The sequence below is a fragment of the Hibiscus syriacus genome, unplaced genomic scaffold (assembly GCF_006381635.1).
Source record: "Hibiscus syriacus cultivar Baekdansim isolate YM2019G1 unplaced genomic scaffold, ASM638163v2 tig00111303_pilon, whole genome shotgun sequence".
Lineage (NCBI taxonomy): Eukaryota > Viridiplantae > Streptophyta > Magnoliopsida > Malvales > Malvaceae > Hibiscus > Hibiscus syriacus.
In genome coordinates, this window is record NW_024063049.1 from 518,721 (window position 1) to 590,809 (window position 72,089).

Consider the following 72,089-nt stretch of genomic DNA (forward strand, 5'->3'; position numbering starts at 1 on the left):
ATTTGGTAGCTTGTGAATTACGGTATTGCTGTCGAATTTCAAGATGTAAGCTTGATCGCATCCCTCATAGAGCCTCTCTCCCAATGTATCGATTATGTAGTAAGCTTCCTCTTCGACCTTAAGGATAAAAAAATGGTCATTCCAACTAACAACGTAAACCTGTGGCTCACCATTGTTAAGACATTCTTCACTGGCACGACTAATCTCATCCCAGATGTTATCAAACGACATTGCACCATGCAGAAAATCGAACCTTTCCTCATCCATCCCCTCCGGATGGAAAAACCCGATAAAGGATTTTCCTGGAACTACAGTAAGAGGACGTAGTTTTGCTTGGAGAACCGTCTCAAGGTCAAAGTGCTTGTCAGGGAACCGCTCCCTATAGGTTTCATTCTCACAGAGATTCCTCCATTCCGATGAGCCGTCTCTGATCAAACTATCTAATTGAGACTTAATATGCATCAAATCACGGTTATTCTGAAACCAATCGGCAATGACAGCAACAAGGGCAGTACATGCACTTTCACCGGCTGCTCGCTCACTCCGTTGATCGATAGAAGCAAAGAACACTTGTGCTTGAAGCTTCATGTGTCAATCGGGGCTTATCACTTCTTTTTGTTCCCAACTGCCAATAGCAAAATTATCGTCCCCAAATTCAGAAACCAATGAACGATTTGCAGATGAATCTTCATCCGCCTTGTACCACTGCCAAAAGAAATTGTAGTTAGAATGTTGGATACAAAACAACTCGGAATTAATCCAAGGTTGTACTTTCTTTCATTTTTCTTACCCCAATTGCAAGAGATTCATCAGAGCTAAGTTGACGGCAGTCAAAATCAATGTCATCCCCACCTTCATCTCCATAGGATTTCTTCAACAACGGCTCCCCTTTAACTTTTGGAGATCTGAAGCTCAGCTTCCTTTTTCTCCAAGGCAAAATGCTGCGCTTTGAACTCGGCAGCAAGGATGGCTCCTTCACTTCCCTCATCCTCACGACAGGCTTTTTTAGCTGTCCTGGTAGAAACATACTCTGTAAAAATTCTCACTTTTCTGAGACCAGCTTTAAACGCAGAAAGCTCATCCTTTTCCATTGAGACCGTTTCTCCAGACCGGACAGGTGATACAACGGGCACCAGTGCTCTTTGTACCGGCTCAACGGTTTCTTGAGCAGTTCGTAGTTCCAACAGCCTAAGTGATATCTACACGATTAACGACAATCTAAAATTAGAAAACAAAAATAAAAACCTAAACAAAAACAATGAATCGAACGTAATTCAAGTCAAGGCACGTACGTAAAGCTGCGGACCGGACTCAGCAGCACCAGCAGAGACCATGAGCGGGACATTCAACTCAAACTCTTTCTTCTCAGAAGAAGAAGCATATTCAGCGAGGTTCAACGATGCAGTCCCGATTATGACAGGAAATTTGTTCATATGCCCCTGGTTCAAGCCCTGCACCAAGAAAAATCACACCGACTTAATTCAAAGAGTTAAAAGAGCTACTACGATAACGATACAAGGATAAGCAAGCTCTTGAGGTAAGAATCCTTAATCCCTCAGCCCCCGATGATCAGTTAATCAATCCCAGTTTCTACATATTATCATGTTTAAGTAAAGCTAAACCACTCAAAATGTTCAGACAGAACACAATTTGTCCAACAAATATGTATTAGAATCATCAAAATTCCAACAGTAAACAACAAATGTAATTCAACAGTAGAAATGATTCCAACAAAAAACTAAAAGAAAAAAGGATTAATTTTCAAAAAACTTACATTGAGGACAGAGAAAGTGATCTCCCATGGATGAAATATATTATCTTTATAAGCCGATAAGCTACAAAGGGTTTGAAACTCCTCGTCCCACAAAACGACACCGTTCTCGTCAACGCCGTCAACTTCTTTCGTGAAATTTCTCTTCACCGTTCGCCTCAAAGAACCGAGGGAAGCCTTTGGACCATTCCATCGAACCTCCACCGTTAATTTATCCGGATTCTCTGAATCTTCCCTCACCGGACCCCACCCTTCTAGCCTCCTCACGATTAACTTCACCTCGTACTTCTTCGAAACCAGTGGCGGCCATGGTCGCCACTTCATCATCTTCACCACCATTTAAAAAAGACAATTTCCTTGAATTGTTTACAGAAAAACAAAGAAACCCGGAAATATAATATGGTTTTCTCTCTGGATTTCTGTAATATAAACAGAAAAATGAAAGGAAAGAAAGCAAGAGACAATCTGGGGTTCTTGAATAAAAAATAGGGTAGTTAAACAAAGGATCAAAATGGAGATTTTTAACTGTTAGAAGGGGAATTGATTTGATTGATTCCGAATAACAGACAGAGAAACCAGTTGTTGGGAAAGGATGGTTTTATAATTGGGGGGGGGGGAAGAGAACAACAGAGAGTGAACGTTGGGAGAGAAAATGATAAGAGAGAGAGAGAGGTTAAAAAGGTTAACAACTACAAGGGTTGAAAGAGGAGAAATAAAGCAAAGCAAGAGCTTTACAAATGTTGGAACTCTATAATCGATATTATAGGAATGGATAATTATAAATCCTGAATGTAAATTATAAGGGTAAACTACAGCATTTCTCACTAAATTTTACCCTTACCTATTTCATTCATTATACTTTTATTTTTTTCAATTTACTCACTAAAGTTTCATATTACTCTTGTTTTAGTGACTATGAATTATTTTATTATTATTTTCATATGACGTAGTGTTTTTTTATTATTTAATATAAAAATAATTTAAAATATAAAATAAAAAATATAGTGGCCATCCATTTTTCATCGTGTTGGATGCCAAAGTCGACAGTCGTATATGGTAGTCGTTCGATCTCAAATTTCATTAATCGCTTCATCTCGACCCCTTGAGTTCGAATCCAACCTCTATTTTATCCGATCATGCTTTGAATCCCGGTCAAAAGTGAAAAAATCAAAACGTCGACGACCATTGATCGCCTTATATGGTGGCCATTTGATCCCAGATTCATGGCTTGTTTTACTTGACCCCTTGAGTCCAAATTCAACCTCCATTTTGTTAGAACATGCTCCGGAGTCCACAAATAGGAGATCAAAAGTGAGGAAACTGAAACATTTCAGTCGAGATTCATGAGTTTTGGGATATTTTTCGATGAAACAACCACTAGATTTTAGACTCAACATGTCAAACAAGTCACTCGGTACAATTTGGGATCAAACAGTTACCGATTCCGAAGGCTGACTGTGACGAGAAGGGACAATGATGATTTTGTAGAAGGTGGAAAACTTAAAATACTATTTTATTATTTATTTTAAATTCTTTTTATATTTTAATAATTAAAAAATACCACGTCATAGAATAATAATAATAATAATAATAATAATAATAATTTGTAGTGATCAAAACATGAACAATTCAAAAGTTTAGTAAGTAAATTAATAAAATAAAATATATAATTAGTGAAATAGAAAAAAATAAAATTGAGAGAAAAATAATATAATTTACCCACGTTATAAAATAAATATAAACTCGAGTTGAGTTCAGATCTACGAGAATTTAATTCAATCAAAGTATCGTCATCCTCAGACGTGAGAGTAAGGATATATATATATGATTTGAATCCGATTTTAATTCTTCTTCTAAAAATCAGGTTTAGGACATGTCAACATAAGTGTAAAAAATCTTACACATAAACTTTAAAAGATAAATTTACTTTTAGTGCAACATTTTGTCCTTTTTATCTCTTTTTTCTCTGTCAAATTCTCCCATCTTAATCTATTCTAAATTTTTAAGATTTTAAAGTCATCACTCACTAGTCGTCGTACCAACTATCATCGTTAATTGTCGTTGAACTCTAAAATTTCACAACAACCTTTTTCCAGCCTTATAATTTTGAAGTTGGATTCGTTTCATAAAAAATAGCACGATGTCCACAAATATAAGTTATATTGCTCATCACGTTTATTTATGATATTATTCCTTAGTCGTCACTCGTCAAATCATATTGAAATAAAACTATATTATTTTTTCGTCAATAAGATTCTATCGTCATTGAGATCATCAAAATCAATCTTCAATCATCGAAAATTATTATACCAAAATGATAAGTTTTTTTCCTTTTCTTTTTATTTCCTTCATTCTATTTTCTAGGTTTTATTTCCTTCTAACTTTTTTTTCTTTGCAATTCTTATAGTTTTATTTTTTAATAGTAAAATTAAGGTTTGAAATATTTATGTCGGATCATGTAGAATTTTACTTTTAAGTTTTTTTTGTCAGATTTGGGACGAATGAAGCTACTTTAAAATCAGGTTAGATCAAATATCAAGTGAAAGTATAGAATTCTTGAGTTGATGTTAAGACAATCAAAATTCAACCATACTCGATTTATGCACATTTCTACTTGAGTGTTGATCCCTTAATTTTTTGGTTTGTGATAATTTAAATTAAGTATTGATTTCTAGATTTTTTAATTTAAATATTCAATATTTTTTTATATTTTTAATATTAAAAAAATTAACTCTTTTATCTCGATTATATAACACTATTAAAGGTATTCATGAGATAGGTTAACTCAAATATTTGTTTAGATGAGATTAACTCAAATCTATAATAATTATTTTTAGAGTTACACTATTGACGGAGCTCGAAAATTTATTTTGAGCTGTCAAGTTTAGAAATCATACGAAGATTCTCGAAAATTGAGCTTTAAAATTTTTATTGTTATATATATATATATTTTAAAATGTAAAGTAAATTTTTTTAATAGGTGTCAAGATATTTCTTGAAGGGGTTTCATTTTTTTCTTTTATATTAAATATATATAATTTATAGGAGCAAAAAAGAATTTTAAAAACAACTGGCACCCCTAATTATATACTAGCTCTGCCGGTTACTATTGATATGATGTTCTAAAATAAAATAAGTATATATTTTAAAATTTATTATTTTTTTAATAGTATGAAGTGATTATAAAATATCATTTATTTATAATTTTTTATAATTATTAATAATTTATATACATTTTATAAACGTAATTGTTCAAACCTATAACTTTAAGAAAAAATATATCTTTTAACCATTAAAATCACTTAATGAATTTAATATTATTTAATATACATAAAGTTGAATATAGATTTATTGAGGACGAGACTTTCATCCTAAATGGCTAAATGTGAACATGGATGGTATTGCATCATAGTCTAATAAATAAATCTATGGATAATTATGGACAGACATATATTTATTAATATATTGTTAATTTAATGTTCATGCAATTTGCATAATATTTAATATTATGATCTAATGTACACACTACATTTGAAAATAATTCAACATTTTGTTGTATTAAATACAACTTGACAAAACATTGTTATTATATAATATTTATTATGAATATTAATATTATTAAATTATAAGGTAAGATTTTATATTAGAATGAATAAATTTATAAAATTTCAAAGATGATAAACTTACAAAATTTTAAAAATAAAAATATATATTATTAATAAAAATATAAAGAAAAAACTTAAATTATATGAATATTTAAAATATTTAGAAAACAATGGTTTCACCAGTTCTCTTTTTTGTCCATCCTAAACTCAAAGTTGTTTTGCTTCATAAGGTTGGCATAAAGTCCTCCTCCATTTTTTCAAATATATATATTAAAGGAAATATAATTATATTAATATTAGAAATATTACATCATTTATGATTTTATATTTATGTTTATCCTCTAATTATTAAATTATTTTATGCCAATTAAATTTTGGAATAAAATCATAATTTCGATTTTGAATTTAGATGTATCTATCATAAATGAAAATGAAAACTGATTATATTTTCTATTTGATTTATTTAATTACAAAATTATTAGTATTATCAATATTGTCATTCTATGAAAATGATAGTAAATAATTATTAAATTTATGCTTCTTTGAATAGGTAAAACTGTTTCGTTTGTTAATAAAAATGGGTATTATAGAAAATCTTTGTTAGAAAATTCATATATTAAAGTCGGATGTAAAATACGGATCAATCCAAATTAATTAAGATAAAATTATAAAAAAATAGGAGAAAAAATAAATGAGTACTATAAATAGCATCTTATTCATATTATTTAGTTTGAAAGCATTTATTTTTACTGAGTTTTTTTTTACATAATTTTTATACAAATAAATAAATATTTATTTTTAAATTTGCCTATTTTGTCATGCTTCTCTGTCTTATGCTCAGCTTGTATGCATCAAACGATGCCATCACCCAAGGATATTTTCTCTCTTTATGTCAGAAAAGTGTGACTAAGACTTTAGAAAAACATTTATAATTATATAAAAATAAAAAATGTTTATTACGTAACAAATATTCAATCAGTCTAGTAAAATAAGATGTTAAAATTTTTAAATAAAATGAAAAGTTTAAATTTTGATGTTGTAAAAAAAATAAGTTAGGAGGATTGTTGTCATAATAAGCAACTTATATACAGTACTTAGTCCAAATTAATAAGTTAGTAAATCAAATGTCAATAGTTTATAACAATAAGAATCGTTTATTAATAGTGGTTGGTTTAAGTGATGATAAATTTAATATCACTTAAGTAAGGTCTTAAGTTTAAGTTTTTTGTATGTAAAAATCTCTATTGAAAGACTCACTCGTCACAACTAGGTGTATGACGCTAGTCGACTCCGATTAGTCAAAGCAAAACTTTAGAAAAAAAAGAAAAAAAATCATTTGCCTGAATTCTTCGTTAGGAGTATATGCTTTTGGTTGTCCTCTCAATTTTTTAAAATTTTATCTTAATTAATCTAAATTAATTCATATCACATATATAATTTTAATAGATAAATCTTACCGTAAAACATTTTGATATATACAGAATATCAAATTCGAAAGCTATTTAGATAATATCAAATTATTTATCATTAAAACTAAACCTGTTGGTGTTGGAAGCAGATATTGCTTTAACGCCGGGCGACAAGTGCTTTCCATTGGTGGAGTGGGTCATCGCCACGTGTCACACCCACGCTTGCGTTGATTACCTAATCAAAAACTTTTTTGACTAAAACTTAAAATAAAACTTTTTGACTATTAAAATATTATTTTTTTTAAAAAAATTGATATTGCTTTGGAAAGAAACTTAAAATATTTTTTGTTAAATAAATTTGAAATTAATTCCTAACTTAATTCATAAATAATTATAATTAAATTGAAAAAGAAAATCAAATAATTCAGTTCAAAATAACTTTAAATAAAATTTGAATTATAAAATATGATTTATAAATTTAATTAATTTATTTTTTTAATTAGATTCTTTTGGACTCGATCAAATGATTATCTCTACTATTATTTGTAGTTGTTTATTTCATCATAATCACTCATATTAAAAAAATTGAAATTATTTTTATATTTAAAGTGAAAACAAAATAATATTGTATTCATAAAATGAAAAAGCAAAGCTAAGAAAAAGAAAAGTGGTGGGATATTTTATTGCCGCCCATTTACGAAAAGCCACAAATGAATACAGAAACAAGGCAATTGGTTGATAATTATCATCCTCATTGTTAGTACTTGATTCGAGTATCTCGTGAGCCTATTCAAACTATATAATATATATAATTAATATTAGAAATATCAATTTCGATCATGTTTATGTTCGTGTTATAATCCTGTATAAAAATAAATAATTCACTATCTTTAAAAAATAATACAAACTGCAAATTCAAAATCAACATGAACCCATCCAAAATATATATATACAAACTGCAATGTATAATAAGAGAGAATATTTTGCTCAAAGGGCTTTACATTGAAGAATCCCTTTATACAAAACCTGCCTATTGAGAGGTATTTTAAGAAGCTGTCGTCTGTCAGCATCACCACCAAGTTTAGCCTGCTTTGCAATGGCCATGGCACTCAGATTCCTCTTCCTGTATTCTTTGTTATTCGATGATGGTTCCCTCACATCATCAGCAAATCGAACCCTTTTCTTCACTTGACATTTCCCATTCCCTACATCAAAAAGAAACCCAGAATTTCATTCATGCAGTAATGTACAAATAACCTACAGAAAAACATCAAGAAATAATATGTATGTATGTATGCATGCATGTGTGCGTGTATGTATTACCAGCCAATTCGAATTCAATCTTCTTCATGAAATCTGAGAGGAGACGTTTATGGACTTCATTTGCAATGAAAACTACACTTCCAGAAACTGCAAAGACTGCCACGAGGCCTAGCCTTAAAGACCCAGTTTCCATTTTTTTTAGTTCTGTGTTACTAAACAAATGGACCAATCAAGAAATGATGGGGAAGCAGAGGGAACATTTGGTTGAACATATGAAGAGAGAGAGGGAGCGAACGATGAAGAGAATGAGTTGGTGGATGGATGTTTTTTATACGTGAAGATTATGAAGCAAAAAGGATGAAATGATAATTACTATCTAATAATACACACATCATCTTGCCTTGTATGCTTAATTTGGACTTATCCTTGAAATAAATTCTCTAAAAAATCAACTCAAATTTGGTCATTTTTAGATAATAACTAAACAACAACATTAATGCTGAAATCTAGTGTAACTAATTTCCACTTTGTAAATCTGGGTGCCTAAAAGAAGACCAATGACATATATTCACTAGAATTTATCACACAAAAATCTAAAATGAAATCTGTCTATCCATCTATATATAGAGAGAGAGATTTCCAAGTGTAATTATTTTTAGTAACTAATTATTTATGTCCTATCAGAATGCAACTATGTAAAGATGTATGCCGATTTTAGTAAATGTCGCAATTCCATACCTTTGCCTTGAAATTTTGACAAAAAAAAAATCAAACCCGCCCTCCCCTTGGATTCGAACCATACACGAGTTATCTTGTCATCCGTAATTGTAAGGTCTCATTTCTCACCAATAATCCATACAAGAACATGAACCTTCTCTAAAATGATGGAACCGGTTCCGGTCTCTCACGATCAACTGACGTCCGAAAACCTTTGAAATCAGCTTGGTAGCATGGTGACAATCCTCGCACACTCTCAAGTTCTTCACTATTCGGATCACCGTTGGAGCCTTGGTTCTCATAATCCCATAAGCAATAGCAAGCTTCTCACTATGTCTATGAATAGCACTTTCTTTTTCTTCCTCATCAATGTCAAAGAATGCGTCAGATGTATTCCCTGTATAACCTGCCAATCTTATCCTCTGAAGAATCTCGTCCCAAGTTCGTTCAATCATTTCGGTTTCTGCATGCGACTTTTCTCCCATAGTAAATTTATGAACTTTCCCATCGACCTCGATCAAACTATAACCTGGCTGCTTTTTAACACCCTTTTCCTTCATCATCTGTCTTGTGGCTTCAACATTTTCCCACCTGTTTGTACGTGCATAAATGTTCGAAAGCAACACATAATACCCACTGTGTTCTGGCAACAAAGGGATCAATACGTTCCCTACTCTTTCTGCAATTTCTGCATTCTTATGAATCCTGCAAGCTCCAAGAAGCGCACCCCAAATCGGGGCATTCGGTTTTACTGGCATTCGAAGAACAAACTTCTCAGCTTCAGCTAACTTCCCTGCTCGCCCTAGCAAATCCACAATGCAACCATAATGTTCCAACCTCGGCTCGATTCCGTACTCTCTTTTCATGCTCTCAAACAACTCAAGACCTTTCTCTACTAATCCACCATGGCTGCAAGCTGATAACAAATATGTAAACGTAATATCTCTGGGTTTTAACCCAGATTTCACCATTTCCCAGAAGAACCAAAGTGCCCTCTCTGCATATCCATGCATTGCCAAACCAGCAATAACAGCCGTCCAACTAAGAACATCTTTTTCAGGCATTTCATTGAAAACTTTAATAGCTTTCTCAATACACCCACATCTTGCATACATATCCACCAAAGCAGTCCCGAGAATCACATTCAAACTCAAATTGTTCTTAACGATATAATCATGAGCTTTTTCACCTAATCCAATAGCACCCAAATGAGCATAAGAAGAAATCACACTAACCATAACCGTCTCATTAGCTTTAACCCCTTTTTCCTTCAGAACATGGAACAATTCAACAGCTTCATCAAAGCAATTGTTCTTAGCACACCCACTAATCATCGTACTCCAAGTAACCAAGTTCCTCTCAGGCATTTTGTCGAACAATTCACGGGCCATTACGACATCACCAATTTTAAATAACCCAGCAATCATGGAAGTCCATGAAACCACATTCGGACAAACCATCCGTTGAAACACTTCATTTGCAGCCTTAACATCCCCACAAGTTGAATACATATGAACTAAATTGTTCTGCACATAAACATCGTTTTCAAATCCATGTTTTATAACTTGCCCATGAGCTTGAATCCCCATATCAATGGCTTCCAACTGGGAACACGCCCTTACCAAAAACGGGAAGCTGAGATTATCGGGTACGATGTCGGCGCGTAACAATTCGGAATAGAAACGGAAAGACTTAATCGGGTCTTCACTCGAAAACCCTTTGATCAGAGCGTTGTAAATGAAGAGATTCGGGGTTTCGATCTGGGAAAAAACATCGTGAGCGTAATCTAATGAAAATGTTCCAGAGGAAGGGTCTGTACAAAGGCAAATCAAACGACTGACGGCGAAGATGTCGAATATGATGTGGGTTCTTATCATGTAGCCATGGATGATCTTCAACTGGGATAAATTGTTGCAAGATTCAAGAAATAGAAGCTTTGGGTTCTTTAGTCTTAGTGTGTTCAACACTTTGCTGCAGACATTGATGCTCTTGTTCATTCTCTGGTTATCCCAAGTTGTTTAATTCAGACAAAACACAAGAACTAACAACAAAGGCAGAGCTGTTTATACGCGGGAAACACCCATAAGTTCACACCACAAAATTAAAAGGCATAATGACCTTTTTAGTCCCTTCACTTAACACTTTAGTTATTTTAACTCTTAAACTTTTATTTTATTTTTCCACTTTTAATAATATAATCTTAAAACTTAAGAATAAAACTTAATTTTTTTTAATATTTGACTAAATAATCAATTTAATTTTTTTCTAAAATATTTTGGTCCCAACGTTTGTCTTAGGGTAAAAATTATTAATGTTTGATTAAATAATTACTTTAATTCTTACTTATTTAGATCATTTTAGCCTCCAATATTTTAATTTAGGATAAAAAGACTGATATTTTAAAATATTGTCCGTTTGTTGACAAATAATTTTCTTCCACTATGAATTTTTTTTTGTCAAAAAATAAAATATTAGAGACTAACATACTAAAAAATTAGTAATAATCAAAATAATTATTTAGTTAAATATTAAAAATATTTTTTATCATTATGTTTTATTAAAAATATGATATATATTATATGCCAAGTATTCGATATTTTAAATGTATAATATCATTATCTCGAAATTAAATCTAACACATCTAATCAAAGTTATGTACATGATTGTATGTTAATAATATAAATCTTTAATATATATATATATATATATATATATTAAAAACTTAAAAGAGTAAGATTTTAAATTTTTTTAAAATTATATTTATATATAGTACCATCGTCCCTCAAACCCTCTCCGTCAATCCTTGCATGATGGACAAAACTAGTGGCACACTTGCCGACAACAAACATCTTTATATATATCCAAAGCAGGAAAGTGAACGGGTCATGGGGACCAAGTGTCTTCCACTGCCAATCGTTGTTAATACCGAAGAGACGAGGCAAAGGCAACCGTCCGTTGTTCGAAATAACCAAATTCAACTTTCTTCACCACTTACCTTTTTCATATATTCATATCCTTTTCCACTCCTCAACAACCCTCCATTAAACCAAAATGGCAATTGAAATTTCCATTCTTTGATTCTGTCTTATCATAAAAAACCCTCCTTTTTCAATACCCTTTTTTGTTTGTTGTCCAACAACAACTCTTAGTTCTCAAATTGTGTTCTTTTTCAGATCAAAAAATTAAAAAAATAAAACAGATATATCATATATGGGTTTTCCTTTGCGATTTGATTTTGAGTGATATCATTGAAAAAAAAATGAAGTTTGGGGAGATTTTTAAGGAATATTTGCATGGTGACCAGGAATGGTTTCTGGATAAGTTTTCCCATGTTGAATATAAAAGGCTTAAGAAAGTGTTGAAAAGTTGCAGGCGCTGTAGAGCATTGCATCAAACAGATGATGGACAGAAGCCAGCATTGTCTCAGTTCTGTCAATTTCAATCTTGTCCAGGTGATTTCATTTTTTTTAATAAATCTTATCTGTATGATTTTTCAGAAACTTGATGGATTCATGGGAGGAAGATGATGTTTGTGTATTCATGTACGGATTCCAAAATTCCCAGGGCATGAGATCTAGTTTTTATATATATAATATTTGTGCTTCATTAAAGCTTTAATCATGCAAGTAATTAGCTACCCCATTTGTTTTGATCATGCCTTTTTAGCTGTGTCAATGGTGATTAAACAATGGAGGAAGAGAATATTGGTTTCCTATGCTTATTCCCTCACTTTCATGGCTTTTGAAAGCATATAATGGAGTTGAATTGAAGCAACACTCTGTTGTTTTTTCCTGGTTGAGATAGGGAAAGGTTCTAAACTTGAATATGCCTACATGAACCGAGTTAAGTTCGAACTAACCGAGTTAAAGTCGAGTTCTAGAATCGGGAACTTTGGTTCTTCATTTGTTTGGAAATATAGCTCACAGGCTTTGAGCCTATGTCCGCTAACTGTTACATCATATGGATAACCAATTAACCATACTAACGAATTGAGCTAAGCGAGGTTCTAATTTTGAGAAATTTTGTTATTCCTTTGTCTGATGATATACCTTGCAAGCTTTTGAAGGCCTATTTATGAACTTTCTATTGTTTTGATGCAAAATAATGGCAAATAGAGGTTTTTGTTGCTGATATGAAGCTCGTGATTAGTTGTTTTTGGATGATCTTTTAATTAGTTTCAGCATCTTTTAGTGTGTGATAAGATGTTCTTCACCGAGTTGATGAGGGAAGCAACGGATATAGCTGGATGCTTTAGTTCCAGAGTCCAGCATCTCCTCCATCTTCACGTCCCCACCAGGATGCAGCGGTACATGTTGCGGTTGCGCCAATGTTTCAAGAACGACCAGCAAGTGTTGGTGGAAGAAGGGCAGATGTTAATCGAGTATATCACGATGAACGCTATTGCTATCCGTAAAATCCTCAAGAAGTATGATAAAGTATGCAGCGGTTGTTCATTTCTTCAATCATTTCGCTTTAGACTAAAGAAATGAAGATTCAGTTGATTTCATCTGTTTTAGGTACATAGATCTGCTAATGGGAAGAACTTCAAGTCCAAAATGAGGGCTGAACATCTAGAGCTTCTGCAATCGCCGTGGCTGATAGAATTGGGAGCTTTGTCATTGAATTTTAATGGGTCAGATTGTGAAGCAGAATTCATTCAGTTTTCCGGTTCGTTTTTGTGCGACCTCGATGTGGAGGAACCGGTGATGACATTGATGCTTCCTCATTCAATAAAGCTGGAATACAACTTGAAGTGTGCTATTTGCTTGGTAAGCTCATAACTTCAAAGTACATTTCCATTTTTCTTTTTCTTATGTACTGCGATATTTTCATTTCGGTTTTGGTCCTTTATCCATCAGGATTTTGTTTTCAATCCATATGCTTTGAGTTGTGGCCACCTTTTCTGCAAATCTTGTGCTTGCTCAGCTGCTTCTGTGATGATCTTTCAAGGACTTAAAGCTTCAAGTCCAGATTCAAAGTGTCCCATCTGCCGAGAGGTTCAGTTTTTTTTTCTTCTTAAAGTATTCACGCTCTACATCCATATCCGACACATTTTTGGTTATAGATACGACATTCATATCTTGACTGGATGAAAGAACCAGAGTGATGTTCTTATTGCTGCAAGTTCCATTCTAATTGCATTAGGCATTGAATTTTCTTTTTCTTAATAAGTTTGTTTAATTATCCTCTTACATCGTGCTCTAAAACCAAACTCAAGTACTTTAATATGTATAGGACCCAAATGCTTTAACGAAACTGAAGAATCCGAATAACGTACATGCATTGGTCTCGATTATCTCCTAATATTTTGTTTCTCTCCTCATATGCAGGCTGGAGTTTATGCTAATGCAGTACACATGCTAGAGCTAGATCTGTTGATTAAAAGAAGGTAAAATAATTTCTTTGCTCTATAGGAGGATACTCATATTTGATCCATACATATATCTCTATGTCGGAAACTGAAACTTGCTCGAGCCGGAACTCATTTACAGGAACAAAGATTATTGGAAAGAGAGGCTTGCTGCAGAACGTGCAGAGATGGTGAAACAGTCCAAGGAGTTCTGGGAATCCCAGACCAAATATGTGGTCGGCTATTAAGCTTCAGTTCTTCATTTTCTTTAATTATTGAAAGATGAAGCCATTGATTAGTGTGTCTAGCTTTGCATTATCAAGCAAGGGGAGTTAGGCTTAGATTAGACCTTGTATGAGTTTAAGGTTTCTGAATAAATAATAAACCGAGCTCGTAGCTAGTTTGGATCTAGGTCGGGTTCAGACTCGTGTTATAACGAGGAGCGATCTTGGAGATGCTACGATGATAAAGCATATGAAGCATAAGCATAACCTAATGTTACGTGACAAGATCATGGAATAAGGCAGAAGTAGTGATAGGTGCATGTTACGTCTCTCGCATTCATTCTTCCATTGTCCAAAGTGTGATTTTGTTTCTTTCATGAAACTCGTGTCGGGTTATCTAAATCGAAATATATGTTAGAGATCGTAATTTAAATTTAAACTTTGTTTAATTCAGTTTGAAAAATTATGTTATAATCTACTAAGAAGGAACCAAAATTAAAGGAAAATCTATTTCTTACTAGGATTTAATGTCAAAAGATAAAAATGGTAAGAATTCTTTATTTTGTCGACATATGAAGACAAAATTGATAATCGATAACAATATATATTCTTCCTCATTGATTGGCCAATTTGGTTTAGGTTTTATATATTTTTCCTTGATTCAAAAAAACATAATTTTTAGTCACTTTTATTTTTATTTAATTATGATATGGTCACTAAAGATTAACCGTCGTTAGACTTTTAATTAAGAATCATAATTGAAAGGAATCCAATAACATAGTATTTGAATTTGTACCTTTGGATCTCTATGTTTCCTTGGTTAACATATGCTGAAATGATCTACAAGACTAAAATGATGTGCTACTGTAAAACACAAACTTACCATGGGAGTACAACGAGTCAGGCAGACCTTTGAATTTACAGGTACTCTGAAGTTTTTTAATATCGTGAAGATGAATGGTAACTAAAGCAAAGATCGTCCTTTCGTTTTTATGACCAATTTGTTATTTTTGAAATTTTAGTGGAGGAAATAAAAAGTTACTCAAACATTAATAATTATTTATGATGTTTATCTTTTTAAGTTTATATATTTAATGTATCACATTAGCAATCCGTTAAAGTTTGAACGACAATTAACCTTCAGTGATCACATTTTAATTAAATAAAAATAAAAATGGTAAAATATTATATTTTTTGAATTCAACGAGAAAAAATATACAAAATTTAAACAAAAGTGATTAATCATGTAGTTTACCATTAAATTTATTATTATTCTCAATTTTTTCTTAAAATGCATTTGATTTCGAAATAAAAACTTTAACCAAAGAATTGAAAATTACTAAATCGGCCCTATAAGATTTAAATTTGTCAGACCAGTCCAACAACTTATTTTCCCTATTAATATGGTATTTTTTTTTAGCTCGGCTCTTATTAATTTAGCAACTGGTAGTTGAAGATCCAAGCCTTAGCCTGTACTCCCTTGCAATTTCCGATTTAAAGCTCAGATCATTTACCTCGCCGGCGAAACGCTATCGCACCTCCGACACCCAGGTAACTCTTATTTCTCCTGTTTGAATTTGTGCTTCAGCCGTCGATGGCTGCGTTTTTTTCTTTGCCATTTGTGTGTGTTCAGTTTTCCGATTTGCCTAGGGGAAAAACTTATTGACATATTTCTTTGTTTATTTTTTACAATTTAGCGGGAAATGAAGAAAGAAATCTCTTATTCATGTGAATTTTTAGAAATTTATGAGAAGGAGCTCCACAAATATTCCTATACTAGTTAGGTTGATAATTGGGAAGGGCATTTAGTAAGGCAATGAAATTGTTAAGATTTCGTGACCTTAAATTCCTGTGGGGAACGTCTGTGTATCCAGTAAAGGGGAAATGTGGTTAAGTTGATAGTTGAACTCTTTAGTTTGTAGAATTACTTGGCATAAATTCTGGGCTTATTGGCTTTTTCATCAGTTTCAGGCTGTCTAATCGCCGCTTTTGGGAAATTTGTTATATTTATTGTATGTTGTTGCTTTTCATCTTCAACTTTTCTAGTGTTCTCTTGGTTGCCGAGCTGGAGTTTTGTTTGGAATTTGTATTAAATCTTAAAAATATTAGTCTTTTTATGTATCAGGCTGACTAGAGATGGCGGCTGCTATGTATCCACCACCACCACCGTATTGCAGGCTCTACAAAGATTACTTGCAAAACGCTAAATCAGAACCGGAGCCTCCTATGTTAGCTTTGGTGGCAACTACACCGTGAGCTTTCTCATTTTATTTGCAAATTACTTGCTACAATTTGTATAAACTATTTATGTTGTTTCTTTTGGATGTACACTGATGATGTGCTTCCGAGTTTGGAAGATCAAGGGGTTCGCCAACTCTACCCTAAAGGACCTAATATTGGTAATTTTTATATCTTGCTTTTTGATTTTGTGAAATCAATAAATGGAGTTCGTTTAAGCATGCTTTTTTCACAGTTGCTAGTTGGTTGTAGGTGATTTTTTATGCTTGATTCGCCTAAGCTAATCTGCTAATGTTTTTCACTTTTAGTTTTTGAAAGGAGTCTTATGGGTATCCAAACATTCTGTAAATTAGTGATGAGTGATAAGAATATGTTTTTGTGTAATCTAATTTCATGAGGTGGAAATTAGTAGACATATTTTGAGTGACTTTTTAGTTCAATTTGTACTTAATACGTTTTTTTCTGTGGGTTTGTGTGCCTTTAGGACCCTTGGATAATCCTGAGTCTCTGATCATTTTTTTCACTTTGTTGATGTACTTATTGATGCGAATTCTGACCACTTCTAGATTTCAAGAAGGAACTGAGGTCACTTAACAGAGAATTGCAGCTGCACATTTTGGAGCTTGCGGATGTTCTCGTTGAGAGACCATCACAATACGCTAGACAAGTGGAGGAGATGTCTCTTATATTCAAGAACTTGCATCACTTGCTAAACTCATTGCATCCTCATCAGGTTTAAAAGGCCATTGTCACATTATCTGGACATTTATTTTTTCTGCCCGGTAAATGCTTTTGAATCCACTTGGTTCTATGGTTGTATTTTGTTTCTACAGGCTAGAGCAACACTTATTCACATTCTAGAACTTCAGATACAGCGCCGTAAAGATGCTCTGGAGGATATTAAAAGTTATGTTATTGGAGAAACTGCTCCAACCTAATTTTTCTGCCGGAAGAGATTAATATGTTCTTTGAGCTGCTTAGAAGTATCATATGAAATATGATCATTGATGCGTATCTGAAACTGTCTACAATCATGAAGATTGCAATAATGCCTCGTTACGTATACTTTAGTTGATGGTTAATAGCCTAGGATGAAATTGAATCTTCCCTTGCGTCTCGTTTTACTCCGAGAATGTAGAATTATCCTCATGTTGTTTATCGACTTAATTGTGTTACCTTTCACCAGAGACGAGGATATTCCTCTAATCCTCTCAGAACTCTAGGGTCATAAGATGTTATCAATGTCAATGTCTTAGTAAATACCCTCATCAAATTTCAACCTTACCAGCTTAGTTAATCGGTTGAAATTTCTTTTCATGTTCTCTTACGAGACAAGAACCGGTGGTTGTGTTAAAAGCCGTCCCATGATATACCGGTATGGTTAGAAAATGACAATTTACTTGCTTAGTGTGCAGCTTTGTTTCATTGCTTGTCCAGGAGGCGAGAAGAAGCACAGAGACTGCTCAAGGAGTCGCTCTCGACCTCTGATTGACAGTAGTACACCGAGTTTGAGCTCGAATTGCGAGCTGCTTCTTTCATGGCGTCGATTCCGTAGATTTTCCATTAGTTCTAGGAGTCTGAAATATATCAGAGTTGTAGTTAAAAGCTTAACATGCTCCCAACTTGTGGTAATTTTCTCTTGTATCGACGAGGAATCTCTGTTTATAATTAAAGTCATTTATAAACTGTAAAATTATCTGGGATTCTCATAGCATTTTCGTTTCCTTGAGCAGTTAATTTTGATTTCAAATAACTCTAGAGCTGTGAAATCACTCTTAGGTGTTCAAATATTCCAAAAAAAATGTATTTTAAAAAACAAAAATACATAAAATAAACATATTTTCCAGCATAATTCATTGAAAATTTTTAACAACAATAAATAATTGTTTAAGCAAGGTCAAGTGTTCGAATCCTGACGTTTGCGAATGGAGCAAATTGGGTTGGGAGGATCGCTCTTGCCTATGCAATATCTGATCTGAATTAGTTGGTATATAGATCGAACAACAGTGATTAATTCAAAATGATCTAACACCAATGATTAGTTTTAAAAAATGGACAGACATCTCTGAAATATGTCTAGATTCTAAAATGGTAAACAAAAAATAAAAGCATCTTAATTGAGTTCCCAAACTATCAAATAATGTTTTAGTTAATTCTTTTAGTTAAGTCTTAAATGACAATTCAAATTTATTTGAACATATATATTTGGGTAAACTACATAAATAGTCACTAATGTTTGAGTATGTTTTCATTTTTATCACTGATATTTCAAAAGTCACAAATTAGTCATTAACATTATCGTTTGTTACAAATTGGTTGCTCGACGTTAACAGTCGTTACTACAGGTGACGAAAAGCTGACATTACGTGTTAATTGCTAATTTGACACCATTTGACCATTATTTTAACTTATCATTCCCTTTCATCTCCACTCTCTCACCTATATACTTCTTTTTAACTCAAAATCCACCATTTTCATTAGTCTTTCTTCTTTAATCTTCATCTTCACGCTCATCTCATAGCTCTCTATCTCATGCAAAGTTTGCCTAAGAAGAGAAAATACCATGGCATGGCATGGCATGGCAATAATAAGGATCGTTAGTTTTCAATTTTCATCCATGTTAAAAAGGTTTTTGCAGTGAAAATAAGGTTTTTGCAGTGAAAATGGCCCCTCAATATAAATATACCTACTCTACTACAATTGCAGGCTCTCAAGTAGTACAATAAAGTATTCTTCTTCATGTTAATGTTCTTTCTTTTACTGAACTTTGAGGCTTCTCGTTAGCTTTGCTTGAATGAGGATAAGTGGAAGAAACATATACCCTTTTGTTGCTACTCAATTGAAAGAGCTTGAGCATCAAGCTTTAATCTTCAAGTATATAGTCTTCGCATTCCTATATCACCTGATCTCATCTTCTCCATCAAAAGAAGCTTCTTGGAGGATTACTCCTCATTTTCTTCCAGTTTTTTCTCTTACTAACCTCAACATGGTAAAACTTAAAGCCCCCTTTTTTGTAATGAATTGTTGTTGTTTGGTTCCGGCTTTAACAATGGTGTTTCGTTGTTGTGTTTGGTAGTTGTATGGAACTGTTTCAAGGGGAGAAAATGGACCCGGAGCCTGGGAGGTATTGAAAAACTGATGGGGAAAAATGGAGATGCTCGAAACAAGCTTACATTGATTCTAAGTACTGTGAAAGGCACATGCATAGAGGCAAAAACCGTTCGAGAAAGCCTATGGAACCTAGTGCTACAATAATGGCAAACACTCCGGCAGCAACCCAAATCTTGTCCTTAAGCTTGTCTTCCTCCGACAATGAAAACAACCGCCATGGAACCGATTACACCGGTTTTCAGTCTCAGCTCAATGACTGCTTTATGTATCGCCATGCCTCAAGAGCTCTTGGCATTGGGCTGTGATTTTAAACACATGCCACTAAGCCTTGTAGGAGCTTTTCAAGTTCATCAATGGAGGATTCATGGCAATTTACGCCATTACCAACGAGTTCATCTTCTTCAAACCATAGGACAACAATCCATCGTTTCTTTGATGGATGGCCACCAAAACATCAAGACTCGTCACGGTTTCTTTGCACGAGACAAAGAGATCTGTGGGATGAGCGTGAAGATTGAAAAAGAAAGACTAATGAAAATAGTGGGTTTGAGTTAAAAAGTATGGAGATGAGAGAGTGAGAGAGTGAAGATGGAAGAGAATGGTAGGTCAAAATAATGGTCAAACGATGCCAAATCAGCAATCAACACTCCATGTCAGTTTTTCGTTACCCACAGTAACAGCCGTTAACGTCGAGATACCAATTTCTAACAAATGATAATATTAGTGATCGATTTGTGACTTTCGAAACATCAGTAGTAAAAACAAAAATTTACTCAAATATTAGTGACCGTTTATATAGTTTACCCTATATATTTTTATGAATCAAATGTTAAACACAAGTGTATAGGAGGACTTCATCCAAACTCAACCCAATTATTACACTCTTCCACTTGTATCTGTCTGTGTTTAGGAAGACTTAAAATCAATTATCCATAAATACATAGGAGATAAGTATAATATTATCTGAGTCGGGTCAGATTTAATTTTTCTTGTACTAAACTAGAATCTAACCTTATCTTTTTGAAGAAGAAAAAAACTTAAACTCAAACAATAAAATAAAAACACTGACCTAATCATGTCGGTTTAAAAATCGAAACTCATCAAATTTGAATAGAAAAATCTTCTCTACATGTACACATGTTGTATAGACAGTTTAAATATAACATAAAAATAAATCATTTTATTAAATTTTAATAGAATACTTTCTTCTTTTAACCTGTCATATCCGAACTTACCATACAGTAAGTGTACAATACTTAAAGTTTGATTATACTAATAAAATTCTAATTAAAATAATATTTTTAAAAATGAGATTAATTTTTGAAATTGAAAATAAATCTGACAATTAAACTATGTTTGAGTACATGTAATGCAATTAAAGTATTTTTATAATAAAAATGTGGTTTGTAATAATAATTATAATACTTGGTAGTTAACAAATATTTATATAAGACGGCAAAGGGCAACGGTCAGTTATGGAGGGTACTTATTTTAATTAGAAATGGAAGCCCCCAAATTGTACGGTCACCAACCTCTGTTTCGTAGATTTTTTCTCACTCTCTCTCGTTTTCTGAGCTGCAATCTGCACGCAACATCGAATGCCTAAGAAAATACAAAGAAAATTAAAGGAAAAGAGAAGAAAACACCAAGAAATCAAATTAAGCTTTTGTTTTCAATTTTCCCAACACCATAAAGGTACCCACTGCCCCTTCTCAAACACCAAATCTCTCTTTTTCTGCTGTTTCTCTGATCAATTCTCCTTGATTTTCTTTGGGTTTTTATTTTTTTGTTTCTCTTTGTAAGTTCTTATCTCTTTCTTTTTTTTTTCTTTTTTCTTTTTGCATTTTCTTTTCTTTTTGTTTATATTGATTGCATTTTCGTTTGATTAGGTTTGATCTACGGAAAGGGAGTGGATAAGTAGGCATTTGAGAGGATTTTAAATTCTAGGTTTTTGTTTTTTTTATTTGGGGTTTGATTAGGATTTTTCTATTTTTTTCTGGGTTTTTTCTTGGGTTTGGAAATTATGAGAACTTCATGGGCAGATTCTGTAGCAAAGTCTGCGTCTGAAACTGTTGTTTCAAACAACAATTCCGTACCTCGTCCAACTCGATCCACTTATGTCCCTCCCCACCTTCGCAGCAGTGCAGCTGCCGACGCACCTACCCCGGCAGGTACGCCCACTGAGAGGCCGAGTTTTAATGGGAACACTGGTGGGTCCCGTTGGGGCGGCAGTGGCGGGACTAGGCCTGAATCCGGGCGTCAGGGGCAGGGGAATGGTTATGCTGCAGCTGGACGAGATGTTGGCGCCAATGATCGGAACAATAGAAGTGGAGGCTGGGATAGCAGAGAAAGGGAGGTAAACTCGTTTGTTAATGATGATAAAGTATATGATATGAAACAAGGTTTTAGTGAACAAGAGAACACAGGGATCAATTTCGATGCATATGATGATATTCCGGTGGAAATTAGTGGTGAAAATGTACCATCACCTGTAAATACTTTTGCCGAGATAGATTTAGGTGAAACGATGAATCAAAACATTAGGAGGTGTAAGTATGTGAAACCTACTCCGGTTCAGCGTTATGCTATCCCTATCGCATTAGCAGGAAGAGATTTGATGGCTTGTGCCCAAACCGGGTCTGGTAAGACAGCTGCATTTTGCTTTCCGATAATTAGTGGGATTATGCGAGACCAGTATGTACAGAGACAGCGTGGAGGGCGAACTGTTTACCCTCTCGGTCTCATTCTATCTCCCACAAGAGAGCTTTCTTGTCAGGTGAGAGTCTTAGAACATGTATCTCTTTGAATGGTTTAATGTGCTTTTCTGATGAAAGTACACTTTTAGATACATGACGAAGCCAAAAAATTCTCATATCAAACTGGTGTCAAGGTGGTGGTTGCCTATGGTGGAGCACCGATTAACCAACAGGTTGTTATTGTATCGATTTAGGTTTTACAAATCATTCTTGCTTTATATTATTTGATGTGTTTAGTTGTTCTTTTAACCATGTTTCATGCTAAATTGATTCTGTTTTCTATGTTATATCTATTTGTAATACAAACTTGACCTGTTACATTTTGAAATTTATCATAAGAGTGAATTAGATCTTAGCATTTCTTTGCAAAAAAAAAAAAAAATATGGTTTTCGTTTATTTATTCACTTTTTTATTTACCATTGGAACTAAGGGGGAGACGTCCACTTATTGATAAGAGGAACAATGGTAAGGATGCATTGCTGATTTTGATTCAACTAGTTCTTGGTTTTTTTCAAATGTATTGCAGTTTTCTGTCACTTTTGTCTAATTATAATATCTTCATTAAGAGTGTGGAAGGAAGGAGTCTGTTATGTTTGATAAACTATTAGATGCATTCACCGTGGAAGATGTGATTTTGCTGTATTGTGCTGATAGGGATATTAGCTTGTTTAGATATAAGTTACTTGAACTTGGGTGTGTTGTTTACGGGTATGAATGTTTGAGGCATCCACATACCAATTTTTGGATATAAACTGGACACGAGTGTCAGACTTTGGTACTTAACAAAAAATGGCTCTAAAAATGAAGAACCGAGTAACATAGGTCCTATATCAAGAAAACTTAATTTGTGTCTTTAAATATAGTCATGTTCTCTTGCTTTTCACTTTATGTTATAATGGATTCCCCCCCCCCCCGCCGCTTTTTTTCCAAATGTCTCTGGTGTGTTTTGGCTTGTTGGTCTCCTTGCAAACCCCTACCTCTCTATATCTGATTTCTGATTGTTTCCGCCCTTTTTTGGTATTGTTTACTAATGTTTTGTTCCATACTTAGCTGCGGGAGCTGGAGAGAGGAGTTGATATTCTTGTGGCAACTCCAGGACGACTAGTTGATTTGCTAGAGAGGGCCAGAGTGTCTTTGCAGGCGATTAGGTACTTGGCCCTTGACGAGGCAGATCGCATGCTTGATATGGGTTTTGAGCCACAAATCAAGAAGATAGTGGAACAAATGGATATGCCTAATCGGAGCGTGAGACAAACAATGTTGTTTAGTGCCACCTTTCCAAGAGAGATACAGGTTGGTTGTAATTGCTAAATATGGTTTCTTTGTTGATTCACTTCTTATCTGCTATTTGGGTGCTGAAGTTGTATTTTCCGACATTTTCCACTCTTATGTTTCACACTTGTAATTGTAAAATGTTTCAAGTTCTTCTGATATGTGATTTTGGTTGGGTGGGGATGTGTTATTCCTCTTTCAAAACGTACCTACCCAAAATGAAGTGAAAATGTTATATTTTCTTGCTGTAGAATAATTTTCAAATGCAATTTTGATGTTGATAGAGTTTTCTGTGATAAAAAGAAAGACTTTACAAATTAAATCATAATTCTTTTGAAAATGGTTACTGTGCAGAGACTTGCTTCCGATTTTCTTTCAAATTACATATTCTTGGCTGTTGGGAGGGTTGGCTCAAGTACAGATTTAATTGTTCAAAGGGTTGAATTTGTTCCCGAATCTGATAAGAGAAGCCATCTCATGGATCTTCTGCATGCACAGAGGGAAAACGGGGAGCATGGAAAGGTAACGCAAGACGACTATGTATAGACTTTCTTATGTTCCTTTATCCATATATCTTTCAATCAAAGATAGTTACTGTGTTACTCGATATATTTGTTTAATGAATAATTTCTGTCCGGGGTGACAATTAATAGCTTTTTGTCTTTGACGTAGCTGCAAGCTTTGACTCTAGTTTTTATGGAGACTAAAAAAGGAGCTGACTCATTGGAGCACTGGCTGTGCATTAATGGATTCCCATCAACTACCATCCATGGTGATAGGAGTCAACAGGTAATTTGTTGAGAAATAAATTTGCTGAAGTGAAGTGAAGTGGCTTAGTTGTGTGGAATGAATGAATGATATACTTTTCTTTTTATTGATGTGCTAGTTGATATAATTAACTTTTTGTTGCCTATGTTATATGCAAGTCTTATTTACTCCATTTGGCATTACTTCCATTCCAGTGGCTCTATGTTGCTCAGACTCAAGTTTGAGTGTCGGATATGAGTATATGTCCACCATGGGCATGCCCAGTTTCCTTTTAAGTTTTTCCATGCATTTGGAGGATCTTTGGAGACTCGACTCCTTTTTTTGTATTCACATGAGACGCGGGTTTTTGATACAGATACCTCAAGAAGAATAAAGAGTTGGAATAACATAGCTTCCAGATGTAGACTCGAGGATTAAGAGAATTAGACAAAAGATCTAGATTTTGCATTATGTTATCTAGTAGATATACTTATCCATGTCTTTGGTGGTGATGTATGTATTCATTCACTCTTGTATTCTATTCATCTTTAGAGATCCATTCACTATTCGAAAAACGTCTCGGCTAAGTTTTCTAAGAGCCTAAGCTGGTACATACAAACATTTAGCCAATAGCCGGGTAGTTGAGCAGCCTGATCTGTGAGAGTTAATAAGTATTTTGCTTATTCTCGCTGCTGATTGAAATACTAGTACCTAATAGGGGATGTTAACTTTCCTTTTTAGTTTGGCTTATGAAAAAGTTGTTGCAGTGATATGCTATTTACCTTCCTTTACCCGGTATACGTCTTTACATAAATGCCACTGGGTTGTTTGTATACAGGAAAGGGAACTAGCGTTGAGATCTTTCAAGAGCGGAAAAATCCCGATTTTAGTAGCAACTGATGTGGCTGCTCGGGGTCTTGATATACCTCACGTAACTCATGTTGTCAACTTCGATCTTCCCAATGACATCGATGATTACGTCCATCGGATTGGTAGGACCGGGCGTGCTGGTAAAACAGGGTTGGCTACTGCTTTCTTTAATGAGAGCAATATGACACTGGCTAGGCCACTGGCTGAGCTGATGCAAGAAGCAAATCAAGAAGTACCTGCATGGCTCACCCACTATGCCTCTCAAGCTCCTTATGGTAGTAACAAGAATCGACGATCTGGAGGGCATTTTGGTGGTTGTGATTTCAGGCGGGAGGAGTCATTCGGTAAAAACCTGGATTACTACGGCGAGGAAATAGTGGTACTGCATTCGGAGTTCCTGCCAATTACGGTGGAGTGTATGCTCCTGGTGTCACAAGTGCATGGGATTAGGTCCTCACTCTCTACTGGACTGTTTTTTACGTGTTTCTCGGGTATGTATATATATATATATTCCATTGGATTTCCAAGATTATTCTACGTTTTCACTTTTTCCATACGCTTCTAGGATTCTACCATAGGACATATTATCATGAGTTATGTAAAGGGTTCTAGGATTGATGGCATATGTATTGGTATGGCTTCGAATGGTTACCAACCATTAGACTGTCTGCCGGTCATGGATAACGAGTCGTAGCTTGGAGGGTGACATACAAAACTAACCCGATTAGGCTTGGGTGCATTGGTGCTTTTGCATGCTCGGTTCGGTAAGAAATATAATAGGTAAGAGCCTAGGATGCAAAAGTCGCATGAAAGCCTATTTGCAACCTAATTATAAGTATAGGGTGATGAAAGAAGAGATGGCATTAACAGGCCTTCATTGTGTATGCATGATCTATTTTTACTTAAAGAAGCAGATGTGCCATAGTTTTCCATTATTCTGTTGCTTGTCTTCATGCTCAATTATCTGCAACAAATTCTTTATCTCCAATTATTGCCTTCTCTGTGCCAAAACAAAGAATTTTAAATGATAAAAAATATATTATTTAATCAAATTAACAAAGTTTTTTTTGAGGAAAATACAGCCCTAAATAAATAAAGACAGCAATTGGTCTAATGACCAAAAAAGTTTAATTTGAAAAGTTTATTGGGAAAATTTAATTTTTTTATAATTCAATGATCAAGATGTGATTGATCCTATAGTTCAAGGACTAATTCTGTAGTTTACCCTTATATTTATTACTCAACTAACATATGATGTAAGAACTTGAGCATGGATGGACCTGGGATGAAACTTCGAGATCCAAAAGTAAATATTTACCGAGGCTAGGTTTAATTATTAACTTATTAGTTTAAAATTTAAATATAAGTGTCGACAATTCATTAAGTAATCATAGTGGTTAAGGATGGTGTTATTTTTTTAGAGGTTCTGGATTTGAGCAGTTGTGTTAAAATAATGTATGTACGTTATTAATAATTAAGAAAAATTCTAAACAAATATTACCTTATAATCACTGTTAAGTATATAATTAAATTCTTAAATCTAAATAGAGTGTCTTATGTTTAAAAAATAATATAAAAAATTCAACACTAAATTTTAATATATGTATATATATATCGATTTCAAAGAATTAATGTTTCTTTTTGGTGTTGGAAAGGCAGCTAATATGATTTTGTATTATCCATTTAAGGAGCCTCCTGCTTCACTTCAAATAGCTAAAGCTTGACTTAGTAACACACTCTACAGTAACGTTTCAGCAGATTAGGTTGTCTGTCCTTTCCAAAAACAGTTTAGCTCGACCAAAATGTTATAAAAGTTTTAATATAATTTTATGAAATTTTGTACCCTCACTTAAAATTATGCATCTATTTATTTACGAAAACATTTACTCTTTAGAACGCTTTTCATCTTTGTTTGACGAATATTTCAACATACTCAAAGTCTTTTTTATTATTATTAACGATATCTCTTAATCATTTGACATTGAACGTGTAACCCCTTAGACTCGACCTAGACGTTATGTCCAGATCTAGGCAGTTAAGTGTCGCATTCAGAAATTATTTTTATATTTAAAACAACGTTGAAATCCATGTCTTAGTATAATATGAAATTTATCCATAATAAGGATTCATATGATAAACATATATGAATACATATTTCAGAAAACCATATAAAACACATATATATCAAAATACTGGTAATACAAATATATCAAGACAGTAATAACACATGTCACCAAAATATAACAGAAACACATATAGAATGAACAGTTTTTGAGAAAAATGATTATGATATTTCTCTAACAGCATATTACATCTTTTAAAGTAAGAATTAGTGCAAAAAATAGAAAAGTATCCCTAAAAATTAGGAACTACAATTAGAGACATATTTACACTAAGTTAACTCCTAAAAATAAGGAAGAAGATTCAGTCCCTTAATTCTAAGATTTCCAACACTCCTCCTCAAGTTGGTGTGTAGATATTTATCAATCCTAGCTTGCCAATAAAATCTTCAAACACATTCTTACTCAGACTTTTAGTTTGCAAGTCTGCAACTTGTTGCTTAGTAGGAAGATAGGTGATACAAACTTCTCCTGAATTTACCTTTCTCTGATGAAATGACGATCTATCTCTACGTGTTTAGTACGATCGTGATGAACTGGGTTATGTGCTATACTGACAGCAGCTTGATTATCACAATATACCTTCATAGGTTTAACATAGGATACTTTAAGTTCATTCATTAATCTTTGTAACCAAATTCCTTCACATATACCATGAGATAAAGCTCGATATTCTGCCTTTGCACTGCTACGAGCCACAACGGACTGTTTTTTTACTTCTCCATGTCACAAGATTGCCCCACACATAGCTACAATAACCACTTATAGATCGTCTGTCACTCACTGATCCTGCCCAATCAACATTAGTGTAAAGTTCTATGTCACGACTGGTGTTTTTTTGAAATAAAGACCTTTACCCGGTGTTCCCTTCAAACACCTTAGCATCTTGTAAACTGCCTCCAAATATTTTTCCTTTGGAGCATGCATATACTGACTGATGACACTCACACCGAATGCAATATCAGGTCGGGTGTAAGATAGATAAATTAGTTTTCCCACGAGTCGCTGGTATCTCCCCCTGTCTACTTCTTCCCCATCATCATTATTACCTAGCTTAGAATTGAACTCCATTGGGGTCTCGGTAGGTTTACAACCTAGCATGCCAGTTTCAGCCAATAAATCAAGAACATACTTTCTTTGGAAAATATAAATGCTTTTACGACTCCGTGCTACTTCCATGCCAATGAAGTATTTGAGATTCCCCAAATCTTTAAGCTCAAATTCTGTGCTGAGGAAGTCTTTTAGTTTCAACAGCTCACTCGAATCATCCCCTATTAGAATAATATCATCAACATAGACGATAAGAATAGAGTATTTCCCACTTCCCGAGTGTTTGTAAAATAGTGCATGATCTGCTTGCCCTTGGGTGTAATTCCTGTTGGTCATAGCCTTGGCAAACCGACTAAACCAAGCTCTTGTGGACTGTTTTAGTCCGTATAGTGACTTCTTTAATCTGCATACTCGCCCTTTTTCTTCTTCAAAGCCTGGTGGAAAGTCCATGTATACTTCCTCGCTCAAGTCTCCATTGAGAAATGCATTTTTTACATCAAGTTGCGTTAAAGGACAATCAAGGTTGACAGCTAAGAAAAGTAGCACTCGAACATATTCAGCTTTGCAACGGGGCAAACGTCTCATCATAGTCGAGATCATAGGTTTGAGTTGTAACATCCCAAACTACGGGTTAGTGACTAAATTGTAAAATTTCAGAATATGGTGATTAAAGTAGAATAGTTGAATAGTTTAATGATTTATGTGGAGATATTTCCTGAAAGTTGTTAGTAAATATTAAAGGAGTCAAAGGGAAAATGAGTAATTGAATAAGGAAAATAATTAAATAATAATTAATGGGTATTATAATACCTATGTGGAGAATGATTGAAGAGATAAGCTTCTAAGCAATTCTCTTCTTCATCTTCTTCTTTTCTCTACGTGAAAGCTCAAAGCAAAGGTGAGTTCTTTGATTTCTTGATTGCTTGTTGATTTGAAGCATGGGTTTTGATCCTTAGATGATAACTAAGCTTAAGGAAAGCTTAAGTTATCTTAAAATCAAAAGATAAAAGAGTTATGATAGATTAAAGAAAATTGGGTTTTAAGTGAAATTTTGAATAAGAAGGTTTAAATGAATTTGGAGGATAAATTTGACTTGTCATCTATGAGAATAAGAAGTTAGAAGTGTTAGAATTAAGTTTGGATAACATGGAAAATTTGGTATGATTATTGATTTCTATATGGAGAATAGAATTTTGAGGTTTAAGATGAAATAAATAGATATAAATGAGTTTAAGCATGTATATTTGAGTTAAGAATATGAAAGGAAATGAAACTTGAAGAATTGAAGTTGAAAGAGTGAATTTTCGTGCAATGAATAGTGATTTCTGGGTAAGTGCATCGATGCATTAAGGGTGCATCGATGCATGGATATTTCGAAGCTATTTTGTGTATCGATGCACCCATAGTGCATCGATACACTCCTAAAAGAAAAGCTGAAATTTGGTTTATTAAATTAGCCTGAGTTATTAACATCAAGTTATAAGGTTTAGGCTTCTGATAATCGTCTCGGAAATTATGCTTATGTAGAAATTGAGCCTAAACAAGTTACAAACAATCGAAGAGTTATGATTGAATCAAAGCAAACAAGGCTAAGGTGAGTGCAATCTAAATTGTACTTATGTAATTGATCAAACATTGGCTTGCGGTGAGCCAATAGTGGAGTTACTATGGTAAGAAGTAACTTATAAAATGTTAAGTGATTACTATGTGTGCATTAATACATAGAAATGGATATATATTACTTGATATGACATGTAAGGTTACATGAACAAATGAGAAATGATAAAAGCCATATGAAATGATCTATGTGAATACATGCATTTGTGATACGTGTTAAATGATATGAAATAAATGTTTACACATACATATGTTATGTGACAGAAGAAAAGAAATATGTGATTATAAGATCAATGATTACACGTACATGTGATATGTGACAGAAAAGAAATGATATGAATAAGTGATGTGAACTGTTATAAATTATAATGCCCATGTTATGTGATATGAGAGCTAGGGGTATAGTTGGCATGCCAAGGGTCGAAGGTTTACCTATGTTCTTCGGGACATATGGACTGTTTACCTATGTTCTTCGGGATATATGGACTGTTTACCTATGTTCTTCGGGACATATGGATTGTTTACCTATGTTCTTCGGGACATATGGACTGTTTACCTAGGTTCTTCGAAATCTATGGACTGGTCCTTCGGGACATTTATACGAGCTATGGTGACAGCATAATTGTGCACAACATCAATGTACTCACATACTTTAAGTTCTCAAAAGTGTGTATGGGCTAATACATGGTCTTTAAAGAGAGTAAATAAATCAATTGATTTGATACTATGTATGTTTTGTTGTGAAATAGTATATGTGTTTCATGGTATGTATAGAAATGTTCGTAATATACTTATACGATAAAAAGGTATTAAAAGTGTTTGCATTATCATATGTTATCATGTATACTGAATCATATACGATACGATTGAATTCATAGATTGCATGTTTATATTTATGAGAAATGCATTATTATTATGTTTATGCCTCACTAAGTCTATGACTTAGCGTGTAAGTGATTTACACGTAGGTACTGAGAAGCAGAAGGTTCAAAGCTAAGTTCAAAGTAACAACATATATCTGCTCAAAGATCATATCAGAAGTAAATTACATAGTATGTATTATTATGTGATAAATAGGTTGGCATGTAAACAAAGTCGGTAAATTAAGTATTTATGCTCGGATCGAGTTTTGTAATATTTTAAACGTGTTTACGTAAATGTAAATATATAGTAATGAACGGTTAAATTTTTACGAGATTTATGTACATTTTACGAAAAATATTGTAGCAGTGCATCGGTGCACTATAGTGCATCGATGCACAATTTCCATTCGAAGTTTCATGCATTGGTGCACTGTAGCAATGCATCGATGCACTGTAGCAGGTTAATGTATCACTATTCATTACTGTTCATACCATATTTCACTGTTCATAAATATGTTTTTATCTCAAAATTTTATACCAAACACAATTGAACAATATAAGATCTTATTTTCTTAATATAAGTTCAAATGTTCAGTTATTTTACAAGAATAAAGGTTTTGAAATGTAAATGTGACATCTCAGACTCGTATCCGGGTCGGATACGGGTTGGGGTGTTACATGAGTAAAGCCTCTTGCAACAAGTCGGGCCTTGTGCCGATCAATACTCCCATCAGGCTTGATTTTTATGGTGAAAATTCATTTACAACCCATGGTTTTCTTCCCTTTTGGTAGATCTGTAACTTCCCATGTCCCATTATTTTTTAGAGCATTAATTTCTTCATAAATAGCATGTCTCCATTCGGTGTCTCCATTCGGTTGATTCCAAAGCCTCTTTCACATTTCTTGGAGTCTTTACACTGTCAATATTAGTTATAAAAGTTTTGTAAGCTTTAGATAAATTTCCATAGGATACAAACTGAGAGATTGGATGCTGAGTACAAGCTTTTGTGCCTTTAAAAACAGTGATAGGAAGATCCAAATCAAACGAACCAGGAGATTGATTTGAAACAGGACAGTCCTCGGAGTTGGATGAATTTGGCACTGTTGTTGTGTCATTTTTAAGAGGAAAATGTTTCCGAGAATAAATAATAATTTCTGGAGGTTGTAGCTGGGGTTTCTCAGAAGGATTAGGTTGTTGAAGCTTATTTCCAATGGGGATTTCATCGCTGGGAAATTTATTTCTCTCCAGTGGAACACTCAAATCTGGTGTTATGAGGACAGGGTCACCCTTAGAATTTTGTGTGACAGTGGTTTTAAGGATAGACTCAGGGGGTATAATAAGAAGAGTATGAAGAGTCTCATCTTCACTAAGAGTCTCCCCTTGAAGATGAGTGACAGAAAAAATACAGGTCGGTTTAAAAAATGTGACATCACAAGAGACAAATATGCAATGCAAGGTGGGTGAGTAACATTTCTATCCTTTTTGTATGGATGAGTAGCCAACAAAGACGTATAGGTGTGCTCATGGATCAAGTTTGAATTGATTAGGTTGGTGATTATGTACAAAGGCTTTACAACCAAATATCTTGGCCGGTAGGATAGGAACACGAAATAGGGGAAAGGTTTTTTGTAGGACATGTAAAGGAGTTTGGAGATAAAGAACTCTAGAGGGTATACGATTTATTAAATAACATGAAATAAGGACAACCTCCCCCATAGGTATTTTGGAACTTTCATGGTAAACATTAAGGCTCGAGCAATAGCTAGTAGATGTCTATTTTTTCTTTCTGAGATCCCGTTTTGTTGAGGTGTGTCTGGATAAGAGCTTTGATGAATAATGCCTTTTTCAGAGAGATAGGGGCTTAAAACATAATTGAAATACTCCATTCCATTATCAGTGTGGAGCGTGTGTGTATTTGAGTCAAATTAGGTTCGGATCATGGAGTGGAAATTCTGGAATACCTTTGGTGTTTCTGTTTTTTCTTTTAGAAGGTAAACCCAACATACTCTAGTATGATCATCAATAAATATTATGAACCATCTAGCACCCATGAAGTTTTTAACATGACTTGGCCCCCATAGGTCACTATGAATCAAAGAGAAAGGTTTGGATTGTATATAAGGCTTCAAAAGATAAGGAACACAGGTATGTTTTGACAATTGACATATTTCACATTTTAGGGAATTGATTTTTTTATTTCGAAATAACATAGGGAGTAAATACTTTAAATATAGGAAATTTGGATGTCCTAACCGACGATGCCACATCATGATAGTGTCCTCGTTTGAAGCAGAGAGAGCAAATACTAATTTTTTATTCTTGTCCTTGTAGTCATCCCAAATATAGAGTCCATCATCAACCTTAGCAGTGCCAAACATCCTCCCCGATTTCTGTTCCTGTATAATACAACCATCAGCAGAAAATTCAGCACAAACAACCTTGTCTTCAGTAAGTTTACTTACTGACAGTAAATTACAAGATAAATTCGGGACATGAAGAACTTTCTCGAGTAAGAAGTCCTTAGTGTGTCGAATATCCCCAATTCTAGCAATAGATGAGTATGAACCATCAGCTATCCGAATTCGAGATTGGTTGTGACAGGGGGCATACATATGAAATAATGATAAATAACCTGTCATGTGATCTGATGCTCCCGAATCTAGAATCCAGGATGGATGATTACTAGATTCAGAAGTAATATTAAAAGCAGTACCTTGAATAGCCAAGGAACCATGGCTTATTGATGCACCGAGTAACTTGTGAAGAGTTTCAAGTTGGGACTTTATTAGGTGAACATCCTGAACGTCTTCATTAGGTACAGGGGTCGCAGTGGATGAGTTGCCCAAGGATAAAAGAGCCTTGATTTCCTTCTGAATTTTTGTTGTACCAGGATAACCGTGGAACTTGAAACATTTATCGTTTGTGTAACCGGTAGGGTTACAATAGCTACACCACAGTCGATCTCCTGAGCGACTTAGTTTTGAATCATTCCCTGCTCGAAATTTTTGAGATTGAGGGTCCCTTGAGACCAGGGTAGATGATTCAGTAGGACTATGACCAGAATTGGTCACAGGTTTTGGTTCCTTGGAATCTCTCATCATTACTCGACAACAATTTTCTTCTCTCCAAACCTCTGCAAATGTTTCTCCAATAGTTGGAATAGGGGTCCTACCCAGAATACGACCACAAACTTCATTCAAATCTCGGTTTAGCCCTGCTAGGAACTTATAGATTTGTTCTTTATTGAGATGTGACATGAACTTGGTGTGCTCCAAGCCGTAACCCCAGTCCACTTTATAGTACATATCGAGTTCCTGCCATAAGACTTTTAAGTTGTTGTAGTACTGTGTAACTTCAAAAGTTCCTTGCCGAATGTCTTTTAATTTTAGCTTGATTTCAAAAACTTGAGAAGCATTTCCTATATCAGAATAGTTCTCCTTGACTGCATCCCACATTTCTTTTGCATTCTTGAACAAGAGGTAGGTTCGGCTTATGTGACTCTCCATGGAGTTGATTAGCCAGGCCATGACAATAGAATTATTGAGTTCCCATGTAGCATATGTAGGATCAGTAAGGTGAGGATGTGGAATTTCTCCATTGATATATCCTAGTTTCCCACGACCTCGAATCACCATGAGTATCGATTGGGACCACTGTAAAAAATTCTTCCCATCTAATCGGTGATTAGTGATTGTGAGGGACGAATTAACATCACTATGAGATAGTTCTTGGTTGACATTCTAAGTTAATTGTGAAGTCTCATAATCAGAAATATATCCAGTGTTTGCCATGATAGAAAAACAAGACACGGGAGAAAAATTAAAGAAATGGATCAGAAATATCCCTACAACTCTAACACCATGAACAATTTTTGAGAAAAATGATTCTGATATTTCTCTAACATCAGATTACATCTTTTAAAGTAAGAATTAGTGCAAAAAATAGGAAAGTATCCCTAAAAATTAAGAACTATAATTAGAGACATATTTACACTAAGTTAACTCCTAAAAATAAGGAAGAAGATTCAGTGTAACACCCCAACCCGTATCCGACCTGAATACGAGTCGGAGATGTCACATTGTCTTTTCAAAACCTTTATTCTTGGAAAATAACAGAACATTTGAACTTATATTAAAAAAAATACGATCATATATTGTTGAATTGTGTTCGTCATAACCAATTTAAGAAAATATATGTTTTATGAACAATAAAATATGGAATGAACAGTACTGTGAACAATAATGAACAGTGCCGTGAACAATACCATGAACAATGAAAAAATGTGAATATAAATTGTGTACTGCTACAGTGCATCGATGCACTGCTACAGTAATGCTACAGTACTTTCGTAAAACATACAGAAAACTCGTAAAAAACTAACCGTTCATTACTATGTATTTACATTTACATAAATACATTTAAAACATTACAAAACTCGATCATATGACTTTACAAAACCAATTAGAACATATCGGATTTAAACCTTTATTTACATGCCAGCCACTATCCTTATTACAAAATACATACTATACATTTCTTTTCTGATCTGATATTTGGAAATGAGAAACTGACATGTCTTGCATAATTTTTTCCAATCTTTCTCTTCTCGAAACCTACGCGTGAAACAATCACACGATAAGTCATTGACTTAGTGAGGCATGAAAACATATGATATTACTCTACTCATATCAATACATAAACGATTAATACTATCATATCATATAAAAGCATATTCCATTAACAGTATTTATCAGTACTCATATTACTATCACTAATTCCTTTATATCATGTAAGCATATGATGAACCTTTCTATACTCACCATCGAGCATCCATGTCATTTAACAATAGAGCACACATAGTATCATATCAAGTTATTTATTATCTTTAAAGCCCATGTATACAATTGAGAACTTAAGGTATGTGAGTACATTGAGGTTGTGCACCACTATGCTGTCACTACATCTCATATAAATGTCCCGAAGGACCTATCCAGAGGTCATAATGAACCTCGGAAACTGTCCATAGGTCCGAAGAACCTAGGTAAATTATCCATATGTTCCTTAGAACATAGGTATATTGTTCATATATACCGAAAGACATAGGTAATTCTGTCCATATGTTCCGTAGAACATAGGTAAACCCTCGACTCTTGACATGCCAACTATACCACTAGCTCTCATATCACATAACATGGGCATTATCATTTATAACATTTCACATATTCACATGCACATTTCACTTTTCATATGATTTCATAATCATATGTCATTTAGTTTATAACACTTTTCTTGTGTTCATATGGCATATAAATCATTGTCATCTTTTGTTCTCATATGATTCCCATACATCACATATATCACATTCATATCACATATTTATATAGGCTCACGGTTTTTATCATACCCCTATAGTATTATCATTCATCTCTCTTATCTCTTGTACATATGATCTCTTACATTCATATAATTTCTTATGTTAATACCACATGACTTATCTCATATTCTCATGTTATCACATAAACATATAATCTTATAGTATATCCAAAAACACATCAATACATATAGTCACGTAAATCACTTTTACATAGCTTATATCAACTTTTCATGTCATTTCACAGTTCTTGTTACATTGCTTATATCTTACTCTTATGTCTTCTCATATACATATATTCACATATACATATCATTTCATTATGCTTATTATTATTCTTATCATCACCATTAATCCATTTTACTTACCATATTCATATCAATAACACATATACTCATGCACACATATAAATCATAGCAAACACATACTTCTATGAATTCATGCATTTTACTATTGGAAATAGACTTATCACAAGTCTTATTTTCCATTGAACATCATACTAAATAATGTGCACTCACCTTAGCCTCGCTTTGATTCAATCCTAACTCTTTGATTGTTCCTTAACTCTTTTAGGGTCGATATCTACATAACATAAATTTCGAGATGATTTTCAGAAGCCTAAACCTTATAACTTGGTATTAATAACTTAGGCTAATTTAATGAACCAAAATTCCATTTTTCCTTTAGGGGTGTATCAATGCACTATGGGTGCATCGGTACACAAAATAGCTTCGAAATTCCCATGCATCGATGCACTCCTTAATGTATCGATGCACCTTCAAAATTTGTCTTAGTGTATCGGTACATACTCATATTGTATCGATGCACCTGCCCAGAAATCACTGTTCATGCACGAAAATTCACTATTTCCAACTTCAATTCTTCATGTTTCATTCTCTTTCATATTCTTAATTCAAATATACATACTTAAACCAATATCTACTCATTTATCACAACTCAAACCTCAAAATCCTATTCTCCATATAAAAATCAATAATCATACCCAATTTTCAATATACTCTAAATTCAATTCTATCACTTCATATTTCTTAATTAAGTTGATGACAAGTCAAATTTAACTTCAAATTCAACTTATCAACTCTATTTCAAGATTTCACTCAAAAACTCCAAATCTTCCCTATCTCCTTTATCTTTTGATTTTAAGATAACTTAAGCTTTCCTTAAGCTTAGTTATCATCTAATGATCAAAACCCAAACTTTAAATCAACAAATAATCAATAAAATAGAAAACTCACCTTTGCAAGCTTGGCTCTCTCTTTCTCTCGTACATGAAGAAGAAGAAGATGAAGTGGAGAAAATATCTCCTCATCCTTATCCCCACATACATATATATCATTTTTTTATCATTTCCAAGTCAAATGACCATTTTGCCCTTTCATTCTTTTAATAATTACTAAATATCTCCACATAAATCATTGAACTATTCAACTATTCTACTTTTATCCCTAAATTCTGTAATTTTATAATTTAATCACTAATCTGGTATTGAGGATGTTACATTCAGTCCCTTAATTCTAGGATTTCCAACATAGAAACATATTGTGTTACAAAAGTAAGAGTAGTCAATCTCTCCTGATGCCAAGTCTGTTAGTTTACGGTCTGTTGCTATCTGAAAAGGTTAAAATTTACGGAGTGAGCTAAAAAGTCCAGTGTGATCCTTGCGGTGTATAAAAACATTCAGATAAAAATAATTCAGTAAAAATCAGTTTGTCGAACATGTTTTAAAAACATGAACACTACCCCCATCCAATCACCAGAATGTGTAAAATCCCTAGAACCGTACACCCACTTGTACACCCGGTAAGGGCTTACCCTGTGTACAAAGCAGAGGAGCATGCGGTAAGGTCTTATATTCCCTAAAAAATGGTGAAATTACACTCTAGGTCCTCTAACTTTTGATACTTTGAATTTGAATCCGATATTAATCCAAAATTTCACTTTGGTCTCGAATTTATAAATAAAAAAATAATTTATTCCTCAGAAAATTTTAGGTCCTATCTTGGGGTGTGACAACTCTCCCCCTTAAAAGAAATTTCGTCATCGAAATTTACCTGATGAAAATAGATGTATAAATTGAGCCTCCATTGACTCCAATGTCTCCCAAGTAGCTTCTGATGGGCCACGGTTACTCTATTGAACTTTGACCATTGGAATACGCCTATTCTGAAGAACTCTCTCATCCCGGTCTCAAATCTGAACGAGCTTCTCCTCATAGGAAAAATCAGGTCTCAACTCTACCTCATCAACCTGAATGATGTGACCTGGATTTGGACGGTATCACCTCAACATGGATACATGAAAAACATCATGAGTGAGACTGAGCTGGGGAGATAACTCAAGCTGATAAGCAACAGATCTGACTTTCTTCAAAATACGATACAACCGAATAAATCTCGGACTCAATTTACCCTTACGTCCAAATCTTAACACTTTCTTCCACATATGCCTTGAGAAAAACTTGATCCCCTACCTCAAAATTGATATCCTTCCGTCATTGATTTGCATATGATTTTTTCCTATCAAATACCTCTCTCAAGAGATCACGGATCAATCGGACAGTATCCTCAGTCTCTGTAACTAACTCTGGTCCCAAAGTTTTTCTATCATGCAACTTTGTCCAACAGATAGGAGTACGAAATATACACCCATACAAAGTTATTATATTAGTCAAATTGTAAATGAATATATATTTATCAAATGAATATTTGGCACCATTTCTTTTAAAACTAGCCATATACAATACAGAAGGTACGCATATATTTAGTCTTTAATTTATTTATCTTGACAAATATTTTAAATTAGATCTGAATATTTAAACTAATGAAAAGATTAAGGGACTGTTTGTTTACTTCAGAATGATTAAGCGCTGAATGATTCAGAGGCTTTGAATGAATTAGTTCTAAATGTGACATGTTGTTTGATAATAGCTCTGAATCATTCAGAATGTACTTCTGTACTAAATCATTCAGAATGTACTTCTGTGCTGAATCATTCAGAATGTACTTCTGTGCTGAATCATTCAACACTGTTTTGATGAATCAGTCATCATTGAATCATTCAGAGGTGCGAAACAAATGCGCTGAATACTGAACGATTCATCATTCAGTGCTGAATGGTTCCTGTCGTAACCGGTTTTCATCCGGGCACGAAATATTACTTGGCGGGAAAATTGATGTGAATAAATGGTTTTGAAAATAATTTGGGAGTCGCCATCGGCCTTTTGGGTCAGGTAGGTCGAATACCTAAAAATTATTTTTTAAAAGAGTTTTAAGAAAACATCAATTAAAAAATGAACTGATCTGCATTTATAACCAAAAATTCGTTCTTTTTAATAATAAAAAAGGATTCGTGGTCGGTTACGTTTAGGGAAGGATTATCACCCCTACAACGCCCAAAATTGGTACTTTTTAATTATAAATTGTCTCTATTATTAAAAATTTTAAAAATTCAAAATATATTTAATTTATAATCCTATTATTTCAAAATTATATAAAAAATATTTAAAAATATTGGAAAAGGACTTCTAGGTGCCTTAAGACAGCTCTTTTCTTTGATATTGATAAATATTAATTTAAATAAAATTAAATAATATTTTTTTTTATATTTTTTAATTTTAAAATACCAGAATAGGACATCCAGTTGTATTAAGACTGTCCTTTTCTTCGATATTGAAAAATAAATATTAAAATAATTTATTAAAAAAATAAATTATTATTTATTATATATATATTTATGAATACATAATAATAAAAATATTTAAATATATAAACAAGTAAAATTAAAACAATAAAAATACAACTAGAACGATATATTTAAAAGCAGTAAAATAAATGAAAACATTTAAAATAAATGACTAAATTATAGTAAAATTAAAATTAAAAACCTAATTCATAATTAATCAAAATTATAGGGATTAAACATGCTATTTCTTTATTTTATTTATTTAGTGACTAAAATAAAATTATATAAAATTCGGATATTAGAATAAAATAAATTAAAACATACTATTCAGATTAAAATATTAATTATTAAAATTATAGGACTAAATCTGTTATTTATCCTAAATATATTATTTTAATAAAAAGGACTAAAATAAATAAAACAAAAAATTAGAGATCAAATTAAAAGAATTATAAATTCGATTTAGTGACTAAAATGTAAAGTTTATAAACTAGTATGACTGCGGAAAGGATTTAACTATTAATAATTACACGAATAGCCCTCCCCGAAACGACGTCGTTCGGGAAGGGCTATTTAATGCCCAAAACGGCCGGCCCTTCGGGCCATCTCTTTCATTTTCCAGTTTTCATTCTCTCTCTAACTGAGAGATAATGAACAAAAGCTCTCCCTTCTCTCTAGCTTCCCTCACCGGAGGGAAGCCGGTCACCGGACGGAAACCGTCTGCCGCCGTGACCCTCACCGCCGGCCACCGCATTCGGTGGCCGGAAAATTTTATTTTTACACCATTAGATAGATCGGACCGTCCTAAGGACGATTCCGGTGCTCTTTTCTCCTAAATGGCTCCTGATCGGAGCGAATCTAAAGAAGTACCTTCGGTTTCTGAAGGTTTTGGTGACGTTCGAAGGGGTCCGGTGGCTTCCTCGGTAAGTTCCTTTCTTTTCTTTTCCTTTCTTTTTGGTTTTTGCTGGTTGTGGGATGTTGCTCTCTGTTTTCTATCTCTCTCTGTCTCTGTTGTGGTTTCTCGGTTCTTCCTCCTTTTTTCTTTTTTTGTCTTTGCAGGTTGGGTGATGGCTTTATAGCCATCACCGGTGTGGCCATCGGACCGGTCCGAAGGGTAAAGTTCAGTGAGTCACCGGACCGTAGGTGGTGACTCACCCATGGTTGGAACGTGGACGTCGTTCCTTGTTCCTCTGGATGTTTCTGTTGAAGCGTGGCAGCAGGATGGACGGGTCAGAGAGGCGGCCGACGTCGTGGCCCTAGGGTATCATAACCCTAGGGTTTCCTGCTGGAACCATCTGTACCGTTGGATCTTGCCAGATCCAACGGTAGCAGGCGAGGCGGCTGGGGAAGAGGGAAACCCTAATCTGGTTTAGGGTTTCCATTGGGCTTCTGGATTTGGGCCACCATTTGTAATTGGGCCTCCATTTTGGGCTTGTAATATTAAATAATATATATTAATAATAATAATAATAATAATAATTATTATTATAATTATAATAATAATTATAATAATAATAATAATAAATAACATTAAAATGAAAAAAATGAATATCTTCAGTTGCCCCTCTTTGCTATTCTTAATAAGAATAGAGCAAAGACGAAAAGATAATAAGTTTTTTTTCATTTGACTTCACTTAATTAGTATGGAGATGTTGAATAATTCTTCTCTTTCTTTCAGATGAGTTCTTCTCATTATGAACTTTCCACTGGGGATGATGTTGACCTCTTTCTTTCTGTGATAGAGTCATTCAAAAGGTTGAATAAGCTCTTCTCATTATGAACTTCTTCTTCTCCTGATGAGTTCTTCTCATTATGAACTTTTCTGGAAAAATTGACCCATCAAGTGATGGATTTGAGCAAAAGTTGAACAAATTCTTCTCATTATGAACTTCTTCTTCCTTCTTCAGATGAGTTCTTCTCATTATGAACTCGAACTGGAAAAGCTAATCCATCAAGTGATGGATTTGAGCAAAAGGTTGAACAAATTCTTCTCATTATGAACTTCTTCATCATTCTTCAGATGAGTTCTTCTCATTATGAACTCGATTTGGAAAAGCTAATCCATCAAGTGATGGATTTGAGCAAAAGGTTGAACAAATTCTTCTCATTATGAACTTCTTCATCCTTCTTCAGATGAGTTATTCTCATTATGAACTCGAACTGGAAAAGCTAATCCATCAAGTGATGGATTTGAGCAAAAGGTTGAACAAATTCTTCTCATTATGAACTTCTTCATCCTTCTTCAAGTAATGAGTTCTTCTCATTATGAACTCTACTTGGAAATTTTAATCCATCAAGTGATAAATTTGAGCAAAAGGTTGAACAAATTCTTCTCATTATGAACTTCTTCATCCTTCTTCAGATGAGTTCTTCTCATTATGAACTCGAACTGGAAAAGATAATCCATCAAGTGATAGATTTGAGCAAAAGGTTGAACAAATTCTTCTCATTATGAACTTCTTCATCCTTCTTCAGATGATTCTTCTCATTATGAACTCGAACTGGAAAAGCTAATCCATCAAGTGATGGATTTAAATCTTTGCTAAAATCTTTGAAATTCTGTCAAAATTCAACATGGATGAGAATGAATGAAAATGCACCTATTTTTGCAAATGCCTAAATGATGCATGATTGTTAAGTTATTTGATTTCAGATTGGTGAACTGAATATTTCTTCAGTTGTAGAAACCCAATAAATCTTTCTTCTTCATGTCAGAGAATCTATCATCTTTGACAAATGTAGATATAATGTCACAAAATCTCTTGAGAATAAAACTCAATAGTATAGGCTCCTGCAAAGCTTGCCTGCATGTGACATGTTGATTCTGATAACAACTCATCTGATTATGAAATGTCCTTTCAAGATGATTTCACAGATATCGATAGTTCTTTTAATACCAAGAAATCTTGAATTCTGATTCTGATGAGGAGAATAAAATTATACTTGACAAAAATGGGATTCTCAGAGCTGAAGCTTCAATAGCCATGGAGAGATGTGGTCCAGATTCATCAATTGCAAAATTGACAAATTTTATATGTGATGCTCAAATGACTAAGGCTGCCGACACATTTCTTCCGGTAAAATGGGAAGCCATTATGCAATGATCCCAATTACAAGCAAAGGCGAAACTTGGGCTATGTTTTTTTTGGAAAGGAAATAAGCAAAAGAAGCTTTAAAAGAAACTTCTTAATGAAGACGATCATGCAGTTCATCTTTTAATTCCAATGATTGGTTATGTGGTTCCTACTAAACCAGATCAGATAACTCAAAGAACACTTCCAGAAGATGCTATGAGCATATACTCTTCTAAATTCAATGATTGGTTCTGCCAAACCAGATTAGATAACTCAAAGAACACTTCCAGAAGATGCTATGAGCATATTCATCTTCTAATTTCAATGATTGGTTCTGCCAAACCAGATCAGATAACTCAAAGAACACTTACAGAAGATACTATGAGCATATTCATCTTCCAATTTCAATGATTGGTTCTGCCAAACCAGATCAGATAACTCAAAGAACACTTCCAGAAGATACTATGAGCATATTCATCTTCCAATTTCAATGATTGGTTCTGCCAAACCAGATCAGATAACTCAAAGAACACTTCCAGAAGATGCTATGAGCACATTGCATTTGTTCCAGTTAATGTTTGGACTGGGATATCACAGTACTTATTAGATGTAGAGCCAGACTTTATAGATTTGAAGCATTTTCATGCTACTACACTAAAAAAGGCTATATTCATAATTCTGCCAATTAAGAACAGATCTTCTCTTATTCTGCTTCCTCCATGTGCTGATACTTTTCCATTGACAAAGAAATGATGGCTTTCTTGGAATCTAAGAACAAAGTTGAACTGTTTATAAACATGTACAGGAAGTGCCAAATTGACAGAAAGGATCTTTAAGGCTCTTGAAGCTTATGACAAAGAGCCACATTCGAGTGTCCAGAAGTATGTTCTTGATGAGTGCTGAAAATGGAATCTAGTATGGGTTGGAAGGGATAAAGTTGCTCCACTTGAACCTGATGGGGTGGAAATGCTTCTAGGTTTCCTTAAAAACCATATACGAGGATCTGTATAGAGACATGTTTCCCAGTGATATCAATGTCTTGTTTCTTTTTACTGGAATCAGTGCTGCAAAGGTCGCCTTCTACTGTTTAGTATATCTTTGAAAACAGATGTGCAAGAACTGAATGGTGATCGGTTGGAGCAATTGATGAGTAGATTTGGCGGATTCGACCTTGTTGTCGGTAGCATCCCGTGTAACAATCTTGATGTTCATGGCTTTAAGATGGTGATGATTTGCTTACTTTATTCCATGCTTTTAAAAGGTATTAACATAAAGTGATATTCAGAAATCTTTAACTTATTTCAAATTATGTTAATTCAATAAAAGAGTAAATTGAATTTTCGAAATAAATTGAATCTCAAATAAATTGAACTTGAAATAGATAGAATTGTATTCAAAGTTATGGAAGCATAAGAATGATAAAAATTCAAATGTCTCAACAATTATTAGCATAAGTATTTCTAAATTAATCAAGTTGACACAATTTAGAGAAATGATGTAAGCTTTTGTCTGAAGATCTCAAACGTTGTCAAAATGCTTGTAGATGTGAAGTTTCTCCCAAACTGTCAAATCTTGAGAGGATTCAATTGCCAGATGCCTAATATCAACCTGCATTTGAGCCGCCTTTTCAGGTTTTCAACTCAAATCCTTCCTTTGGTTACAAGATGCCCTTTGCGGGTTTTCACCTTGACCCCTCTTTTTTTTTTTCTTCATTAAGCATAATATTTCTTGACAGAATCTGAATTTATTGGATTTCTCAGAATTTTTCCATCCATTTCTGCCAAGATCAACGCTCCTCCGGAAAAGGCCTTTTTTACAACGTATGGCCCTTCCCAATTAGGCATCCATTTCCCACGGAAATCTTTATGTATAGGCAAAATCTTTTTTAGTACTAGATCACCCTCTTGGAATTCTCTTGGATGTACTTTTTTGTCATGAGACTTCATCATCCGTTTCTGATACATCTGTCCATGGCAATCTTTCAATCTTTTCTCCTCAATAAGGTTCAATTGATCAAATCTAGCTTGAATCCATTCAGATTCATCCAATTTTATTTCTCTCAATATTCGAAGTGATGGAATCTCAACTTCAATTGGTAAGACTGCTTCCATCCCGTAGACTAAAGAAAACGGTGTTGCCCCAGTAGATGTTCGAACAGTAGTTCGGTATGCATATAAAGCAAAGGTAACTTCTCGTGCCAATCTTTGTAAGTTTCAGTGGTCTTTGTAATGATTCTCTTGATGTTCTTGTTTGCTGCTTCAACTGTCCCATTCATCTTTGGACGATATGCCACTGAGTTTGCATGTTTGATCTTAAACTGTGCACAAAGTTCGGTCATCATTTTGTTGTTCAAGTTCAGAGCATTATCTGTAATGATCCTTTCTGGTAGACATATCGGCAAACTATCTCTTTCTTTATGAATTTACAGACTGTGGACCTCTTAATATTGGCATATGAAGCATCTTCAACCCATTTGGTAAAATAATCAATTGCCACAAGGATGAAACAATGTCCATTCGATGCTTTTGGTGTGATTGCACCAATGACATCTATTCCCCACATAGAAAATGGCCAGGGTGCTGTCATTACATGTAAAGGAGATGGGGGTACATGAATCTTGTCTGCATATCTGGCATTTATGACATTTCCTTGCATAATCAATACAATCTGTGTGCATGGTAGCCCAATAGTATCCATATCTCATTATTTTTCTGGCCATGGAAAGACCATTTGCATGTGTTCCACATATTCCACTGTGTACCTCTTCAATGATGCTTTTAGCTTCACTGGTATTTAAACACCTCAATAGCATTTGATTATTGCTTCTTCTATACATAATCTCGCCATCAAGAAAATATCCAGCAGCCATTCTTCTCAAGGTTCTTTTATCAATTTCCGATGCATTTGATGGATAACTTTGATTTTTGATATATTGCAGGATATCATGATACCATGGTTTACCATCTACCTCTTCTTCCACGCTATAACAATGTGCAGGAATTTCATATACTTGCATTTTGATTGGCATCATATCAACTTTTTTAGTTGCCTGAAACATAGCAGCTAATATAGCCAAAGCATCTGCCATTTGATTTTCTTCTCGAGGGAGATAATTGAAGGTAACTCTCTCAAATTCTTTCACTAATTCGAGGGTAAAATTTCGATATTCCAACAATTTGGGATCTTTTGTTTCCCATTCTCCTCGCAATTGATACACCACTAACATGAATCTCCATATATTTGAGACATTTGATTTTTCTTTCTATAGCTGCTTTTAATCCCATGACACAAGCTTCATATTCCGCCATGTTATTGGTGCAAAAGAACTCTAGTCTACTTGTAAAGGGATAATAAATATTTTCTGGAGAAATTAACACTGCCCCGATTCCTCGTCCCAAAGCATTAGATGCTCCGTCAAAGTAAAGCTTCCAAAATGCATGCATCATTTGTTCTGACTTCTTCATTCATGGATATGCACAACAAATCCTCATCGGGAAAATTGAAACTCAAAGGCTGATAATCATTTGATACACGCTGGCCAGAAAATCAGCTATTACACTTCCTTTTATTGCTTTTTGGTTGATATATACAATATCAACTCAGATAATAACATCTGCCATCTAGCCATTCTGCCTGTCAAAGCTGGTGATTCCATTAAGAATTTCAAAGGATCAAGTTTGGATATCAACCAAGTAGTATGGTATAACATATATTGTCTGAGTCTTCGAGTAGTCCACACCAAAGCACAACATAATTTTTGTATTGGTGGATATCGAATTTCACAATCGGTAAATTTCTTGCTCAGATAATAAATAGCTTTTTCTTTTCTTCCAGATTCATCATGCTGTCCTAGTACACATCCCATCGAATTTTCGAAGACCGCCAAGTAAAGAATTAATGGTCTATCAGGTATTGGTGATACTAAAATTGGGGCATTGAATAAATATTTCTTAATAATATCCAAAGTTTCCTGACATTCTTCATTTCAGACTTCAGGGTTGTTCTTTCGAAGTAATTTGAACACTGGATCACATTGTCAGTTAATTGAGAAATGAACCGAGATATAAATTTAATCTTCCCAAAAAGCCTCGAACTTCTTTTTTGTATTAGGTGGTGGGAGCTCTTGAATTGCTTTTACTTTATCTGGATCAATCTCGATTCCTTTTTTGCTGACCACAAATCCCAAAAGTTTCCCGAAAGTTACCCCAAAAGTGCATTTAGCGGGGTTGAGCTTTAATTGATATTTCCTCAATATTTGGAAAAGCTTTCTCAGATTTTGAATATGTTCTTCTTCAGTTCGGGATTTGGCAATCATGTCATCCACGTATACTTCAATCTCTTTGTGCATCATGTCATGAAACAAAAGTTACCATGGCTCTTTGATACGTTGCCCCTGCATTTTCAATCCAAATGGCATCACTTTATAACAGAATATGCCCCACATGGTTACAAATGTTGTTTTTTCCATGTATTCAGGATTCATTTTTATCTGATTATATCCTGAAAAACCATCCATGAATGAAAACCATGCATGTCCTGCAGTATTGTCTACCAATGTGTCTATGTGGGGTAATGGAAAGCTATCTTTCGGACTAGCTTTGTTGAGATCTCTGTAATCCACACACATTCGAACTTTTCCATTTTTCTTCGGTACGGGAACAATGTTGGCTACCCATTCTGGGTATTTAGCTGCCTGGAGGAAACCTGCATTGATCTGTTTCATCACTTCCTCTTTGATCTGCAACAACATTCTGGCCTCATTCGTCTGAGCTTTTGTTGGACCGGTTTATATTCTGGATTGATTGGAAGCTTGTGTATCACTATATCTGTGCTTAAACCATGCATATCTTGATAAGACCAGGCAAAGATATCTTTGAACTCTTGAAGGAGATTTATCAATTCTTGTTTTATCTGGATTGTCAGAGTAGTACCAATTTTCACCTCTTTCATTTCTTTATCTGTTCCCAGATTCACAGTCTCAATCTCTTCTTTGTGGGGTAGAATTTGTTTGTCTTCTTTTTCTACCAATCTTAATAGTTCAGTAGGCACATCACATTCCAGTTCATCCTCACACCCATTGATTTCTTCCAGACATATAGGTTGCTCTAAATTTATCTCTTGATTAAATTTAGGAATAAACATGCTATTAACATGGTGACACCTGCATTAATAAGTCGGACATATTTCCGAAAGAATATAGTAATTTATGAAATAAATAAATGTAAAAATGTAAGAAAATGTAAAGAATGATTGCCATCTGAAAATTTTAAAGAAAATTTCTTATATTTAACATAATTTCTTTTACAAGATAACAAAAAGTTTTCATATTTTTGAGCTAAACATAAGATTAGTTCTGAATATTACTCTGCGTTATATTAAAAACTATAGGAAGATCTTCAGTGGTCCAATTGTTAAGTGTTTCTCCAGGAAAACATGGGCGAATCCTATCCAAGTATTTGCCAGTCTTGTTGTCATTCATGATCATGTTGATAAATAATCCATTCATAGCTTCTTCAACTATGTCTTGATCTTTCGTCAACTTTTCTTCTTTAAAGGCTTCAACAAGCTGCTGTTCTACATTAATTGTTCCCCCTGATCTGAATGTGGTCTTCAATTGTGGGAAAGACATGTGTTTCCAAAGGATTTCTTCCCCTTTCAATTTTGCCTTTCTGTCTTCACATCTTCTTTCATCTCTTTGTTCTTTTACTGAAAATTGGGCTTAAATCCAAGCCTAAAACGATCATTCTTCATCTTTATACTGACAGGAACTGAAATCCCTTGAAGATTCTTTCCTAAACCTTTCCCAGCTTTAGCTCCGATGCCTAAAGTTTGTCGTACCGTTATCTTGGTGCAATCAGATAATTTGGGATATGGAATTTTGCTTCATTCTACAATAAAGGTTGCATTGACAAATTCAAGAGCTCGGAAAGAGCATTCAAGTGCATCATCATTGGTTTCGATATATGGAACATCACTTGTTATAGACGCAATGATTTCTTCTTCAGCTCCTACGCATATTAGTTGTCCATCAACAACAAATTTCAATTTCTGATGTAATGAAGAAGGAACGGCTCCTACTGAATGAATCCATGGCCTCCCTAATAAACAATTATATGTAGGGTGGATGTCCATCACCAAAAAGTCAATATTGTACACGACTGGTCCAATTAACAACGGTATTTCCATTTTCCCGAGAACCTCTTTTTGAGTACCATCAAAGGCTCGTACCACATTCTGATAGCTCTTCATGTATGATTGATCCACAGGCATTCTTTGAAGTGTGACTAGAGGCATCAAGTTGAGAGCGGATCCATTGTCAATCAATACTCCTGGCAACACATGACCATGACAATGTGTTGTGATATTCAAAGCTTTTACTGACCCCATTCCGCCTTCAGGTATTTCATCATCTGTGAATGTTATGTAATTGTCAGCGGCTATATGTCCCACAATTCTGTCAAGTTTATTGAGTGATATATCTTCAGGGATAAATGTTTGATTAAGAATTTTCATCAAAGCATTTCTATGTGCTTCTGAATTCATCAATAGATCAAGAATAGAAATTCTTGCTTGTTGTTTGTGTAGTTGTTCAACCACACTATACTCACTATGTTTCAGGAATTTCAAAAATTCTTGAGCTTGTTTTTCTGTCACAGGCTCATTGAATGTTGGAGGGGATTCATCATCAAATACCTTCTGAGGTATTGCCATGGCTTTTCCTTTTGCTTTCACTTGTTCTGAAGCATTAGATGTTTCGGGAGAGTAACATCTCCCACTTCTTGTAAAGAACCCGACTTCGCTCACTGCTTCAGACGTCGATGTTGTACCCAAACTCTATATTTTCTCTTATGTTTTTTCTAGAGAAACAGATCCTCCTACCATTGAAACATTGGTAGTATAATTCCAAGGTACCCTGCGGGTATCTTTGTATGGAAATGGTAGAGGAGTGGTGATAACTACTTTCGGCTTTATTGGTGCAGGAATCGCCGTAGATGATTTCACATTAATGATCACAGGATCATTTATTCTTTGATTAGGTTTAGAATCCTCTGATGAGCAAACATCATCTTCTTTTTTCCCTGGTTCTTCTTCAAAGAATTCTATTTCTCTGTTGTTCATCAATTTTTGCACCAAATCCCTAAACTCAGGACATAGTTGAATTTTATGCCCTTTCTCTTGATGATATTCACAATAATTCTTGCCTTCATTCTGCTTTGGCCTGAATTGTTGTGGAATTATACCGGCTAAATAGAGTTGTTGGAATACCCAAACAAAAGGAGATTTAATTTCAGAAATGTCCGTTTTTGCTTTCTTTCTGTTCTCTTCCTGAATTGCATTCACGTTTTATCTCCATGATTTGGCAATGGATGATTTGATGCAGATGGTGTATTGAATTCCAACTTTCCAGTGTTGATCAAATTTTGGACCACCCTTTTGAATGCCAAACAGTTTTCAATAGAATGACCCGTAATTCCTTCATGGTAAACACAATGTGCCTTTGTATCATACCAAGGAGGGAATGGTGGTTGCATGGGAACCAAAGGATAGGGCCGTATGACATCTGCTTTTAACAGCGAATCATAGATCTCCGCATATGGTACTGGTAAAGGTGTAAAAGACAACCTTTCATTTTCCTTTCAAGATCCTCTGGACTCTACTCGATTAGTGTTTGTTTCCTCTTTCTTAACCCTTGGTTGGGTTATTGTAACACTTTTCGATGAATCCTTGTTGTAAGAATTTGCATTGTTGACTTCATTCTCTTTTTTCCGGTACATAGGTCTTTTGGAACTAGACCCCTCATTTGATTCAATTTTGCCACTTTTCAAGACATTTTCAATGAGTTCTCCAGAAATGACCAAATCTGTAAAATTTCTGGTTGCATTCCCCATTAGATGATTTAAATAAGGAGCTTTCAATGTATGGACAAATAATACTGTGGCCTCTTTTTCTGACAAAGGTGGTTGAACTTGGGCTGCCGTGTCACGCCATCTTTGGGCATACTGTCTGAATGTTTCATTATTCTTTTTCTCCAAGTTTTGGAGAGTCCATCTATCAGGGACCATGTCTGTTACGTGGCGATACTGCTCTAAAAATGCTTTAGCCAAATCTTTCCAGGATCTAATGTTGGCTTTGGTTAATTGAGTATACCATTTTAAAGTTGGTCCTGTCAAACTATTCTGAAAGCAGTGAATTAACAATTTCTCGTCTTTCACATATCCTGCCATTCTGCGACAAAACATAGTAATGTGGGATGAAGGGCATGTAGTACCGTCATATTTATCAAATTCGGGAGCTTTGAACTTGATGGGGAGGATTAGGTCTGGAACCAAACTCAACTCACTAGCGTCAAACCCATAGAATGATTCAGTTATTTCCACGGATTTCATTCGTTCTTCTAAGCTTTTGATCTGTCTGGTCAATTCTTCATTTACTTTTTCTTTCTCATTCAGCTCATTCAAATCTGGGATTAAATGCTCAGTATTAAGATCCCCTATTTTCACATCTGATATAAGCGGATTTTTGCTTGAAGATGCAGGATCCACTTGTTGATTTTCATATGGTTTGGCTTCTTGAAATGCAGATGTACGAGCATTGATTTGTATAGGTGTAGTACCAGAATGATAAATTGGTTCTGGTGGAAAACCTAGAGGATACATAGGTTCTTGGTCGAAAGATACAGGATTTTCATGCATTTTTCCAATGATAGCCTGTCTTTTAAACATATCCTCTATTTTCTGCATCATGCTGTCTTGTGAATTTGCAATATTGGCTTCAATTTTCTCCAGCTTCATTCTCATTTCTGCTTGTTCTTTATTATGTTGTTCCTCAATACGTTGTATTTTATCCTCCATAATTCTCTTAGTAGCTTGTCTAGTACCGTAGTGATGTTGTATTTCTCTCTTGGCCAGAATAACTGCGATTGAAAAATCTTTTAATATTATTTTTTCAAATTTTAATTAATGAATTTTATCTTAATAATAAAAATTATAAAAAAAATCATGAAATGAATAATGAATGTATGCAAAATGCATGTATGCAAAAAGGTATTGATCCCAAAAAGTTAACTGTCATAGAACAACTTTCATCGGCATACAAAAGTTTCTTTATAATAGTTCATAACTACAGATAAGGCGTAGCTTTCTTATTAAGCTCTATAATTTCTTTCATTAACCATGACACCTTCTTTCCGCACTTAGAAACTGGATCAACGTGATGCTCAATTATTTTAGCTTCAACAGCTAGTTCCCCAACATATCTAGCAACTTCGCTCATTTGTACCGTGGCCTCGAACACCATATTACTTCTTTCTTCACTTCTTTCAACATAGAAATCAGTTGACTTTTGCCATTGTTCATTCGTTCCTTCAAGAGTTTGCTCTAACTCAGTGATTCTGACTTGACAATTGTGCAGAATTTTTTCAAGATCTCTAATGCGTCTTCGCAGTGAAGTACTTTACTCATTACTTTCTTTGAGATCATTAGGTCCTAGACGAACCTTTTCTTGAAATAATGACTCTTCAAGTTGCAAAATGTAAGCGTTAAACTCTGAGTTTTTGTTTCTAGACTGATCCAGATCTTCTTCAAGTTTTGTTCGTGCTTCTTGCGTTCTTTGATTAAGCTTTTGGATTTGAACATTCTTGTTTCTACATCTTTGCATCCAATTACTAGCCACTTCTTGCTCCACCTCAAGTTTGGTGTTGAAATTATTTCTTTCCAGCTCCCATTTTTCTTTTTCAACATTGAATTCTTCAATCTTTTGGCCTCTGACTTCAAGTTCAACAATCAGCTGGTTCATTTCAGATTCAAATCCCTGGAACATGATATTTTTCTCACCTTCAAATTTATCAAAGATGTCATTCTTCATTTCTTCTAAATCTTTGGCTCGATCCCTTTCTCTTTGCATTTCATTCATGATCTCGCGGTGTTCAGCCTTGTGATTTATAATTCGCTCTCTTCTGTCGACCTCAAAATCTTCCATTTTTTGCTTTCCTTTCTCAAGGCTTTTGAGTAGACGGCTATTCTTTCCTTTCAGATCTTCAACTCGACTTTTCTCGATGTTCAATTCTCTGGTCATCTGTACCGTCGATTGGCTTGGTCCTGATGCTTTCCGGGATTTATATACTCTGGTAATTTTTCTTTAATGCTCTAAATTCACCATCAACTTTTTCTTTGTTTTCTCTCAACATTGCACATTGTGATGAATGAAAGTCAATATCAACACCCAACATAGCTTTATCTCGTCTCATTTGCTCTAATTCTCTTGACCATCCTTCTTTTTCTGCTTCAAACTCAGCTCTCAGGATTTCAATCTCTGATGGAACCACCTTAATGCGGTCTTCCATAGAGATATCCTCATTTTGATCTGGTAGAGGAATATTTTCATTTTTCCTGACATATCTCCATTCCTCATAATCAGGAGTTAGCATTTCTTTTGCTGCTTTAGTTCGGATATAAAAAGTTGTTTTCCAAGCTATAATGGCTTCCATGATATTTCTTTTATAATTTTTGCTATGGAATGCGAACTCAGATGAATGTAATCCAGCGGTGACAGGTACAAATTGACGACCTTCATATTGTCTTATGACCAGAAGTGGTGCATATCCAATTCCTCCCCATAATCCGAGCAGCATTATCCAATTGTAATAACCACATTTGTAAAAGAATTCCCTTTGGATTTGCCACGGGGCTCGCCAAACAATGTCATTGCTTTGCAGATTTCGAAAGGCATTAATCCATATATCTTTCTTAATTTCTTTCGGCCATTCCTGCTCCAGAAATTCTTTTAATGGTGAATAATCCGTATTAAAGCGTCGGTATGAAACCTTTTCTGTCCTCCAGAAATGATTACGGATCCAAACATATAACAACTGGGTACACCCTGAGAATCGTCCACCTCCTAGCTTTCTACAAGCATTTAACGATCTGAAGGTCTCTGCTAGGATTGCAGAAGCAGGATTAATCTTTTTTGGCAGCTGTTCAAACAAATCTACCACTGCAGCTTCAACATATCCCAATACTTTTGGGAAGATGACCATACCATACATACCCAGAGCAAATAAATCGAATCGTACTTTAATATATGGATGGCTCTGAATAAGTTCTTTAATGTTGGTCCAAGCAATGCCTTCGCTTTCGCCTTTTTGTTTTGTACGGGATGCCACCCATTCTTCTCGTACACCGGCAATCTTTGCTAATTTAACTCGAAAGGGTTGAGTTTTAATTGACTTTGAATAGATTCGATTCTCCAAAGCCCCTTCGATATGTAACAAAGTTGTGTACTCTTCAATAGTAGGGACCAAGTCCTCTTTATTGAGAGTGAAGCAATTGTACCCTGGATTCCAAAATTGAATTAGGGCTCTGAGTAATTCATCATCAACTTCAACATAAAGCAAGTATGGGATGTCTCCGTAAGTCTGATAAAACTGCAATTTTTTGTTTGAATCCCAACTTTCCCAAATACTTCGCAAATCCTGCATATCATTTCTTTTTAGCAAAACTGAAGCATAACTGGCCAAGTCAGATACATAATCATCCTGCAGACTGTCTCCTTCTTGTCTTTGTAAGTCCTCAGCCCACTGTCTTACTTCTGAGTTTAGAATTACTTGATTTGAACACTTTTTATCCATGGATGAAGGCTTTCCAATGAGACAATTAACACAAGGATCAATGCCTTTTATCCTGTATGATGCTATGCAAACAGAAAAAATAAAGAACACATAAAAAGAAATGAATTAGTTTACATAATAAAGGAATTTAATAATAATATCTACCTAAATATTTTTTTATTTAAACATGCTTTTTCATAATTTAAATAATTTAAATTTACATGTAATTTAATCAGTAAAGAAAATAAATAAATTAACAGGAAAGTTAGAATTCATTTCTCCTGTGTGTACACCTATTTTGGACAAAATTTCGGCATGACTTTGGATCGGAAGAGTTTCTAGGGTTTATTATATGCAGGGTTTCAGATCTAAGAATAAAGGTACCCGAATTGTCCTTGTTAGTGCCCCCTTGGGTTGCTAACCCTCAATCCTAGTCTATCACAGACTAAAATGGATCGAGTTCAATTCGACGGGATACATTTCTCTATGCCTGACACGGAGAATAAATTCTCACGAAGACATAGAGCATATGAACGCCGAAAGTTACTTGCTAGGTCTGACACGGAGAATAAATTCTCACGAAGACGTCGCTTTCACTCCCACTTAAAAAGGACAACTCAATTATAGAGCTTTATGTTATGCAATGCAAGTGTAGTGTGTGAGGAGAAATGTTCAAACATTTGACAGAAAAATAAATAATGAAATAAAATACTTGTAAATAAAATGAAACATATAAATATTATGAAAATAATAAGTAAATATAAAAATTTTGAAAAGAAAGAATTAAAAATTAAATATATGAACTTTTAAAATTTTTAATAATAGAGACAATTTATAATTGATTTTAAAGTTTGACCGGTCCCCAGCTGAGTCGCCAAGCTGTCGTAACCGGTTTTCGTCCGGGCACGAAATATTATACTTGGCGGGAAAATTGATGTGAATAAATGGTTTTGAAAATAATTTGGGAGTCGCCATCGGGCTTTTGGGTCAGGTAGGTCGAATACCTAAAAATTATTTTTTAAAAGAGTTTTAAGAAAACATCAATTAAAAAATGAACTGATCTGCATTTATAACCAAAAATTCGTTCTTTTTAATAATAAAAAAGGATTCGTGGTCGGTTACGTTTAGGGAAGGATTAGCACCCCTACAACGCCCAAAATTGGTACTTTTTAATTATAAATTGTCTCTATTATTAAAAATTTTAAAAATTCAAAATATATTTAATTTATAATCCTATTATTTCAAAATTATATAAAAAATATTTAAAAATATTGGAAAAGGACTTCTAGGTGCCTTAAGACAGCTATTTTCTTTGATATTGATAAATATTAATTTAAATAAAATTAAATAATATTTTTTTATATTTTTTAATTTTAAAATACCAGAATAGGACATCCAGTTGTATTAAGACTGTCATTTTCTTCGATATTGAAAAATAAATATTAAAATAAATTATTAAAAAAATAAATTATATTATTATATATATATTATGAATACATAATAATAAAAATATTTAAATATATAAACAAGTAAAATTAAAACAATAAAAATACAACTAGAACGATATATTTAAAAGCAGTAAAATAAATGACTAAATTATAGTAAAATTAAAATTAAAAACCTAATTCATAATTAATCAAAATTATAGGGATTAAACATGCTATTTCTTTATTTTATTTATTTAGTGACTAAAATAAAATTATATAAAATTCGGATATTAGAATAAAATAAATTAAAACATACTATTCAGATTAAAATATTAATTATTAAAATTATAGGACTAAATCTGTTATTTATCCTAAATATATTATTTTAATAAAAAGGACTAAAATAAATAAAACAAAAATTTAGAGATCAAATTAAAAGAATTATAAATTCGATTTAGTGACTAAAATGTAAAGTTTATAAACTAGTATGACTGCGGAAAGGATTTAACTATTAATAATTACACGAATAGCCCTCCCCGAAACGACGTCGTTCGGGAAGGGCTATTTAATGCCCAAAACGGCCGGCCCTTCGGGCCATCTCTTTCATTTTCCAGTTTTCATTCTCTCTCTAACTGAGAGAGAATGAACAAAAGCTCTCCCTTCTCTCTAGCTTCCCTCACCGGAGGGAAGCCGGTCACCGGACGGCAACCGTCTGTCGCCGTGACCCTCACCGCCGGCCACCGCATTCGGTGGCCGGAAAATTTTATTTTTACACCATTAGATAGATCGGACCGTCCTAAGGACGGTTCCGGTGCTCTTTTCTCCTAAATGGCTCCTGATCGGAGCGAATCTAAAGAAGTACCTTCGGTTTCTGAAGGTTTTGGTGACGTTCGAAGGGGTCCGGTGGCTTCCTCGGTAAGTTCCTTTCTTTCTTTCCTTTCTGTTTTGGTTTTTGCTGGTTGTGGGATGTTGCTCTCTGTTTTCTATCTCTCTCTGTCTCTGTTGTGGTTTCTCGGTTCTTCCTCCTTTTTTTCTTTTTTTGTCTTTGCAGGTTGGGTGATGGCTTTATAGCCATCACCGGTGTGGCCATCGGACCGGTCCGAAGGGTAAAGTTCAGTGAGTCACCGGACCGTAGGTGGTGACTCACCCCATGGTTGGAACGTGGATGGCGTTCCTTGCTTCCTCTGGATGTTTCTGTTGAAGCGTGGCAGCAGTGGATGGACGGGTCAGAGAGGCGGCCGGCGTCGTGGCCCTAGGGTATCATAACCCTAGGGTTTCCTGCTAGAACCATCTGTACCGTTGGATCTTGCCAGATCCAACGGTAGCAGGCTGAGACGGCTGGGGAAGAGGGAAACCCTAATCTGGTTTAGGGTTTCCATTGGGCTTCTGGATTTGGGCCACCATTGTAATTGGGCCTCCATTTTGGGCTTGTAATATTAAAATAATATATTAATAATAATATTATTATATTATTAATTATAATAATAATAATATAAATAACATTAAAATGAAAAAAATGAATATCTTCAGTTCCATTAAGAGGCAAACAAACAACCCTTTCGATATAATGTTGATCTTTAAAATATTAAATTATGAAGAATCTATATCTATATAATCTCTTTAATTTGGCACTACACCAATGTTGAGTAGGTGGTAATCTCTTCCCTTGTAAGTTATTTGGTAAAATGTTAGAATTTGTTGAATCTATATTAAAATAATTTGATTTGGTTCTATAAATTAAATTTCATACTATTTAGTTGAAAATTAATTATTCATTTTAAAATATTTTATTTTATATAAATTTTATTAGAAAATATTGAAGAATCAAACACGAGATGAGATCAATAGATTCATATAAAATTCTCCTTTAATCTCACTTATAATCATTACTAAATAAATTTTTAAATACATTATTACATAAAATATTTTTTTTACTCACTTCATACGTGTAAGTTTAAATTGATAACAATATTATCAATAACGATTAACGTTATTAGCATAGAGTTAATAATTTTGTTATAATAATAATAAATTTATTATTTGATACATAGTAAGTGAAAAAGAATAATCTGGGCAAGTAATATTTAAACAATGATAATATCTTAACATTTATTTTTTAAAATACACTTAATATTATTTGATGGTTTGTAAAATTATTACGGATGATATATCAAATAGTAATCTAACCAAAAGTAAATATCAATTTTAAACCTAATAAAAGATTAAAATTAGAATTAAACCTCTAAAATGATAAAATATAAAATAAAAATACAAAGAAATTGAGTAATTAAATATTTCAGTGATGATGGTGCATGGTTAGAACTCTGGACAAGAGAGTCTGAATGAAGAACATAAACGTTGTACTCAACAAAAGCGTTCCCCGTATTGTAATCGTATCTACTAGTTCTTGCTTCTGCATATCCACGAGCCAACCGGAAAACTCCACTTCCGCCGATTACCGGCATCTCTCTGACGTCGGAAAACACCGGATTCCGTCCCATAACGCTGAGGCTGCTTCCATTGTACACCCCTTGCATGAGGGCAAAATTATACGCCATTAACAAGCTAGCTTCAGTCTGCGAAGTCGTGACATAAATCCCTTGCGCTTTTCCCACAAGTTTGGAGTCGATATCGGGGCCGACAGTCAAAGGGTCGTCTATCACCACCACCGCACCGAACGCCGTCTTCGTTGGTGCTTTGGCTACTCGGATCGCGGTGGCGTTTTTCCCGACGACGATGTCGTGGAAGTAGAAATGGAGGTGGCTTAGTTTCTTGGGTTTGGTTAGCCCCATGGATGATGGGGAGAGAACTCGAGCGAAAGGCTTTGATTCTATGGTGGCAAAGGATGAAGTTAATGAGAGAACTGCGAGGAGGAAGACGGCGGTGGAGGAGAGATTTAGGAGGAGCTCTGCCATGGTTGAGGTGGTGAAAGCTTTCGAAGTTACTTAAAATATAACATAGCGTCTTCTTTTGTTGGAGAATATAAAATAGGTTGTGGGTGTATGAAAATGAACGTAAATTTTATGCAATGTTTATGATTTTATTTTGAGAAGTTGGTGAGAAGATTTTTCTATAGGTTAAAAAAGAAATTGAGATTTATTTAGGATGTGTATTATAGTTCTTTTTCTTCATAAATGAGATTAAAATAGTGGTAAATTGTTTTAATTTTTCATGTTTTAATATTTAATTTATTGATCAATCAATTCAAATTAAAAACTATATAGACTCATAATGGGATGGCTCATCTATCTTTTTATTTATTTATTTATAAAGTCTAAATTTAAATTTGATAAAAATGTGAAAGCTTGAATCGTTTTAAACTTTAATTGAATATAAAATTTAAGAGTAAATAATTAGATTTTTAGGAATATTTCAAATGGTTGTAAAATAATGAAAGTATGAATTAAAAGAAAAATTGAAAAAAAGGAATTAAAAATAAAAAATAAAAAAATAATTGGATATGATGATATTCCTTATTAAGAACGTGTGTTGGGATGAATCAAACGTGTAACTCTTATAAAGATATTTATTTTTAGTAATCCGACGGGATTTTAAGTTAAGGTAGAACGTGTAATATGTTGTATAATTTTTTGTTATGTTGTCTTTTTTAAAATGATTGTATCTTGAATTTACTACGTTTGATCAGGATGTTTCAAGATGAATTAAAAAAAGATAATCAATCAATTTATGAGAAGATATATCGACACAAAAATATACATATCACGTCTGAAAAGTCATCAAGTATACTAACGTTTCAGTCATAAAAAACAACTTTAATTTCTTATTAAAAAAAAACGACTGATTTTCTCATTCTCGTATCATTCCCCTACTAAAAGAATCCGTCCTTGAATAACGATTATTAATGTTAAATGACAAGAAATCCTTATCATTAGTAGAGTGATTCAGTTGAACCCCTCGTAATGAGGTCGACAAATTAATATAAAATGACAACAACACAATTAGAAAACAATATTTTAATAATGTAAAACATAAGCATTATATTTAACAATAGTGTTCCCAGTTTTGAGATCATATCTCTGAGTCCTTGCTTCAGCATATCCACGAGCAAACCGGAAAGCCTCACTGCCTCCGATCACCGGCATCTCTCTTACGGCCGAAGACACCACGTTCCGCCCCAAAACGGTAAGGCTGCTTCCATTATATTCCTCCTCCATGAAAGCAAAGTTATAAGCCACTAGCAAGGTAGAATCAGTCTGCGACGCGAAAGCATAAATCCCTTGCGCTTTTCCAACGAGTTTGGACCCTATGTCGGGCCCGACCGTCAAAGGGTCATCGATCACCACCACCACACCGAACGGAGACGACGTGGTCGTCGTCGGTGCTTTCGCTACGCGGATGGCGGTGGCGTTTTTGCCAACGACGATGTCGTGGAAGTAGAAATGGAGATGTCTTAGTTTCTCTGATTTATTGTTTATCCCCAGGGACAATGGGGAGAGGTTTGGAGAGAAAGAGTCCGATCCGTCGATGGCGAAGGACGAAGTTAACGAGAGAACTGTGAGAAAAAAGGCCGCGGCGGCGGAGTGTTTTAGGATTAGCTCCGCCATGGTTGAGGCAATGAAAGCTTGTGACAATTAATGTGGATTATAAGTATATAAATATATAGTGTAAAGTGTTCATGTTTTAGGGTGAATTCACGAGATAATGTTCTCGAATTTTTTTTTTCACGATATGGTGCACATCCTAGATTAATTGCTGGAATGGGGTGAATTCAACAGTGATTACCATAGGACGCCATGCAATCCAGGCGACCTTGGAGGACGCCATGCAATCCAGGCGACATACGGGGTGACATACGAGGGTGACATACGAGCCATATACGAGTCATACGAGCCAATGGGGAGGATGCAACGAGCCATACGAGCCAATGGGGAGCATGCAGGAATAGAGAGCCAATGGGGAGCATGCAACGAGCCATATACGAGCCATGGGGAGCATGCAACGAGCCATATACGAGCCAATGGGGAGCATGCAGGAATAGAGAGCCAATGGGGAGCATGCAACGAGCCATATACGAGCCATACGAGCCAATGGGAGCATGCAGGAATAGAGAGGTCGCTATGCAGCCTAGGCGACCTTGTAGGTCGCCATGTAGTCCCGGCGACCTTGTAGGTCGCCATGTAGTCCCGGCGCCATTCCCATCATCCATGCACATGCACAGCCACATAGATTCCTTCACGTGCTCCCCGCTGCATGCCTACACCTCCCAATTCACGTGCTCCCCGCTGCATGCCTACACCTCCCAATGCATGCATGTGAACATTTGAGGCATGTGAACCATTGATTATTGGTACAATAATTGAACGCGTGAAATCAGCTGATGATATCATAGCTGCAATTGTACAATTGGTGAAATAATTGAGGCCTCAGCCGGTTATAAAAGAAAGAAAGAAAGGGAGAAGAGATTGCAGAAGAAAGGGAGAAGAGATTGCAGCCGAGAAAGAAAGAAAGAAAAGGGAGAAAGGAAAGTAAGAAGAAGAAAGGGAGATAAGATAAATTTTTTTATATTTAAATTAGTTTATTATTATAAATGTTTAATTTGTTAGTTTAGGGTTTAGGGTTAAACAAAAAGCAGTTAATTAGTTTGTTAGTTTAGGGTTATATGATTGTTAGTTTAAGTTATAGTATACATAAATTAAAAATTATTTAATTAGTATATGTTTGATAGTTATATAGTTAAAAAATAATTAATTAGTTTGTATTGTTAATAGTTAGTTATATAAAAAAAATTATTTAATTAGTTTGTGTTAGTTAAATAGTTAAGTTATATTTGTTTGTTGAATTTATATTATATAAAAAATTAGTTAGTAAGTTTATTAGTAGTATATAATATAACTTAAACTAAGAAACTAATTAACTAATATACGTTTAAAGACACTAACAAATTAATTAATATTTTTTATATTTAATAACTTAAACTAAGAAACTAATTAACTAATTTTTTATATAATATAATATATAACTTAAACTAATAAACTAATATAATATAACTTAAACTAACAAACTAATAATTTATACTAACAAACTAATTAACTAGATTTTAATTTTACCCTAAACCCGAAACTAACAAACTAATAATTTCATATAATAAACTAAATTAAACAATAAAAAAATTACCTCACGAACTATGTTTGAGCCTTTATCTTCTTTTCTTCTTCTTCCTTTTCTTTCTCTCGGCAAAGTTTATATGTGCCGGTTCTGCTTGTGCTTCTACCCTAAACACCATATCCTTTATATAAAGCAACTGAGCGTTGGACAGAGTCATTAAATTTGATTGTTGAAGCAAATAATATTAGCATTGTCGTCTAACTATTGAGCATTGAAAGGCTGACAGCTAAATTAACGCTGCAATAACACATACAGCTACGGGTGCAGGAATCTCAGCTATGATGCAACGCATGCATGCAGCTACAGCAGCTACGGACCAGACCTTGGTCACCGAGACTCCATGGCGACCTACCGACCACGCCGCCGTGACCTACACCGTTCGACGTGCATGGCCATGCACAGTTCCCACGTCCCATGCACAGCATGCATCTGCATGGCCATGTACAGCATGCATCCCCTCCCCCATGCATTCCCACGGCCCATGATTTTTGCAAAATACGCACAGGGCGCCATGCAATCCACCTTGGAGGTCGCCCGGATTGCATGGCGACCTCCAAGGTCGCCTGGATTGCATGGCGTCCTATGGCGATCACTGTCGAATTCACCCCATTCCAGCAATTAATCTGGGATGTGCACCATATCGTGAAAAAAAAAATTCGAGAACATTATCTCGTGAATTCAGCCCATGTTTGGGTTAAGTGAACAAAGTTGGTATCAATCGCTGTAAAACAATATTAATTATGTAATAAAGAGATTTCGTAAGAAGAAAATTATAGATATTAATCCCAAATTTATATATCAAGTGGTTAAGTCAAAAAAAATTAATGAAACTTCAAGTCCATTAATTTTTTTATTATAAAAGTTACTATTTTTATTAAAAATAAAAAATATTTAATTATAATAAAAGTTTACAATCACATCCGTACTCTAGACTTATAATAAAAATAGTCATTTAAGATACATAAGGATCGTATAAGAAAAATATTAAAAAATCTAACCAAATAAACTCGAACAAAAGATAGCTACGAACATATTTGACCACGTCAACCAACGAACCACAAAAGGGAATTAAGCTATTAAAAGACCATTAACAAATCGTAAATCAGAGTAGAAAGACGTGAAAAAACTATCCATAAACGCAAATTGTGTACCCAAATTCAATCTGAAGGTCCAAAACAGGGAATATCAACATAATAACAAATAAGTGACATCTTGATCAATCATGACGATGCAATCTAACTCTGAAAAAAAAAAGATAAACAAAATAACGGTCAAACGATCGAAAACGTGTCATAAAGATAAATAAAAACGTTTATAATGACAAAGTTATTAAAAATTTAAAAACAAAAAAAATATATAATATAATAAAATAAATGAAAAACCATGAATACAAGTGATAGGCAACCAACACTAAGGTTGATACCGCAATCGGGCATAAAGACAAAGAGAAAGAGAAAGAGAAAGAGAGACTAAGAAAAAAGAGAAAATTAGAATAAACCCATTAAAAAATAAAAATTATTCAACCTCAAGACTCATTACTAATATTTGGGAAAAAAACTAATAATTATATTCTATTTTAATAAAATGTTTAAAATCAAACTAAATTTAATTAATTATGATGATATTTTTTTTAAATCTAAACCACGACATGTGATAAAGACATCCAATTTAGATCCAAGAATGAAGCTACGGACCAACAAAAATGTTAAAAAAAAATCCCTAATCCAATAATTTCTTCTTTTTCTTATATCTTTCTCAATCAATCCAATTTGGGTGACGATCTGAAGTTTCATTTTTTTTCCTTCTTTAATATTGTTTGTTCGGTCTGATTTCTGTGTCGAAGATATCTGTAGAACACCTCCATCACTAGATTGAGATACTCCCATGTTCATCGTAACTGTCCCTAAATGAGATAAAATAAAATATATAATTAATCTTTTCGAATCAGAAGGGATAAATCATTACTCGAAACAATAAAATGAAAAAAAGTTAAAATTTAAAACAGATAAATATTCAAGTTCGCCACTTTGAAACATTTACTAGGTGGATAAGTGTTGTATCATTTCGTCGATTGTTGAACAATCCGAAAATATATAGTAGGGGCTCAATCATCATTCGTTAATTTATTCTAATATCGAAATAAAATTTTGATTAGACTTATGAACTGATATTAAAATAAACACAATTTTTTTAAAAAAAAATTCAAAGTATAAATATAGAAAAAGAAGTAAAATTCCCATCCAACATACACAAACTAAAACCCCTTTACTCATCATTGACTCTCTATCTATCCAGAATAAAAAAAATCATAAATTGTTGATTTAAGCATGTTCTTTTCTACTGTAAATCAACACTTCACTTATTGTAGATCAACAATTATATCTCGTGTACTACACTTATAATATTTTTTTAAAATAAATCATTAAGTTTATTTAAAACAGAAAATATCCTCAATTACAATAAACATTTACCATCATAATTGTAAATCAAACACATAATTTAATCATTGAAGCAAAACTAGCAACTTAAAGATCACATAAGGATCATACAAGAAAATATTAAAATCTAACCAAGAAAATCCAAACAAAAATAGATACAAAAAGATCTGATCGCATTGGCAAACAAATTACAAAAGGGGATCAAAATACTGAAAGACCACCGACAAATCGCAAATCAGACTTGAGCGACATAAAAAACTACCCATGAATGCATAATGGGTATCCAAATCCAATAGGAGGGAGGGTATAAAGCAGAGAAGATCAATAATATATCAAATATGCACCACATTGATTAGTCGTGACAATCTCTAATCAATCATTTGAAAAAGATAAATGAAAACAATAGACAAACGGTCGAAAAACGAGTCAAAAGACAGAAGAAAACGTGTCATAAAAGTAGAGGAAAACATGTCATATAGGCAGATTTATTGAAAAAAATAAAATAAAAAGACAATAAAAAATAGAGAAAATAACCTCAGTGACCAAAAATACCTTATAATATACGATTTTAACCAACTTTTTTTGGATTTGAAAAAATGACCAATTAAATCGCAATGCGATCGATAATTCGCAACGCGATCTCCGGTATCGCAAATCAGTTTCCAGATTCGCAATGCGATTCTGACTATCGCATTGCGATTTTCCAAATTCGCGTTGCGATTTTCCGACAATCGCAATGCGAATATGTAAATCGCAATGCGAGTATGACTATCGCAACGCGATTCTGACTATCGCAACGAGATTATGACTATCGCAACGCGATTCTGACTGTCGCAACGCGATGCTGACTATCGCAATGCGATTTTCAAAGCGCCATTATTATCGCAACGTGTATTTTTTTTCAAATTCCAAACACGAATATTAATATATCGGAACACTGAACCGTCCATAGTATATCCCATAATCGCAACTCATAACCTAAAACCCTAAATCACAACTCAGTCTCATTTCCATCTCTCACTCTCTAAGGCAACATCCGTCCCCATCTCCGAAGAAATCAGTCCCCATCTCCGGAGAAATCCGTCTATCTCCATCTCTCAGAGCCACCCTCACAATCATTCACGGTCAGAAATGGAAAATCAACCAAATCAACCACCGAGGGTTAGTTTTTTTAATTATTTTTATTTTGAAATTTTTGCATTATTATTAGGTTTTTCATATTGAAATTGATGATAAGTTTACTGGTAATTTCGATGATAAGTTTACTGGTAATTTCAATAATAGATTAACCATTTCATTTAGATTGCTTATTAAATTCATTCGATTGCTGCCAATACTGCTAAACTGTTTAGTCTTTAAACCCTGTGAATTTAGTATTTGTCTTTGTTTTGTCTTTTGGTTGAAGTAATGCAATCCATTCAAGTTTAAATTTTAGTATTTGAAACTGAGAATCGCAACGATAGAGTCGCAATGCGATTTTAGTTTCGCGTTGCGATAGTCAAATTCGCGTTGCGATAGTCATTTTCGTGTTGCGGTTTTCATTTTCGTGTTGCGATTTTAAGTTTCAGAAACTATTCTTCTTCTGCAAATTGAAACTTGAATGAATTGCATTACTTCAACAATAAAACTACTACTCTTTAAGTTTGAAGAATAAACTACTACTCTTTATGTTTGAAGAATAAACTACTACTCTTTATGTTTATTGTTCTTGGTGTATCTTCACAGTGTAGTTTTTGGTATATCTAACTTGGTATGTTTATTATTTTTGTAGAACTTTTATTCGGCTCAATTGACCTTAAGAAATAAATTAAGCCTGCCCAAAACAATTGCGTCGAAGCTTTCACCTGCACAAAGAAAAATATTTGAGGATACTTGCTTCGGGCCATGGCTGAAAGTACAACATCCGGGTGGAGATGCTATGTTGACCCATCTGTTTCTTCAAACCATGACTAGCGATCTACCAGAGACTATACAATGTCATGATGAAGATATATGGTTTGATTTTCCACCGGCGTATACGTGTTTTTGGCGGGAGGAGTTTTGTTTAATCACCGGTCTACGCTTCGGACACGATGATGTAGGTTGATACACTAGACATATTACCTGCCTATCATGGTTATCCCGGGTTTTTCCTGAGCTGTCAATGGAGAAGCCGAATTTACACGTGGAAGACTTGACGAGATTATTGAATAAGAAAGATGGTTTTACTCGGATGGATGACGTCGATGTTGTCCGAGTATGCCTTCTAATACTTTTGCATGCCGGCTTTTTAGGCAGAGAGGCCAGACAACCTATTCCTAATGATCTAATTAAATTGGTAGAGGACCTAAATGCATGGAACCTATTTCCTTGGGGTTCATATCTATGGAAAGCTACATGGAATAAGTTGTCGTCTGCCTTTGATGATCGAAAACGTTTGCGTGGCGATGGTTCCAAATACACTTTGTTAGGCTTTATTTGGGCCTTTAAGGTAAGAATTTTTATATAATGTTTCCAAAATTATAATTAATTATTATTTAACAATTACTAATGTTTGTTATTATATTGTTTGTAGATTTGGATATTTGAGGCCTTTTCCCGCCATGCAGACATATGCATTAAAAACTTCTAATTATATTCCTAGGGCTATTTCCTGGAAGAGGAAACAGACCTTGCAGCAATGGGAATATTTACTACCGTATACGACAATAAATAATGTAAGTTAACACAAATACTACCATATGTTTATAAACAAGTTATTACTAGTACACGTTTAACTTTGTTTGAGTTTTTATATTGTTAGGAGTCCAACACTCCATTACAGAGGCTGACACCCACGGAAGCTGAGCTTGCCACTGATTGGTGGCAAGCTAGTAAGCATTTTTTTATGGCACGGATGATGAGCAGCCTCCACTTTGAGAGCCATCAGCTCACCCAGAGCCATCACCTGATCGACCCGACTATACACCTCCACAACGAGAGCCATCACCTATTCTGTCACATCATCGAGCCTCTTCTCCACCATCACCTCATGATAGGTGACCGACAAAGATGCCACGACGTTTATCTCCCTGTTCTCCACCTCCACGGGATGAGTTAGGGGAGTTACGTGATGAGGTCAATACCTTGCGTGAGGAGGTCGGTACTTTATGCGATGACAATGGTGCATGGCGTGTTAAGGTGTCTACTTTACGTGGTGAAGTAGCCGCTCTACGTGAGATGGTAACATCATTGCAGAATGAGGTTCATACTCTACGCAACGAGGTAAGTTTATTTTTCATATTTAACTTGATGATAAATTTACTCGTAATTTCACTTAGATTAACCACTTCACTTAGATTGCTTTAGTAAATTTATTCGGTTGCTGCCAATACTGTTAAACTGTTTATTCTTTAACCCTGTGAAGTTAGTATTTGTTTTTGGTTGTCTTTTGGTTGAAGTAATGCAATCCATTCAAGTTTCAATTTGCAGAAGAAGAATATTTTACTTTCGCAACGCGAAAATGACTATCGCAACGCAAATTTGACTATCGCAACGAAAGAATCGCAATGCGAAATGAAAATCGCATTGCGATAGTCAAATTCGCGTTGCGATAGTCATTTTCACGTTGCAATAGTCATTCGTGTTGCGATTTTAAGTTTCAGATTCTATTCTTCTTCTTCAAATTGAAACTTGAATGAATTGCATTACTTCAACCAAAAGACAAAGACAAATACTAACTTCACAATGTTGAAAATTTAAGTTTCAAGAATAAACTACTACTCTTTATGTTGTCATTGAACTTGCACTAAACCTATATGTTATCCTTTTAAATGTTTATATAAGTGATTACTTCTGGAATATTATCTGATGTATTTTGTGAACAATGATAGAATAATGACTTGGGTGAATACCGTGCAAGTTTGAAATATATTTGTCTTTGGTTTCACTGTTTAATATCATGTCTGTTTATTTACTGATTTATGTATTAATTTATTTTTAGCGGCCTGCTAAGGTGGATGCTCTACGTTGGGTTTTTCTTGTAAGACGGAGTTCACGCATCAGACGACGTGCACGTGCCATTAAGTCTCCGTTCACCCCAATAGTGCGAATAATCTGTAAGAAAAAGTCCGACTCACCTGTCATCGTTCAAGAGGCCTCCCCTATCGTTCAAGAGGCCCCTATCATCCCTCAAGAGTCTCCTCCCACCGTTCAAGATGCCACTGTCATCGTTGAAGAGGTCCCTCCCAACATTCTAGAGCTCGATTCACACGGTATAATATATCAAATTATTGAGAAACCCCCTCACGTGCCGGACATGATGGATGACTGTTGGCTTTCGTATAAGTTACCGGCCAGTACCATTTCGGCAGATGAAGTGGAGATGAAACAACTACCGGAAACAATTCTGGATAATACCCTTTGGGCTAAGACCGCAGTTGATTTTTATCTATATGAGCGGAGCCAAGGGTGTTACGCTGACATATACAAACTCAACGATGATATGCATTTGTTGATTGAACGGTTTTGGTGGGGTGTGTTATTAGGGGTTGAAGACAATGGCTATTTCGATGGGGGGTAAGTCTTATATTTCTTCTTATATTTCATTTTGATTAATTTTTTTAAATTTATGTAATTCACTAATATATGTCTTTTTTGTAAAACAACATATTGATGCATGGGTGTCACGTCTTCTAATATTAAGGAAATTGAAGAAAAATAAAAATAAAAAAAATACGCGATGTACAATTATGCCGACGTCTTTTCACGTAGTTCACTTGAAGAATCAACGACAGGAATCATATGTGTTGGCTAATGGACAAGCTAAACTTTATCCTGCATGGTGGGAGGTCGATAAGGTTAGTATTTATTTTTTTAAATATTTTAAAGGTGTTCATAAATAAGTGCGCAATTTGAATTATTACTTATGATTACAGGTGTTTATCCCTGTTTTGGAACGTACTCATTGGCTTCTCGTCGAGCTTCAGCTCCCATCCCTGAAGATAATAGTATATGACAGCATGATAAATTACATATCATTGTTGATTGAGATATTATTAAGGGATGGCTCTCATTTGGCTAAATTCTTGGATGCGATTAATTATTGAACTTATTCTGGAAACAAGAAGCCAAAGAAGTTCAATGTTTCAGTTATCAGAGACGAGACCGCGCCACAACAAACGCTGGAAGCCAGAGGGGATTGTGGTCCTCTCGTATGCATGTGCTTGGAGCGTTTGACGACAGGAAGTACACAGTTTCTACCTCCCACCGATAGAGATAGAGGTGCAGTAGGCTTGTTTAATTGATTTATAAAAACTGATTTGTAAAAGTTGATTTGTTTAATATTGATGTGTAAATAATTCTTATTTGTGCTTGTTTAATTGATTGAAATGTAAAAGTTGATTTTTCGATTTCAATATGCATCATATTGAAGGCAAAAGACCTATTGGAGGTACACTTTCGCAACACTAAACTCAAAATCGCAATGCGAAAGACAAAATCGCAACGTGAAAGTCAATTCGCGTTGCGATAGTCTAATACGCTTTGCGATTTTCTCGTTGCGATAGTCAAATACCCATTGCGATAATCAAATTCGCGTTGCGATACTCAAATTCGCGTCGCGATAGTCAAATTCGCGTTGCGATTTTCTCATTGCGATAGTCAAATAGCCGTTGCGATAGTCAAATTCGCGTTGCGATTTTTGCGTTGCGATAGTCATATTCGTGTTACGATAGTCAAATTCGCGTTGCAATTTTTGAGTTGTGATAATCAAATTCACGTTACGATAGTCAAATTCGCGTTGCGATATTCAAATGAATGTGTAATAAGTGATAACAACTGAACATATCATAGCAATGTTCAAACTCAAGTTACTAATACATCTAACTGAAAATGTTAAAAGTTTACACATAAAATACACATAATAGTCAAATTCGCGTTGCGATATTCAAATAAATGTGTAATTAGTGATAACAACTGAACATATCATAGCAATGTTCAAACTCAAGTTAATGCCTAACTGAAAATGTTAAAAGTTTACACATAATACAACGTTTGCTTTTAAAAATCATCTAAGTTAATAGTCCCAAAAGGTGAAGCCGGTTGTGATTGGGATTTGATTGCGATTGCGATTTTGATTGCCTTTTTCTTGACCATATGAGCTTTGGATTTTGATGAGATCCATATTTGGTAGAGGAAAAGATGATTGTGATGGCATTGGTGATCCACATGTCAACCTTGTATGACCACTTTCCTTGCACCGACTACATATCGATCTCTTCTTCTTCACCCTTAGACGGTATACGATCGTGACTTTTGGTCGGCCAGGTAGCCTTCTGTCCATGGCTGGTGGCAAAACTGTTTGTAAGTCATCTGGTATGTCCCACTCAGAAGGATGTGGAATAGGGTAGATAATCTCGGCATAAGTCTGTCGATATACTTCTGTAGTGTAGCAATCCATAGCGTATGCGCTTGAATCATCTTGGTTTAGATGAAGAGCAACTTTTATAACATGCCCACACGGATAACCAGATGTTTGCCATTTCATACAACTACACGTCTTTGCATTTAGATCGACAAGCCCATTTAAGTTATTATCCATTACTTCAAACAAAGTGTTTGAACATGGTTTAACTCTCCATGACATTGACTTCACAACACGTTTCGTTATCTTTTTTTCAGTCCATGGTGTAACACGATGTTCCAATGTTCCTGTAAATTTAAATAAATAATACTTAGTAAAATATATGATAAGTTACGAATTTAAAGAAATAATACCTGCATGGTTTCTTTTATTGTAGTACCACTGTTGAATAGAGGCTCGAAAAAACTCCATTAACATAGTAATGGGTAATTTCCGGGAATGACGACTTAGAGCGTTGATTGATTCTGCACTATTAAACGTCATGAAACCATATCTTGCTCCAAGTTGATGTACTCTTGACCATCTTTCAAACCCGACATCTTCTAGTGTTTGAGCACACTGAGACAAAACACGTCTTAAACAATTTATATACTTATTAAAATTCACTTCCTGATAAGCTTTTACAGCCTTCCAGTATGTCCATTTGTGATTTTTTATACCAGCAGACCTTGATTTTAGATTTCTATATAAATGAACACCACAAAGTCCAAAAGCATCTGGGAAACACCTTCTAACAGCGTTGTCATTGAGTTTTGCCCTATTGGATATGATTGTCAGATTGCTAATAGGACCTATGCAATCCCTAAGATGCCCCATAAACATGTCCATGAATCAGAGGTTTTAGATTTGCCAACCCCGTAAGCTATTGGTAGTATCCCATTGTTAGCATTCATGGCTACTGCTAATAAGTTTACTCCAAGGTATCGACCTTTTAAATGTGCTCCATCAACTATAATAACTGGGCGCATGCAAGTAATAA

At 34.4% G+C, this 72,089-nt stretch overlaps 5 protein-coding genes and 4 pseudogenes across 5 annotated transcripts; 4 read left to right on the top strand and 5 right to left on the bottom strand.

Moving 5' to 3' along the window:
* Positions 1-2,368, bottom strand: part of LOC120158037 — a 2,839-nt pseudogene extending 471 nt beyond the window's left edge.
* Positions 2,369-7,722: 5,354 nt separating this feature from the next.
* LOC120158036 lies at positions 7,723-8,669 on the bottom strand. The gene is made up of 2 exons (XM_039168976.1): positions 8,109-8,669; positions 7,723-7,990 (listed from the first exon to the last, which is right to left on the bottom strand). Exons 1-2 carry the CDS (start codon positions 8,239-8,241, stop codon positions 7,773-7,775), a joined length of 351 nt encoding a protein of 116 aa, XP_039024907.1. The 5' UTR covers positions 8,242-8,669; the 3' UTR covers positions 7,723-7,772.
* A 128-nt stretch (positions 8,670-8,797) lies between these two features.
* On the bottom strand, positions 8,798-10,804 carry LOC120158114 (pentatricopeptide repeat-containing protein At5g06540-like). The gene has a single exon (XM_039169043.1). The coding sequence runs from the start codon at positions 10,760-10,762 to the stop codon at positions 8,891-8,893; it is 1,872 nt and encodes a 623-aa protein (XP_039024974.1). The 5' UTR covers positions 10,763-10,804; the 3' UTR covers positions 8,798-8,890.
* Positions 10,805-11,971: 1,167 nt separating this feature from the next.
* On the top strand, positions 11,972-14,503 carry LOC120158115 (probable E3 ubiquitin-protein ligase BAH1-like). Its single transcript, XM_039169044.1, has 6 exons — positions 11,972-12,217; positions 12,957-13,201; positions 13,283-13,534; positions 13,625-13,762; positions 14,096-14,154; positions 14,258-14,503. The coding sequence occupies exons 1-6, from the start codon at positions 12,025-12,027 to the stop codon at positions 14,361-14,363; spliced, it is 993 nt and encodes a 330-aa protein (XP_039024975.1). The 5' UTR covers positions 11,972-12,024; the 3' UTR covers positions 14,364-14,503.
* A 1,257-nt stretch (positions 14,504-15,760) lies between these two features.
* Positions 15,761-18,328, top strand: LOC120158095 (annotated as a pseudogene).
* Positions 18,329-19,371: 1,043 nt separating this feature from the next.
* On the top strand, positions 19,372-20,206 carry LOC120158057 (annotated as a pseudogene).
* A 1,371-nt stretch (positions 20,207-21,577) lies between these two features.
* On the top strand, positions 21,578-26,269 carry LOC120158094 (annotated as a pseudogene).
* A 32,077-nt stretch (positions 26,270-58,346) lies between these two features.
* Positions 58,347-59,190, bottom strand: LOC120158058 (dirigent protein 22-like). The gene is made up of 2 exons (XM_039168995.1): positions 58,488-59,190; positions 58,347-58,375 (listed from the first exon to the last, which is right to left on the bottom strand). Exons 1-2 carry the CDS (start codon positions 59,077-59,079, stop codon positions 58,347-58,349), a joined length of 621 nt encoding a protein of 206 aa, XP_039024926.1. The 5' UTR covers positions 59,080-59,190.
* Positions 59,191-60,127: 937 nt separating this feature from the next.
* LOC120158077 (dirigent protein 22-like) lies at positions 60,128-60,729 on the bottom strand. The gene has a single exon (XM_039169007.1). It carries the CDS (start codon positions 60,727-60,729, stop codon positions 60,139-60,141), a length of 591 nt encoding a protein of 196 aa, XP_039024938.1. The 3' UTR covers positions 60,128-60,138.
* Between the last annotated feature and the right edge of the window lie 11,360 nt (positions 60,730-72,089).

Bases quoted from the DNA above. Each gene is read 5' to 3' on its own strand.
- LOC120158036 (XM_039168976.1), bottom strand. From the start codon at position 8,241: ATGGAAACTGGGTCTTTAAGGCTAGGCCTCGTGGCAGTCTTTGCAGTT. The intron at 7,991-8,108 runs GTAATACATACA...TTTTTGATGTAG, and splicing joins GATTGAATTCGAATTGGCTG to GGAATGGGAAATGTCAAGTG.
- LOC120158114 (XM_039169043.1), bottom strand. From the start codon at position 10,762: ATGAACAAGAGCATCAATGTCTGCAGCAAAGTGTTGAACACACTAAGA.
- LOC120158077 (XM_039169007.1), bottom strand. From the start codon at position 60,729: ATGGCGGAGCTAATCCTAAAACACTCCGCCGCCGCGGCCTTTTTTCTC.
- LOC120158115 (XM_039169044.1), top strand. From the start codon at position 12,025: ATGAAGTTTGGGGAGATTTTTAAGGAATATTTGCATGGTGACCAGGAA. The intron at 12,218-12,956 runs GTGATTTCATTT...AGCATCTTTTAG, and splicing joins TCAATTTCAATCTTGTCCAG to TGTGTGATAAGATGTTCTTC. The intron at 13,202-13,282 runs GTATGCAGCGGT...CATCTGTTTTAG, and splicing joins TCCTCAAGAAGTATGATAAA to GTACATAGATCTGCTAATGG.
- LOC120158058 (XM_039168995.1), bottom strand. From the start codon at position 59,079: ATGGCAGAGCTCCTCCTAAATCTCTCCTCCACCGCCGTCTTCCTCCTC. The intron at 58,376-58,487 runs GTTCTAACCATG...ATCTTTTATTAG, and splicing joins TTCAGACTCTCTTGTCCAGA to GTTTAAAATTGATATTTACT.